The 68,915-nt window shown below is 35.1% G+C and overlaps 7 protein-coding genes, 3 long non-coding RNA genes and 1 pseudogene across 14 annotated transcripts in view; 6 read left to right on the top strand and 5 right to left on the bottom strand.

Annotated features, from left to right (window-relative positions):
- LOC109150460 overlaps window positions 1-2,215 on the bottom strand; it is a 12,443-nt gene extending 10,228 nt beyond the window's left edge. The window contains exons 1-2 of the long non-coding RNA XR_002049142.1: window positions 2,202-2,215; window positions 231-240 (exon numbers count right to left, since the gene is read on the bottom strand). This is a non-coding gene — a long non-coding RNA (uncharacterized LOC109150460). The remainder of the gene's footprint in view (window positions 1-230; window positions 241-2,201) is intronic.
- On the top strand, window positions 99-789 carry LOC109150459 (annotated as a pseudogene).
- Window positions 2,216-16,340: 14,125 nt separating the features above from the next.
- Window positions 16,341-35,801, top strand: LOC109150479. Its single transcript, XR_002049146.1, has 3 exons — window positions 16,341-16,355; window positions 24,209-24,214; window positions 35,736-35,801. It is a non-coding gene; the product is annotated as an uncharacterized LOC109150479 (long non-coding RNA).
- Window positions 26,842-30,228, top strand: LOC109150471 (trifunctional UDP-glucose 4,6-dehydratase/UDP-4-keto-6-deoxy-D-glucose 3,5-epimerase/UDP-4-keto-L-rhamnose-reductase RHM1). Of its 2 annotated transcripts, XM_019298379.1 has the most exons (3): window positions 26,842-27,119; window positions 27,801-29,386; window positions 29,468-29,917. In XM_019298379.1, the coding sequence occupies exons 2-3, from the start codon at window positions 27,815-27,817 to the stop codon at window positions 29,915-29,917; spliced, it is 2,022 nt and encodes a 673-aa protein (XP_019153924.1). In that variant the 5' UTR covers window positions 26,842-27,119; window positions 27,801-27,814. The 2 variants fall into 2 exon arrangements, with proteins under 2 accessions (XP_019153924.1, XP_019153925.1); XM_019298380.1 differs by lacking the exon at window positions 26,842-27,119 and having other exon boundaries at window positions 27,815-29,386; window positions 29,468-30,228.
- On the top strand, window positions 32,765-34,367 carry LOC109150478. The gene is made up of 2 exons (XR_002049145.1): window positions 32,765-32,936; window positions 34,035-34,367. It is a non-coding gene; the product is annotated as an uncharacterized LOC109150478 (long non-coding RNA).
- On the bottom strand, window positions 35,566-38,061 carry LOC109150474 (protein VTE6, chloroplastic). Of its 2 annotated transcripts, none has more exons than XM_019298386.1 (6): window positions 37,676-38,061; window positions 36,876-37,129; window positions 36,630-36,753; window positions 36,272-36,376; window positions 35,745-36,116; window positions 35,566-35,681 (listed from the first exon to the last, which is right to left on the bottom strand). In XM_019298386.1, exons 1-5 carry the CDS (start codon window positions 37,916-37,918, stop codon window positions 36,021-36,023), a joined length of 822 nt encoding a protein of 273 aa, XP_019153931.1. In that variant the 5' UTR covers window positions 37,919-38,061; the 3' UTR covers window positions 35,566-35,681; window positions 35,745-36,020. The 2 variants fall into 2 exon arrangements, with proteins under 2 accessions (XP_019153931.1, XP_019153932.1); XM_019298387.1 differs by having other exon boundaries at window positions 35,566-35,698; window positions 35,765-36,116.
- A 5,277-nt stretch (window positions 38,062-43,338) lies between these two features.
- On the top strand, window positions 43,339-46,959 carry LOC109150475 (50S ribosomal protein L13, chloroplastic). The gene is made up of 4 exons (XM_019298388.1): window positions 43,339-43,658; window positions 44,842-45,027; window positions 45,971-46,141; window positions 46,484-46,959. The coding sequence occupies exons 1-4, from the start codon at window positions 43,443-43,445 to the stop codon at window positions 46,595-46,597; spliced, it is 687 nt and encodes a 228-aa protein (XP_019153933.1). The 5' UTR covers window positions 43,339-43,442; the 3' UTR covers window positions 46,598-46,959.
- Window positions 46,960-48,047: 1,088 nt separating this feature from the next.
- Window positions 48,048-52,363, bottom strand: LOC109150473. Its single transcript, XM_019298385.1, has 7 exons — window positions 51,311-52,363; window positions 49,957-50,196; window positions 49,585-49,674; window positions 49,317-49,466; window positions 49,074-49,198; window positions 48,692-48,821; window positions 48,048-48,307 (listed from the first exon to the last, which is right to left on the bottom strand). The coding sequence occupies exons 1-7, from the start codon at window positions 51,866-51,868 to the stop codon at window positions 48,182-48,184; spliced, it is 1,419 nt and encodes a 472-aa protein (XP_019153930.1). The 5' UTR covers window positions 51,869-52,363; the 3' UTR covers window positions 48,048-48,181.
- Window positions 52,364-53,300: 937 nt separating this feature from the next.
- Window positions 53,301-55,509, top strand: LOC109150432 (RNA demethylase ALKBH5-like). The gene is made up of 6 exons (XM_019298342.1): window positions 53,301-53,316; window positions 54,139-54,466; window positions 54,605-54,686; window positions 54,781-55,097; window positions 55,201-55,272; window positions 55,380-55,509. The coding sequence occupies exons 1-6, from the start codon at window positions 53,301-53,303 to the stop codon at window positions 55,507-55,509; spliced, it is 945 nt and encodes a 314-aa protein (XP_019153887.1).
- Window positions 55,510-57,495: 1,986 nt separating this feature from the next.
- Window positions 57,496-59,065, bottom strand: LOC109150476 (ubiquitin domain-containing protein 1-like). Its single transcript, XM_019298389.1, has 4 exons — window positions 58,725-59,065; window positions 58,420-58,542; window positions 57,886-58,005; window positions 57,496-57,770 (listed from the first exon to the last, which is right to left on the bottom strand). The coding sequence occupies exons 1-4, from the start codon at window positions 58,759-58,761 to the stop codon at window positions 57,706-57,708; spliced, it is 345 nt and encodes a 114-aa protein (XP_019153934.1). The 5' UTR covers window positions 58,762-59,065; the 3' UTR covers window positions 57,496-57,705.
- Window positions 59,066-63,827: 4,762 nt separating this feature from the next.
- LOC109150472 lies at window positions 63,828-67,530 on the bottom strand. 3 transcript variants are annotated; one of them, XM_019298383.1, is made up of 8 exons: window positions 67,305-67,530; window positions 67,125-67,219; window positions 66,876-66,947; window positions 66,481-66,648; window positions 65,939-66,109; window positions 65,624-65,833; window positions 65,122-65,210; window positions 63,828-64,889 (listed from the first exon to the last, which is right to left on the bottom strand). In XM_019298383.1, the coding sequence occupies exons 2-8, from the start codon at window positions 67,207-67,209 to the stop codon at window positions 64,233-64,235; spliced, it is 1,452 nt and encodes a 483-aa protein (XP_019153928.1). In that variant the 5' UTR covers window positions 67,210-67,219; window positions 67,305-67,530; the 3' UTR covers window positions 63,828-64,232. The 3 variants fall into 3 exon arrangements, with proteins under 3 accessions (XP_019153928.1, XP_019153929.1, XP_019153927.1); XM_019298384.1 differs by having other exon boundaries at window positions 67,372-67,530; XM_019298382.1 differs by having other exon boundaries at window positions 67,125-67,530.
- Window positions 67,531-68,915: the final 1,385 nt, after the last annotated feature.

Below are 68,915 nucleotides of genomic sequence, written 5' to 3'. Positions count from 1 at the left end.
CGTTAACTTTGGTGTTAAGTGGGTGTTAAAAAGAAAGACAAAACGGACAATTTATATTGTTTTCCCAAAACCTCACTCCAAAAGCAACCTCCAGCGTCATGTCGACCAAGGATTGTACCCACCACCACTATGACCGGCGGAAGTTCTACAACCGCCTCTTCCTTACCCTCTTGTGCTCCATAATTCTCATCCACTTCATCGTCTTCCTCATCTGGCTCATCCTGCCCCACCAAGCCCCGGCTCATCCTCCAAGACGCCACCGTCTACAACTTCAACGTCACCGGCGGCGGTGTTGCCACTGGGCTCAACCTCATGACCACCAACATCCAGGCCACCCTTACTTCCAGCAGCCCCAACGAACGCATCGGCATCTACTATGACCGCCTCGACGTCTACGCCACCTACCGCGGCAAGCAGATCACCCTCCCCACTCTCCTCCCAGCCTCCTACCAAGGCCACAAAGACATCGCCGTTCCTCAACGGCAACACCATACCGTTCTGGTGGCGCCCTACCTGGGGCTGGAGCTCAGCCAAGACCAGAACGCCGACAGGGTGTTGATCAACATCAGAGTCGATGGACGGATCAGATGGAAAGTTGGGAGATAACTATAGTCCCAACAGTATTTTAGACGGAAAGTTGGGTGTTCATCTCCGGGAGGTATCGTTTAGATGCAAACTTCCTGCTTATTTGAGCTTCGGAGATAACTATAGTCCCAACAGTATTTTAGACTTTTAGTAGGTTCAACTGCAAAGTATCAATTGGTGCAAAATTGTCACGTTGATGTTTGACCAAGGATTTGGGGTTTTTGTTTAATCGGCTGGACAATTTTTTATTTTATTTTAATTTTAAAAATGGGGTGGTCAAAGGTCTAAACAATAAACCATATAAATTATCTGTTTTGTCTTTTTTTAACACCCACTTAACACCAAAAGTAACGGATGACCATTTTAGCTTAAAATTCAATAGTCGGAGAATCACTTTGGGTGCAATTAAAAGTCAAGGAACCAATTTGAGAAAAGGTCATAGTCGGAGGACCATTTTGAGAATTAACTCGTTTGAAAATCATTTTAGGATGCGTAGTATATTTGCAAACAAATAATTCTCGGAGTACGAGTTATCGATCCACAGGGAAGTGGTTGTATCAAGCACTAGTTACTAACTTATTCGTTAGAGCTAATCCTAACAATTACTTAGATGATTGATTGGCATAAAATAAATAAAATAAAACAGAGGTTCAGGATTTTGAAAACAATTAGAGAGAAGTTGAGATTCATGGGATTCAAGTATTTAATCACCTAGTGCCAATTATCGTTTGCAATATTTAGTTTGGAATTAAGATTTGTGTGGGAATGCAAAGTGGAATCGAATTACTCCCGTAATCTCTATTCCTAGTGAATTTCCACTCCCATGGCTTAAACACCCAATAAGATCAAAGATCAGCATTCAATTATTCCTAATTACTACCATCTCCCGATTGGCAACAATCTAGAATAAACTTCCCCTAATAAGTTCCCCTTTCCCAAGGACCAACCATTAGGTGCAATCGTGTGTGCCCTAATTTATGCCCCAACTCCCATTGATGACACAAACATGGCTATGAAGCTAGTAACTATGGCCATTAATTACAAGCATCAAACAATATTATCACGATAGCAACACAAGTATTAAACCCAAATAATAATATATTAAAGAAACTGAGAGCTCAGGCACATAGGTTCATAAATACTTTTACCCAAGAATCTCTAAAGAATTTAGCCAAGCATGACTAAATTATACATAGCAAATATAAATAAAGAATTACAAATCATCAAAAGAGTACAAGAATTAACCAGACGATTTTCCCAAATCTCCCTAGTCTTCTTCTTGCTTTCCAAGACAACTTGTGGCTCTTGATTTCTCTCCTTCTTGTCTCCAAGAATCTCTGAATTCTCTCGGTCCCCGTCCTCTTTTAGGGTTGAGGAAGGAGGGATTTTATAGTGGGTACAAAGTTGAGATGAAATAGGAATCTTGTACCAAATTGGACTCAAATTCTAATTCCTATATTTAAATAAAGAAATTGTCGTCTTTAATGATATTTAGAATTTGGAAGATTCCTTGAATTGCTAACTTTTAATATGGAGATATGAGCCTTGAAATCCGCGCAATTGATATTAGGAAAAGAGATCTCGCGCTTGTATTGAATTTTGCCCAGCTGCGCCACTTTAAGCGTCTGTTTTTATCCCAGAAATAGACGCCTATTCTCTCGACGCGTCGAGAATTTTCTCCACGCGTCGAGACTTCCTGTGCGCGAATTAGTTAGCTACTGGAAAATTTCGACGCGTCGAGTCCACTGGGCCCCGAACTCGTCCAAAATTGCTCAAAACTCATCCTTGAACTTCCCTTGCTCATATCTTTGACCTAGAATGGTTCAAAAACACTAACAAACACCGTAAAACATTCAAAACAAGTGTGAACCATGATTAAATGATAATAGCAAGGAAAATATGTATTAAATAGACAAAATTAAAGAACTTAATCACTGTGATGATTCAAAATAACTATAATAACAAGCAAATATGTGATAACATCACCCCCTCACACTTAAGCTTTTGCTTGTCCTCAAGCAAAACTAAGGAATAAAATCACAAGTCAAAACATACAAATTACTCATGCTCTCTCTTGCACAACCTTTCAAACCACCAACCTACTTGCTACGAAACAACAAGCTTCAAGAATCAAATTAGTTTGGCACATAAGAGACTCATTTCCAGGCCAATAACCGAGCACCAAGAATTTAAGAATGCATGCTAAGATCAAATAGGACTTTATTAAGCTTGTAATGGGGCTACGGGTGATGGCTAACAAAGAAGTGGTATGGAAAAATTAATCAAAAAGAGAGAATGTCACAATTTATCTAAACTTTTCAAATTTTGGAAGAGGTGAGATAATCATAATTCCAAGGAGCAAATTTCTTTTAAGAACTTAGCAACTCTTTGGTAAAGTGGGGATCCAAACTCAAAAACTTTCAATCTTTTTTTTTTTTTTTTCATTCTTTTCTTTGTCTTTGGACTTCTTTTGGATATAGCAAGATAATTTTAATCCAAATTTTCATGACCTCCACACTTGAACATTTGTAACACTAGCTGCTTCTTTTTTCGTAGCACAACTCCATAAAAACTCTTCTTTCAGAAAAGATAAAGATAAAAGTTTCATTCTCTCAAGGGTGGATGGGAAATATTTGGCCAAGGGTTAAGGGTTATAATAATGGGGTAAATCAAAGAAAAACAATCACAAAGAGGGGATAAGTGCATAGCACTTATTTAAACAAACAAAAGGCACAACGGGGATACGAAGGATAAAAATATATATAGGGACAGGTTTAAAGGCTATGGCTAAACAAAAATGGCCTAAATCACTTCAAAACATGCAAAACTTAGACATCACTTAGGGAGTAATGAGGCAAGTTCTAGCAAAACACCCATGACCGGAATCTCACATAAGCCTTTACTAGCAATGCAAAACACAAGATCAAGAATTAATCCAATTATTAAGTGGTTAACAAAGCTATTGGCAAGGGAATAGATCAAATATGTGTTACATCTCGAATCATCCATCACAAATTGAGATGCAGCAAGCACCACTAAAACAAACCACAAACCAACAAGAGAGGATAATTGTAACTGCATGCTAAGACAAGTAGCTTATTCACCAAAAATAGCATATGAGTCATCCAAGCAAAAGCAAAAATTTTAAAAATTTAGAAATATCCCAAAATTAATGATTCCTCCCCCTCTTAAAACTTTGCATCATCCCTGATGCAAAATAAAAGAAAAGTAGAACAAGAAAAAAGAGAAAACTAAGAAGCAATAAAATAATCACGAACTAGAAAATAATAAAACTAAATAAGACGAAACTAGAAAGCAATAAATAAATAGGGAAAGTAATAAAAGATAACATGGGGTGCCTCCCATGAAGCGCTAAATTTAACGTCGTTAGCTCGACGTTACCTCTCTAGCCATCAAGTGATTGGAGAAGAAAAATCCCCTTCTTTCCATCAACTTTCTCTTCCAAGTATTTCTTCAAGTGGTGTCCATTTATAAATTCTCTTAAGCTCGAACCCTTCACGTCATCATGTAAGGAACCACATTTGCCCGAATCAAGAATTATGCCTCCATTCTCTTTTCCTTCTTTTTCAACACTCTTTTGTTCAACAAGTAATGAGAGTCTCGGATCATTCACATGAACCAGCAAGTATTGGGAATCATTGGATATATAGATAGACAAATGTGTGCCATTATCCTTAAGAACTCCAATGCCTCCCAAATTCAAAATTTCTCTGAAGTTCTCTCCAAGGGAAGTGTTCTCCATTGGTGAGACATCCTCATTCAAATCATGTGCTCTATTGAGAACTTCCTCATCTAATGGGCAACTCTCTATATGTTCCTTGCCATCATTACCTTGCAACTCTACATTTTCCTCCCAGCTTGGTGTCTCCATCTCAATGCATTTATCAAATATTTCTTCATCTCCCTCTCTAAGATCCTCATCATCCTTTTTATTTCTCTCAACTTCATGACCTTCATTTGGCAAGAGCAACTCTTCTAGAACCTCTCCATTAAATGAATCTTGAAGTGGCTCTTGAATTGTCAAATCTTGCTGTCGAGCTATCATGTGATCGAGTCGAGCATTCATGCGATCAAGTTGAGCCTTCATGTGATCTTGTAACTCCAGATATTTCGAGCACAATTGCATTATCTTGGTCTCTTTGGACTTCATCTCAATTATTTGGTCAAGTGATTGACAATCTTGTTGAAACTCTTGGTACGGCAACTCTTGGGCTCGCCCTTGATACTTGTAATTGGGATCCATGATAAAGCAATTTTCCGCCTCATGAGATCCACCACATATCATGCACCGTGAGGGTTGTGGAGTAGGTGGTGTGCATCTTTGATAAGTAGCTTGACTCATGTTGGCACAAAATCCTTGAGTAGATTGTTGAGGGATATGGTTGGTGGGGTTGAGCATGTAACAATTTTCCACAAAGTGATTCCCACCACAAAATGAGCACCATTGGGGTTGTGATGTTTGATATGAACTTTCTTGATAATATCCTTGACTAGAGTTGGCAAAATTTGAGAAAGGGAATTGTTGTTCCATTCCTCCATATTCTCGATTCATATTCCAACTCATCTCATAACCTTGAGAAGGAGGGTAAAACGGTGGCATGGTTCCTTGGAATGCATATCTATCCATAAACTAAATCACACTCAAAACAATGAACTTGTTATGGGTTAGCAAAATAAAATAAAAAAAATAATAATAAAAATGGACTAGTCTCCTAGTATAAAGATTTCACTAATGTTAATACTAGAAACGCCACTTCCCCGGCAACGGCGCCAATTTGATGCGTAGTATATTTGCAAACAAATAATTCTCGGAGTACGAGTTATCGATCCACAGGGAAGTGGTTGTATCAAGCACTAGTTACTAACTTATTCGTTAGAGCTAATCCTAACAATTACTTAGATGATTGATTGGCATAAAATAAATAAAATAAAACAGAGGTTCAGGATTTTGAAAACAATTAGAGAGAAGTTGAGATTCATGGGATTCAAGTATTTAATCACCTAGTGCCAATTATCGTTTGCAATATTTAGTTTGGAATTAAGATTTGTGTGGGAATGCAAAGTGGAATCGAATTACTCCCGTAATCTCTATTCCTAGTGAATTTCCACTCCCATGGCTTAAACACCCAATAAGATCAAAGATCAGCATTCAATTATTCCTAATTACTACCATCTCCCGATTGGCAACAATCTAGAATAAACTTCCCCTAATAAGTTCCCCTTTCCCAAGGACCAACCATTAGGTGCAATCGTGTGTGCCCTAATTTATGCCCCAACTCCCATTGATGACACAAACATGGCTATGAAGCTAGTAACTATGGCCATTAATTACAAGCATCAAACAATATTATCACGATAGCAACACAAGTATTAAACCCAAATAATAATATATTAAAGAAACTGAGAGCTCAGGCACATAGGTTCATAAATACTTTTACCCAAGAATCTCTAAAGAATTTAGCCAAGCATGACTAAATTATACATAGCAAATATAAATAAAGAATTACAAATCATCAAAAGAGTACAAGAATTAACCAGACGATTTTCCCAAATCTCCCTAGTCTTCTTCTTGCTTTCCAAGACAACTTGTGGCTCTTGATTTCTCTCCTTCTTGTCTCCAAGAATCTCTGAATTCTCTCGGTCCCCGTCCTCTTTTAGGGTTGAGGAAGGAGGGATTTTATAGTGGGTACAAAGTTGAGATGAAATAGGAATCTTGTACCAAATTGGACTCAAATTCTAATTCCTATATTTAAATAAAGAAATTGTCGTCTTTAATGATATTTAGAATTTGGAAGATTCCTTGAATTGCTAACTTTTAATATGGAGATATGAGCCTTGAAATCCGCGCAATTGATATTAGGAAAAGAGATCTCGCGCTTGTATTGAATTTTGCCCAGCTGCGCCACTTTAAGCGTCTGTTTTTATCCCAGAAATAGACGCCTATTCTCTCGACGCGTCGAGAATTTTCTCCACGCGTCGAGACTTCCTGTGCGCGAATTAGTTAGCTACTGGAAAATTTCGACGCGTCGAGTCCACTGGGCCCCGAACTCGTCCAAAATTGCTCAAAACTCATCCTTGAACTTCCCTTGCTCATATCTTTGACCTAGAATGGTTCAAAAACACTAACAAACACCGTAAAACATTCAAAACAAGTGTGAACCATGATTAAATGATAATAGCAAGGAAAATATGTATTAAATAGACAAAATTAAAGAACTTAATCACTGTGATGATTCAAAATAACTATAATAACAAGCAAATATGTGATAACATCAGCAGCTAAAGAGAATACTTTGAAATTTTTGAAAACCATTTTGAAAGTTAAGTAGAGTACTTTGAAAATTTTGAAAATTATTTTAGGAAGAAAAGATATAATTTCAAAAATCATTTTAAGAGCAAAAGAGAGTACTTCGATAATTTTGAAAATCATTTTAGGAGCTAAAGAGAGTACTTTGAAATTTTTGAAAATAATTTTGGAAGCTAAGGAAAGCACTTTGATAATTTTAAAAATCATTTTAAGAGTAAAAGAGAGTACTTTGAAAATGGGGTAAATTGGGTGGGTGAGAGTGACATGTGGTAATTACAGAACTCTATGTTCATAATTTTTTAACTTCATGTTTACAATCATTGAACTCTATATTCACAATTAAAAGAACTCTATGTTCATAATTATAAAACTCTATGTTTATAATTTTTGAACTTCAAATCATATTCACAATTACAGAACTCTATATTTATAATTTTTAACTATATAATTATGAACTTTTTCTCTCTCGCTCTCTTCGCGAGTTTTGACGCTACTAGGGTTTTTGACGAACAACGACGCCGGTGACAACGATGGGGTCTGTAGATATCACGACGCTATGTGGTAACCTGACCCTGGCGGACGTAGATGACGATGACAACGTGGTACAGATGCCAATTGCACGGACTAATACGATGGAGGAGGAGGAGGTTTTCTATGCGGTTGGGCGCCTGGTGACAGACAAACTAGTGCGATTGGCCTTTTTCCATGATACGATGGCTGCAGTATGGCGGCCGGTGATGGGGGTTAACGTGAAGGAGTTAGCACAGAGGAAGTATCCGTTCCGTTTCTATCTAGAACGGGACATCGAGCGTGTCATTGCGGAAGGGCCATACTCCTATGAGCAATCCTTGCTGATCCTACGGAGGGTTGATCCAGGCCAGGATCCTGAGAAGGTTCCGTTGACGCACGCAGAGTTCTGGGTGCAAGTACACGCATTGCCACGGGGATTTCAGTCAGAGGCGGTGGTGCAGGCTATTGGTTCTTTTATGGGAACTTATGTTAAGGGGGATGAGCGTAATTTTGATGGGGCAATGAGGACCTTCTATCGGGTTCGAGTGGCGATAGACGTGGCCAAGCCGTTGAAGAAACAAATGAAGCTGCGTATGGATAATGGGAGTTGGGCAGTGATTGAGTTCAGATATGAGCGGTTGCCGACCTTCTGCTTCCTGTGTGGTTTAATTGGCCACGGGGAGAGGTTTTGCCACAAGTATGAGAAGCCGGGAGAGGTGAGCGTACCAAGGCCGTATGGTGCGTGGTTGCGGGCTGGTAGCAGGAGGGGAGTGCCTTCTAATGGGCAGAGGTGGATACCACCTGAGAGCACGGTCGAACGGCAGAAATGGAAGGCCGCTGTGGTCGAGTCCCTTTCTGTGAAAGAAGCTGTGGCATCGGAGGGGTTGAGGGTGCCAGAGGTAGAGGTGTCTGACCCGAAGCGGAGGAGGACGGACGAGGTTGATACGGAGGGGATGGACTGTGATGCACCAGGTTCAAAAAACTTGACTCAGGCGGGACTTGCGGAGCAGGCTCGCCCAGAATTATGAATATCATGTCATGGAACTGCCGGGGGCTTGGCAACCAAACGGCAGTTCAGGTGCTCGCGGATTTAGTCCGTGATAAGAGGCCGAAAATTGTGTTTTTAATTGAAACTATGCTGAAGCAACAGAGGATGGAAGAGATAAGGGTACGGCTGGGATTTCATAGTATGCTGGTGGTGGATGCGGATGGGCGTAGTGGGGGTTTGGCATTATTATGGGATGATGCGGTGCAGGTTCAGGTAACTGGATATTCGGAAAACCATATCGATACTATAACGGTGTTGGATGTGGGAGGACCGGAGTTCAGGTTAACGGGGTATTATGGGTTTTCGGACAGGCAAAGGAGGAGGGAGTCGTGGAACTTGTTACACACATTGGCCGGGGTTAGTGATCTGCCGTGGGCGGTAATTGGCGACTTTAATGATTTGATGCACCACAGTGAGAAACGGGGTAGGTATCCTCCTCCACAATGGTTAATAACGGGGTTCCGGGAGGCTATGCATGATTGTGGCCTATCAGATTTGAATTTTGCGGGATACCAATATACTTGGCATCGTTCCAGAGGGACACCAAATATGGTCGAGGAGAAGTTGGATAGAATAATGGTAACGGAGGCGTGGTTGGAGATGTTCGAGGGTGCTAGGGCGATGTCTTTGTCGTGCCCGTATAGCGACCATATGCCTCTTTTATTAACCCCGATAATAGTAAATCATCCACCGCGGCGTAAGAGATTTTGTTTCGATAACATGTGGCTGCGGGAAGAGGTTTTTAGGGAGGTGGTAGAACACAGTTAGAGTAGGTCCATTGGCCACGATGTGATTAATAGGATACAGTTGTGTGCTCGGGATATTAGTCGATGGGGCCGTGCTTATAATAGGGATTTCCAATGGTGGATTGACAGGTGTAGAAGGCGGTTGGAGGTTCTGAGGCCGCGTGGTGATGCCGTGAGCTGTATGGAGTATGATCGTGTAGAGCGTGAATGGTTAGCTCTGTTGGAGCAGCAACATGTGTATTGGCGGCAAAGGGCTAAAGAGCATTGGTGGGTAGACGGGGACTTGAATTCCAAGTATTTTCATAATTCAGTTAAGACATGGAGAAGGCGGAATCGGGTGGTTCAGCTCATTAGAGATGATGGTACCGTGGCTGTGGGGGTGGACGAGGTTGGGGGGTGATGGTGGACTATTATAAAGGCTTGTTTACTTCGCAGCCGGGGTGATGTGGATGAGGTGGTTGCGTGTCTGGGAACTGGAATAACAGCGCGGGACAATGCAGTTTTAGAAAGGGCTGTGAGTGTTGAGGAGGTACGCGATGCGGTTTTTGCAATGCACCCTGACAAGTCCCCGGGACCAGATGGTTTTGGACCGGGGTTTTTTCAGCATTTTTGGCCAACAGTGGGAGGGGAGGTAACTCGGTTTTGCCAGCACTTTCTGGAAACGACAAGGTTACCCGCTAGAGCAAATGAGACTTTAATAGTTCTGATTCCCAAGAAACTGGAGCCTAGTTCTATGAAGGATTTACGCCTCATCGCGTTGTGCAACGTTCTATACAAAATTGCTGCAAAGGTATGCGCAAACAGGCTAAGGCCATTGTTGGATAAGGTTATATCTAAAGCACAAAGTGCGTTTGTGCCCGGGCGTTTAATTACGGACAACATATTGCTGGCATTTGAAGCCCATCATTATTTAAAACGAAAGACACAGGGGGGGATGGTGGGGGTGGCGGCACTGAAGGTAGATATGAGCAAGGCCTATGACAGGGTTGAGTGGCGGTTTTTACGGGCTGTTATGTTGAAATTGGGGTTCAGTGCGAGATGGGTTGATATAATAATGGAAACGGTATGTGGGGTGCAGTATCACATTTTATATGAGCAGAGGTAGTTGGGGCCCATTGTGCCAGGGCGGGGTTTACCGCAAGGAGATCCGCTATCGCCATACTTGTTTTTTATGGTGGTGGAGGGGTTGAGTGCTTTAATAGAGAATCGGATGAGGCGGGGGATGTTGCATGGGGTAAGGGTTGCGAGAGGAGCTCTGCCAATTTCTCATCTGCTATTTGCAGATGACTGTTTTCTTTTTTTTTTTTTTTTTTTTTTTTTTTTTTTGCGTGCAAATTCGGAGGAGAGTACACATATGAAACAGGTTTTGGATTTGTATGCTGGGGCCTCTGGCCAGCTAGTTAATTATGAAAAGTCCCAGGTGTGTTTCAGTGCCAATACAGTTCAGGGGAGCAGGAATGCGGTTGAGAGTGTTCTTGGGGTGCAGCAGGGGGATACTTCGGGGAGGTATCTAGGATTACCTTCGATGGTAGGGCGGAGTAAAAGAGCAATTCTGGGCTTTTTAAAGGAGCGTATTCTAGCGAGGGTGCGGGGGTGGAACACACGGTTTTTATCTAGGGCCGGGCGTGAGGTGTTGTTGAAGAACGTTTTGCAGGCCTTGCCAAGTTATGCTATGATGGTTTTCGCTTTGCCTGTGTCTTTGTGCAGGGAGATAGAAGTTATTCTCAATAGATATTGGTGGACCGGCAAAGTCGTGGGAACATCGGGGATTCGTTGGAGATCGTGGAAAGCAATGTGTGTACCTAAGGCTAAGGGTGGTTTGGGGTTTCGGACCTTGCGGGAGATGAATCTTGCACTTCTGGGTAAGCAAGCCTGGAGGTTATTAACGAGGCCGGACTCGTTAGTTGCTCGGGTCTATAAGAGTAGATACTATCCGAATTGTCATCTGATGAATGCGGAAGTGGGCCATAATCCCTCGTATGTTTGGCGGAGTATTGTGGAGGCGAACGAGGCGGTTAAAAGGTGGTATCGGCGGAGTATTGGAGATGGACGCTCCACTAAAATTGGGAGGGATCCGTGGCTAGTGCAGGCGGAAAGTCCATACGTGACCACCCAGTTGCATGATACTGTGAGTGACGCACCAGTGAGTTCGTTGATGAATATGGCTGGGACTGCATGGGATCGTGATTGTGTGATGGATGTATTTAATGCAAGGGATGCAGCTTACATACTAAATACCCCGGTAAGTATTCGCCGACCTATGGATGCCTGGGTATGGAAGGGAGATTCTAAAGGAGCCTATACTGTGAAATCGTGTTATAGATTACTCACGAGGGAGGTATAAACTGATTATGATTGGAACCGCATTTGGCACTTGCAGGTACCTCCGAAAGTACGTGTGTTTGCCTGGCAGCTAGCGAAGGATGTCCTTCCAACGAGAGAAGCTTTAGCTCGAAAACGTGTTGCATGCATGGTTCTCTGCCATATGTGTGGTACCGTTGATGAAACGAATGCCAATATGTTTCGTGATTGCTACCATGTACGTGCGTTATGGGGTGCGGCTGGGTTGCCGATGTTGCCTCTTGATCACGGCTCTTTTGTACAATGGTTCTTTGAACAGATGGCACACCTAAAAGATGATTTGCTGCCTAAATTTGTTATGATATGTTGGGCTGTGTGGAAAAGTCGAAATGCAGCAGTGTGGAGTGGGGTGCAATTTAATGGTGCTATGGTGCTGCGTGAGGCGGTCACTTACTGGGAAAATTGGAGGGCTGTACAAGTGGATAGTGGTTGTATGCGAAGTGGGTCTGCTGGCCGGGAGACATGAGCACGACCAGGTTTGGGCAGAATAAAGCTAAACTGTGATGCGGCATTGGATGCTAGTCGAAATGTTATGGGATTGGGGTGGGTTTTGCGTGATGACGGAGGGGGTTTTCTCGCGGCGAAGAGTATGCAAGTAAGTGGACAATATACGGTGGTTGAGGCAGAGGTCATGTGCATGCGGGAGGCTTTGTCTTGGCTTCGTAGTACGGGATTGGGTGGAGTTGATGTGGAGACTGATTCCCAGTTATGTTTTAATGCGCTCAATGCTGTTTCATTTTTTTCTGCTTTTGGTTTTTTGATTGATGATGTACGACAGGTTGCCTCACTGATAAACGGGGTCAACTTTGCTTTTGTAAAACGATCTGCGAATCGTGTAGCTCATGCTTTAGCTACAATCGTTATATCCTACACCACGACGCACATAGCACTGTGCGCCGCGCGCCTCCCAAAACGACGTCGTTTTGGGGTAGTGTTGGGAAGCGCGGTAGGAAGTTGCTGAGATTATGTGTATTTGTTCACAACGTTATGTGTATTTGTTCACAGCGTTATGTGTATTGGTTCATACAGTTATGTGTATTTTTTATACAATTATGTACATTCTTTTTATACAATTACATACATCCGAATCAGAAAATTTGTGTGTATTATGTTAAGAGTTGATGTGTATTATGTTAAAAGTTTATGTTTATTATGTATTATGTTAGATTATGTGTATTATCTTTTAAAAAGAGTATGTATATTTTGTAATATAATTATGTACATTCATGTATAACTTTATGTGTATTCTAGTATAACATTATGTACATTCTTGAACAGCGGGTTTTTTTTTAAAAGAAAAAACTACTGCCATTCACTGGGGCGGGAAATTTCAAAAAAAAAAAAAAAATTAAAACGACGTCGTTTTGCATCTGGGCGCATAGTGCAACGCGCGCCGTGGTGTAGGATATAAATTGCCCTTTAGCTAGGGGTGCCGTTTCTGTGACAGGTCCGGGAGAATGGTTAGATGGCCCGCCCGTCTTTCTTGTTCCGTTTCTTGATGCTGATTTAATGAATTGAGTTCCGTTTTCCAAAAAAACTATATAATTATGAACAATTAGAACCGGGCGTACCTTAACATAATTTGCCATGACTTTAATTTCAATTCCTATAGCTAAATCAATGAATCAAACACACCCGAAATTATTATATATAATCAAAATTCGGCCCAAAAATGAAAAACAAAACTCAACCCAATTATCTAGCCCTAAACCCAACCCATTATATATATATATATATATATATATATATATATATATATATATATATATATATATATATATATAATCGTTATGCTATGGACCCGTGTCCAGCATGCATGCTGGACATGGTAACGGTGCCGTTAGTGGCACCGTTCTCTTCCACTTTTTTTTTTTTTTTAAATTTCAGACCACTTTGTTATAGGAGTATATGTTCATAATTTTATCACTATATGTTCATAATGTCAGAGCTCTGTGTTCATAATTGCATAACTGTACATTCATAATTGCATAATTGTACATTCATAATGCCATAAACGAATAACGCCGTTAACGGCGAGACAAAATCAAATTTTTTTTTTTTAACTAGAAGGCCGCGTTTTCTATTAAAACGTCGTCGTTTTGGACTCGTGTCCACAATAAGTCCACAACATAATTTGCCATATATATATATATATATATATATATATATATATATATATATATATATATATATATATATATATATATATATATATATACCTGCAAATCCCTAACCCTACCAACTGAACCTATTTTTGCGCCAGCAATTATACTATAAACCGCGGTCCAAAAACAACGTCGTTTCAGTTAACAGAGCGTGTATTTTTTGTTGTGTTAATTACCAACTGAAACTACAATGTATCTAAACTGACACTGCCTCACGTATTATTTTTATATTATCAAATGAAACTGCAATTGATTTGAAATGAAACTGTAGTTGTGTTGAAATGAAACTGCAATGTATACAAAATGAAACTGAATAACAATTTTACATATTTGAGTGTATATTGCCCAACAAAATTGTAGTTATATTAGAATGATATTGTAGTTGTGTTAAAATAAAACTGAATAACATTTCACATATTTGAGTGTATATTTTGTTTATCTTACACTTTCTTCATGTCATTCATCTAGAGAATAAAAAAAAAAATACCTCTAAATAGTTTCATGTCAAGCTTTTATTCGTATCAAATCTAATATATACCACGAAGCCAGCCGGAGACGATTCGTCTACGAAAATTCTTGTTTTTTTTTTTTTTTAGTTTTAATTAATTATATTATTTAAAATTATTTTCTAAAACAATATGTTTAAATTTGGTGACCACCACATTTTGAGTTGAATTGCATAAATTTGTGTTATTTAGCGATCCACAATTTGGTGTGCATTTGAGTGACCCATGTAACCCTTATTCTTTAAAGTAATTGTGATTTGTGGTGTTTGTTATTTGCATTTTTGCATTAGCTGAAGAAAAACTATTAGATTTGCATTACATAGTGGTATTACATTGTGATTTGTGGCTTTTTGCATTATAGTACTAATATAAGTAAAGTTTGCATTACATAGTGGCTTATTGAATTGTATGACGTCGCCATCAACATTTACTTTCAAGTTACTTAGTTACATATAAATAATACTCCACTATATATATTCAACAATTTAAAATTAACCAGGAAGTTGTTGAGTGATTCAGTTATATATAATTATTATATTAAACCATGCATTAGCTTCTCAAACTGGACTTCATTCAAATTTGGCTTATCTAGAAGTCAATTTCAAATATACTAACATACTAAGCTATTAAATTAAACTTACTACTCTATACATGGTTCACTATTATTTATTCCATAAACATTTAAAAGTTAATGCTATAACCTAGTAGTTTAGGATAATTATAAGCATATTACTAATGCAATTGCAACGTTGGGTTCAAATATTGTAAATGATACGTCATATTACAGAGTTTTGGACCAACCTAGGTCAAATCCAAATTACTATCTTAGAAATAATGATACCGGATGTTGTACATAATTTTTTCCCCTGACCTTCTCATTTCTTTTAAAAACAAAAATTTTATTACTCCGTATTAATTAAGCCCTTAATCGCCCTTCATCATCTCCTCTTTCTCCAACAACAACAATATAGTAATGTTACTAGTACGGTTTATCTCTTCTGTATAATTTACAGACTATTACACGTGAAATGAATTTATCCAATACGCTCTCAAAAAAATAGTAATTCTCAATTTCTCTCGATGTCCACACACACACTGACGCACATAGTGATGTTCTAAGAGCTTTACTAACTACATGGACTCTCTAAATTTTTTTCCTTGAGGACACTAATAAGTTACTTATTTTATGTGGGTCCAAATACAAATGTCTACATCAAGACTTTTTGTGTAAGAATAAGAGTTGAAAGTAAAAATTGAGAGTATATATAATATTTTCCATGTTCTAAAATCTATATTCTAAACTCTGTGAAAACGAAAGGGGCTAAGTGCTAAAATTTTACAATTTCAAAGGGTCAAAATATGTTTAGCTCTTTTTGAAGGGCCACTGATTGCGTTTGTTCTCAACTCTAATTTACAAAATACATAGTTTTGATTTTTCTTTTTTGCTAATATTTTCGTCGAATATTATATTAACCAAACTCAAGAAATAGATCAATACTATTTATTTTGTGAAAATATAAATTTTTGATTTGCCAACTATTATGTAGTTGATGACACGTTTGTTACCATTTCAAATGAGTGGTCATAGGATTGAACCCCAGTGGTAGGGCATTGATTCTTTGGGCTGAAATAATTTGAGAAAGTATAAAATAGATACTATAATGGTAAAGAATTGAGTGTTTCAAAAAAAAAAAAAAAAAAAAAAAAGATAGTTTTAATTCTTTTGCTAATATTTTTGTCTAAAATTGACTAAAGTCCCTAACAAATAGACCATATTATTCGTTTTGTGAAAATTGATAGTTTTGATTCCTTTACTAATACGTTTGTCCTTTTTTTTTTTTTTTTTGAATGCTACTGATTCTGTTAAAATTTAGTATCTGTTTATAGTTAATAACGTCTCCACTGAGACTTGAATTCACAACCTCCCATATAGGAGTCCAACCTGAGTGTCATTAGACCATAAGGTCTTGGCTACTAATACGTTTTGTCTAAATTTAAATAAAGTTCTAAAAAATAGGCTAACACTGTTTATTTTATGAAAATTGAGAACGTAACGATATCTTTATAGTTGATAATAAAATAAAAATAAATATGTTAATAAAACAAGTTATTCTTAATTATGACAAACACCTTTAAACTGATAATATATGGGATGAGGATGGTGTATCACTTTTATTGAGGCTATAATAGTTGGGTATACGCAATGACTCAAATATTAACAACTAATTTACTTTAAAATGGAAGTGTATTAGTTCATATAACTTGGCTCAGGAATATAATTAGACAAAATAATGCATATGTGTCATCCATCAAACAATTACAACACATTTGGTTGAGATAAGTGAAAAAGAATAACGTGAGAATAAAATAGGAATTCAAATTACATTATTTGATAGAGAATAATATAATTATTAGGAATGAAAATGGAAGAAATGATATAAAGACTAAAATGTCCCAGTGTAATAATAATTAAGGGCAAATGTGTCAATTTCTTCTTCTTCTTTTTTTTTCATTGTTTCCAAAAGGTTGAAACACCGACCCCAAGACTAACAATACATTTTTAAATTTAACATACATGTAATTTAAAATTTGTAATCTTATTTCATACTTGTAATTTTATTTATTTTTAAGTGTTTGCTCAGTATTTGAGTACAACAAAAAGCCTTTAGGCAGCAATAATTGTTCTAACCATTTTACTTATACAATATTATCAAGTCACTTAGCCTAATCACAAGTACAAAATCCTAGTACCCCAGTGTCTGAAATTCAATATAGCTTTTAATCACATATTAAAATGCATTATATTGTTGATTTTGAGACAGAAAACCAACCATCTTAAACAATTATACTGTGTTAATTAATTAAAGGTTGTTAGGTGAAGTTGTTATATCACAAATGAATCAAAAAAGACGAGCAAATTAAATTAAAGAGAAGTTTAATTTGTTGGAAAATGCTAAAATGGAACAACATTGGACGAATGGACGATTTAATAATATACCACTTTATCTGGTAATAAAATTGGCGTTTTGAACAAGAATGATATATTTCAAAATATTGTGTTGCGTGCCTAGTGCTGGGGTCGTTATATCGTGTTGCATAATTGATTATGCATCGCGCGTCAAACATTACAGTGTGTCTAAATCGGCATTGACTCACGTTTTATTTTTATATTATCAAATAAAACTACAGTTATATCAAAATGATACTGTAGTTGTGGTAAAATGAAACTATAGTATATATAAAATGAAACTGAATAACATTTCACATATTTGAGTGTATATTGTACAATGAAGCTATAATTATATTCAAATGATCATGTAGTTGTGTTTTAATGAAATTATAATGTATATAAAATTAAATTAAATAACATTTTCACATATTTGAGTGTATAAATATTGAATGAAACTGTAGTTATATCGAAATGAAACTGTAGTTGTGTTGAACTGAAACTGCAGTGTATACAAAATGAAACTAAAGAATAGAGTTATTTTTTGCGAAGATTTTGTTTCTTTTCATTAAATAAAACGACTTCGTTTTGACCGTGTTGGTTTAGACACACTGTAGTGTCTGACGCACGGTGCATAATTGATTATGCACCGCGGTGCATGATATAATTTGCCCTAGTGCAATTTACCTTTTATTTCTTAGATGTCAATCTTAGTTTGAAACCGATGAACTGACATGATAAGTTTAAAAAAATTTAGGATCAAGTTAAAAAAAAAAAATAAAATAACCCCATAAAAAATTAGATTCGATAAGCCTAATGGCCCAGGCTAGCCCGATAGCTAAAAGCTTGAAACCACTTAACACTATTCTTTGTTTCACAAGTGAAAAGTAACAAAAATATATATGAAATTTATATGTAAGCTCATTTTTATTAATTTTGTAAATAAATTTATTACAAAATAAAATATTATTGTGAAAATAAAAATTTTTATTATAATGTAAATATATTAATTATTTTTAGTTGAAATTTAAAAATGGAGGTTTAGATATATTAATTGAATATGTATAAGTTTATACTTCGTATTTTTTAGTGTAATTGTGCTAATTTATTAAAATTAAAAATTTAGAATGTTAATTTGAAAATGTTAGGAAAAAAATTGAATTCGAGCCCATTTATTTGTATCATGTATCCTTAGTGGGAGGAAGAGTACAGGAAACATGATATTTTTGGCTTTTTATTTATGTATAAAATGTAGTAGACTTAGACACTTAGTCCATCCCCAGGCTAATTCAAACGAAACGAGCTACATTTTATTTGTTTATTTTCTTTTTCTTTTTTTTTTCTAATAAAATCATACTCCGTAATATATTACTAAATTTTACATTTTTTGAGTACACTTATTATTATCATATTATTTATTGATCAAGTGACAAGAAGCCAAAAGTGTCCATTCCATCAAGATAATGCGGAAACAAAAAAAAAAAAGAAAGGAAGAGGTCACACAGAATTCGTCTAGTGAATGAGAACATAAGCAAAATAATTTAGTGTTGAATCTCAAAGGATCTAAAATATAGGGGTGTTTGGTAAATATCAATTAGTTGATTGAGTTAGTGGGTTTGACTAGTTGATAGTATTAGTTGATTGTAGAAAAATATTTGGTAAATTATCTGTTAGTTAATTACATGCAAAATAACTTTATCAAAAGGCAGCTTTTTGAATTTTAACATTTTGAAGCAATAATAAGTTGTTACAAAAACTAATTAATTATACACTTATATTGATTGTTTAACCAAGTCAAACAGTTAATAATGATCAAATAAATTAAAATTTACTGATAAACTAATTATGTTACCAAACAGGGCCATAATAATTCAATAGAGCTAAAAGAAAAATAAAATAAAATTGATAAGTAGTGTTAGAGGTGTCAACTCACATGCATGAACACACCACCCACCACACGTTGCCTACCTGCCAATTCAACGCAATCCATTTCATGGTATGCCACTATGGCCGCAGTAGCGCTAGCTAGTGTTTTTATTTTTATTTTTATTATTTATTTATTTATTTATTTATAGTATCGTGTTAAGTTGTTAACTACGATAATTTTTGAGTTAATACCCAAAATGGTCCCTCGACTATGCCATAATTATCAATTTGGTCCTCAACTATCATTCTTACCCAATTAAGTCATCAACTATGTAACTTTTACTCAATTAAGTCCTCAACTATACAATTCTTACCCAATTTAGTCCTCAACTATACAATTCTTACCCAATTTAGTCCTCTGTATTAATTTGAATGTTTGTTGACTGTCAAAAGTCGAGATAAAATTATAATTTTACAAGATTTCTTCTTCCTCTCCATTTAGCAGCGCCAAACCATGCAGCAATACACTCCGATCAGATTTCGATCGTCAAAAAATCGTTGGAAATCAAATTCATGGGCTATCCGATGCATAACCACTACTTCGATACTGACAGGTTTAGAACCCAACCGGAGCTTATTGCTACATGGTTTGGCGCTGCTAAATGAGGAGGAAGGAGAAAACTTGTAAAATTACAATTTTATTTCCACTTTTGACAGTCAACAAACAGTCAAATTGACAAAGGACTAAATTGAATAAAAATTGTATAGTTGAGGACTTAATTGGGTAAGAATGATAGTCGAGGACCAAATTGGTAATTACGACATAGTCGAGGGACTATTTTGGGTATTAACTCATAATTTTTTATAGTATCAAACATTTATGTTTCGTGATAATCATATACAAATATTTAGGTATTGAAAATTTAACATCAAAATTTTATATTTTATAACAATTAAATTATGTATAATAATTTTTAAACTTTTGTAGATTTTTTTTTTTTTTTTTGAATGCTAAGCATTTGTATCTTTTGGCAATTATATTCAGTTTTAATATCTACTTTAAGAAAAATATATACGGACCGGAGTATAATATAAATCGATTTTGTTGAGTTAGTTATAAGTTGACACAACAATTATTTTTAAAAATAACACATTAACATAATTTTTTTTTTTTGAAATACTTGATTCTTTATCATGTAATATCTGTTCTATACTTTCTCAAACATTTTCAAGAATCTAAACCCCCACCACCGGGGTTCAAACCTTTGACCATCTACTTAGATGAATAATCCGGATGCCATCACGCTACAGGGTAATTGGCCATTAACATAATTTTTAAATATAATATACATCAAAATGTATACTTTATACAACTACAAATTACAAGCATTATGATCGTAAGGTAGTAGTTAAAGTCTAAGGGTTGAATTAGTTTAGTGTCAAATAGTAATATTTGATATCATCACAAAATACAAATATTTAATATTAAATTTATAAAGAGAAATTATATTTTAAGTTTTACAACTATTGTAACATTGTCACATTTAATCATCAATTTTTAATTTGATCATATTTAATCTCATGACATTGTTCACATTGTCACATTTGATCATCTGTTATAATTTTTATCGAACTGGTTTAATTTATGAGATAATTTGACAGTTTAAATTTTATATTCTTACCCAAAAAAAAAAAAAATTCTCATAAATGACATAATAAAGGATATAATAAAGAAAAAAGTTATTTTCTATCAAATTATTGTTTATTATATTACTTATCAACATTTGTTTCAACAAGAAGATAAAACAAAAATTATAAAATACCAAAATTTCTTAGAAATTAACATTGATTTAATTAAAAAAAATGTAATTAAGGACCAAATGTGGTAACATTAGTAAAGTATGAGATTGAATATGACTAAATTAAAAGTTAGTGACTAAATGTGGCAATGTCATAATAGTCATGAAGCTAGGGGTCCGTTTGAAAATCTGAAAAATGATTTTTAAAAAAATAACTTATTTTTAGAAAATATTTTAATTTTTAGTGTTTGGATGAATGTAGGAAATTATATTTTTATAATTGACTAAAAGTTAAGAAAGTGTTTTTTTTTTTTTTTCTATTTTGTTCATCTTCATGAAAATAAACATATTATTTTTTAATATAAGAAGAAGAAGAAAAACCCATACTCCCTACAAAAACCTAATTTTGTGGCCGATCCTTGCTTTCTCTCCTGTTACTCTACACGGCCGCCGCCTCCGCGAAGCAAGCGGATCGGAGGCGGCGTCCGATCGTCTTCTCCTGCTGCCATCTCCACCGCAGACAGCGTCCACCTTCACCGTTTTCTCCTCCATCCCAATTGCTATCGGTCGTTACTTCTTTACTTTCGCACTGTTGTTTCCCTTTGCTTTGTTTTACTATTTTAATTTTGCTTGCAGCTTCTGTATTCCTCTCGTTTTGACAAGTTTCTTCCTTTCGTTTACTTAATGAGTTCTTTTTCATAAATCGTGAAACGATAAAACTGGTCATGGCGTATGTGAATCTCATCTTGGGTGACAAACATGATAATGAAAAAGAAACTCCTCTGAACTATGATATGCAGTTCAGTTCGATGGAGATATTGTCAATGGATAAAAGAATGAAAATAAATACTCAGAGGGTGTGCAAGACTATTCAACTAGTGTCAGTATTGGGTACGTTTGGTCAAATCATTAAAGAAGCTTTAAGTTCATCTAAAAAATTCAGCTTCAAATTTGGGAATCAGTCTACAAATCAAGTTTTCTGTAGCTTTGCTACGGAAGTTGTTTCTATGTCTGACTGCAATGAATGTTTGACCATTCCATCGATCTTTATTGTAAACGTTTCAGCATATGATTAATGAATTAACTTCTTTATTTTCAGAAAGAAAAGAAGAAGAAGAGGTGTGGTGGGGTGGTGGTAATAATAATAGTAATATGAAAACTCACTTGAAGAGAAATGAAAGAGAAGTGAGAGCCGGGAAAATAAAGAATCTGGAAAATATCTTACGACTAAAAATATATGAAGACATTTTTCATCAATTTGATTTTCTTTTTCCTTACCAAAATGAATATTTTTATTTGAATACCAAACACAGGAAAATTCATAAAATAATTTTCAACAGTCATTTTTTGAGTTCTCAACGAGACCCTAAAAGTAAAATTACCTCATTTTTAAATATTAAAGATTTAAATATAATTATCAGTTGAGTTAATTACCGAAATGGTCCATTGACTATAGCGAAATGATCAATTTGGTCCTTGACTATTTTTTTTTTGACCAATTAAGTCCCTCAACTTTAAAAATCTTAACCAATTTGGTCCTCCGTTTGTTTGACTGTTAGTCAACCGTTAACTTGGGACCAAATTGGTAATTCGCTATAGTCAAGGGACCATTTTGGTAATTAATTTTAAGGGTGGGCAATTCGGTTCAGTTTTCTCGAACCGAACGGCACCAAACTAGTTAGATTCAGTAATATACTGCGCGAACAATCGAACGGTAATAGATTCTTGTATACCGAGCGGTTTGATAAAAACTCGAATCGAACTGAATTGTTCGGTAAAAACCAAACCGAACCGAATACCATTTGAACTTTGGATTGCTATTTTGTTATATATTAGACTTTGGATATGGACTATGTAAACACCATAACACATGATATAGAACTTTTGATAACAAACCATAAAGAAATCAAATAAAACATTTACAAGAGATACTCGTGAGAATATGAGCTAAACGGCATAACAAGTAGCAAGGGACTTGGATTTACTTTTTATTTATTTATTTATTTATTATTATTATTCTTATTATTATATTTTAAAAAAATCAAACGGTATTTGGTTCAGTTCAATTTTTTACCGAACAATTTGGATATGTTCGAATCGGTTTTTTATCTAACCGTTCGGTATACAAGAATCCAATACCGTTCGATTGTTCGGTATATTACCGAATCAAACTAGTTCGGTTCAGTTTGGTACGATTCGATTCGAGAAAACTAAATCGAATTGCCCACCTCTAAAGTTAATTACCAAAATGGTCCCTTGACTATAGCGAAATTACCAATTTGGTCCAAGTTAACTGTTGACTAACGATCAAACAAACGAAGGACCAAATTGGTTAAGATTTTTAAAATTGAAAGACTTAATTGGTTAAAAAAATAGTCAATGACCAAATTGATAATTTTGTTATAGTTAATGAATCATTTCGGTAATTATTATTTTTTTTTTTTGAATGCTACTAGCTCTATTACAATGTAGTATCTGTTCATATACTTTCTCAACCTACTGAAACACAAAGAGCCAATAACGCCTCCACTGAGGCTCGAAATCACAATCTTCCAAATGAAAGTCCAACCCGAATACCATTAGACCACATAGTCCTGGTCATTTCGGTAATTAAAACTTATCAGTTTATCACAAAGGACACTGATTCTGAATATATATTTAATATTTTTCACGGATAGGCTGTTTTAATTTACAAAAAGTATGGGGTTACTTCCACGAAACCAAAAATTTATTAAGTAGGCTATTTGTAAAATACAACTGATGTACTATCCAATAACATGCGAACACGTGTAACAGTGTAAAGAAACCCGCGTGATGATGACCTTCTTTTAAGCCGCGCGATCTTCTACGAAGCGCACTATATTGCCATTTCGACACGGAAAACTTTTGAGCTGTAATTAGTTTTCCATTTAGGTTGACAGCCTTTTTGTTTGACTTGGAATTTGGAAAGGGAAATAAGTTTCTTTTTTCCTTCAAATAATATCATTTTGAGAATATATGTATATATATTTGGAAACCAAAATGTCACAAGATGTTAATTTTCCATATAAGGTTAATTACATATTTTGTCTTTAAAATATACTCCATATAAGATAAGATTGGTAAAATTAATTTTTTAGTGATAGAGACAAGTCAATATTGATTATAATAATATATCGACGTAACTATTTGAAGATCTTAAGCAACATATTTCATTAAATAGTCTTGTGTGTTTTGTTTAGCGCATTCTATGTTCTTATATCATTTCTACTTTTATTTTTTTAATATACATATTAGTGATTAGAACATTTGCAAGCCAAAAATGAGGCCATCAAGTTTATAGATAATTTTAGATTAAGTTAAATAAGCATATTGTGCTCGTTTGATACTTTTGTGGGTTTTTTTATGTAAGGTCACATGATCGAACCTTAATGGTGGGGTACTAGGACTACAAGAGAAAGTATACTAAAAGAGAAATTAATTATAGTATTGTACGAGATATGAGAAGAAATGTGAGCATCCTAAAGATATAAGATAATAATAGATTGGGAAAAATTGAAAGTAAGCCAGATGGAAAAGTGAAAAGGGAAAAATTGAAAGTTGAAAAAAGTCCATTGAAATTAAACGCTATTGGAAATAATGATTTAATTTTTGACAATTTTAATAGCAATTTCGCTGAATAAAAAACTTATTAACCGAACATTTTCTTTAACAATTAAATTGGATCAATCCGCTAATAAAATGATCAAATTCACCAAAAATTGACGCATGCGCTTTATCAATCAAATCAATTAGACCCAATTCCAAGCACATTAGGCTGCCCGCATCCCAAAAGGAGAAACCTTGCAAGCTGAAATGTTAAAACAAATATTTTTAATTTTTAAATTGTCGCTATGTATTTGTTTTTCTTTTAAAAAAATTATGATTGTATTATTATTTTGTGTTAAAAGTGAGTTAAAATTATGAGAATGGAAAAGTGAAACTCACTTTTAAAAGTTTGGAACTGCAAATGTGTAAAGAAAATGGTGAGAAAATTACAAATGTAATGATGTGAAACTCGCGGAGCTCACTTTTAAAAATGATAGAATATTTCATGGACAAGGATAATTTTATAGATAAAAAAAGAAATAGGCCGAGATCAAAAAGTAATTATTATATCGTAGAGCACTGATATACATGTTAAATTTTAATATATTAAAAGTTAAATTTTAGTATATTACATATTTATTTTTTGAATGTTCATTTTTAATATAGTACTTAAAAAGTATATAAGAATGAACATTTATTAATATCAAAAACTTGTGCGGGAGTATCCGTTAGAAGGGTCGGGTCAAAATAAAAATGTAATAATACTTATAAGAGTAAATATCTAAACTGGTCACTTAACTATGTCATAATTCACAAATTAGTCATCAACTATCAATTTTACCAATTAAGTCTTCAAATATTCAATTCTTACTCAATAATTCACAAATCAAGCATTTGTTGAGGATCTTATTGAATAAGAATTGAATATTTGAGGACTTTATTGAGTAAGAATTGAATAGTTGAGGACCTTATTGAATAAAGATTTAATTTGCTAAACTTGATAGTCGATAACTAATTTGTGAATTTTGCTATAGTCGAGAGAATATTTTAAATATTAATTATACTTATAAGTAATAAATACTTTATTACTCATTAGTATTACATTTTCTAATATAAATAATTAAATATTACATTTTCATATTGACCCGACCGATTGTACGGATAAAAATATATAAGACTGTCTCATCCGAGGGTCCCTATTTATTAATAATGCACATGGTGTGAATTATTGTCCATGGTTTAATTTGTCAATCGAATGATAACAGATTAATAATAACAAAAAAATTAAGCACAACTATTTCGTTATTAATTGTTTAATTGATATTGTTACCTAGGAAACTGCTAGCCCTCATTTTACTTCAACTTTTTATTAGTATCGCGATTCACGTTCATCTTAGGATATTAGTTACTTGTTCTTCGTCATTCCTATCCCCTTTTTATATTATCATAAATATTTTTAAATGGTTTATTGCTTAATGGAACCGAGTGTAGATCTGAATGGTATCATCATTCGAATCTAGAAAATCCATACCATATTTGTATGGTACTCCATATAGCTTACCTTTTTAATTACTCAAAGGGAAAGAAACATCATATTTAATGACATGAATCAAAATAAAATAAAATCAATATAAAAATTAAAATATTAAATGCGTTGCTATTAAGTCACTTTTTTCATAACGAGAAAAATCAGCAGTTATTATAAGATAATGTGTAATAGGTAATCTCACAATCATTATATCATGAATCATGGATAAGGTGGATCACTGATATAAGATTATAAGATTTTTTAATATATTGAATGTTTATTTTTTGAAGGTACATTATTTGTGTGCTGAAGGTTCATTATTTGGTATACTACCAAATAATGAACTTTCAGTATACAAATATTGTACTTTCAATATATTAAAAAGAGAAAATCACCATTTTGGTCTCTCAATTGTTTTTCAACTGTCAATGTAGTCTATAGTTTTCAATTTCAACTAATTTGATCATCGAATTATTTAAAATTTCATCAATTAAACACTTATGAGGGACCAAAATGGTAATTTATAGAATTTCTTCAATTTGATCCTCGAAGGGTTTAATTGGCGAAATTTTAAACAATTCGATGATCAAATTAGTTGAAATTGAAAATTAGGAATTACATTGACAGTTAGAAAATAATTGAAAAACCAAAATAGTAATTTCTCTTATTAAAAATGAATATTTATTTATAGTCTACAATATAATTTACTATTATCTCGCATTGTGATCCTAATTGATAAAAAATCACAATCAAAAAATCAACATAAATTGCCCATAAAAAATCGACTCACACAAAAAGGCCGATAAGTCACTCTCAATAGGAATCAAAGTTAAAACTTCATTGAAATGGTACATTATATGCTTTCATGCGTTTTGGCTTTTTGGAGTGTAATGACTAATGACAACCAAACAATTGAAATTATTCGATTTGCATGAATTTTGGATGCGAAGAGCGTTAGGCACTTGGGCGTGTATGTATAAATACCCATAGAAGTTTGCTTGACTGTCCTCGCATCACGCCCCCGTCGTCTCTCCCTAGTCTTCCTCTATAACACCTTTGTCTGAATTTTTCTCCTACTCGGAATTTAATTTTTCACTTTTTTTTCCCCCTCTTATCTTATCTATCTACTACGGAGTGATTCTGATCCGGATTGCACAATAGGAAGTAAGTGATCCTATCTCTTTCAATTTCGATGTTTTCCCAATTCATTTCCTGATTTGGGCATTTCTTAATCGATCTGGTGCAAACTGTGCATATTTACTAGCATTGCTTCGTGCCGTTTAGATCTAGCATGATGGCTGTTTATTCGTAAACGTTTTTAGTGTGACTGCGTCTGTGGTTCATGTATATTTGAAATTCTGAATTGCTGATGAGTTATAGGTATGAGTTAGTTTCGTTTTTCTGGTAATCATGGCGGATCTGGTGGTATTTGGTTGAGATTTGTTGGGTTTGAAGTTGGTGCTGCATGTTTTGTTGTGATTTATGCCCTGATCCAGAAAAGATCACCTGCAAAAGTGTTTGATAAGTTACTGTTAGAGATTTTGCTTTTCCAAGTGTTATATAATCGGAACTTCTGTTGCTTAATTAATTGCCTGATGTGGTAATAGCTTTTATTGTATTTCAATTGTTTGGTTTGATCTTGCTTATTTTGTGTGAAATGGCTCTCTATACTGTCTAGTTGATGCGGTGCTACCTGTAAATCGAGCTGGGAAATTGATTTTTTTGTGCTACTCTGTTGTATTGGGGACTTGCTGCTAATTCTGAAGTTGTGCTATTATTTGTGTTTAGTTTTACTGTGCTACTTTAGAATCTGATTCTATATTTGAAATTTGTTTTTTTCTTCTAGATCTCTGTTAAGATGGCAACGTACACCCCGAAGAATATCCTGATTACCGGTGCTGCCGGATTTATTGCATCTCATGTTGCAAATCGACTTGTCCGGAGCTATCCGGATTACAAGATTGTTGTCCTCGATAAGCTTGACTACTGTTCGAATCTCAAGAACCTCACTCCATCTCGCTCTTCCCCCAACTTCAAGTTTGTTAAGGGGGACATTGGCAGTGCTGATCTGGTTAACTACCTCCTGATCACTGAGAATATAGACACAATAATGCACTTTGCTGCTCAGACTCATGTGGACAACTCCTTTGGTAACAGCTTTGAGTTCACCAAGAACAACATCTACGGTACTCATGTACTATTGGAGGCTTGCAAGGTTACAGGCCAGATCAGAAGGTTCATCCATGTCAGCACAGATGAGGTCTATGGGGAGACTGATGAGGATGCTGTTGTGGGAAATCATGAGGCCTCACAACTCCTTCCCACAAACCCCTATTCAGCCACAAAAGCTGGGGCTGAAATGCTTGTTATGGCTTATGGTAGGTCATATGGGTTGCCTGTGATAACCACTCGAGGAAATAATGTGTATGGTCCCAACCAGTTCCCTGAAAAGCTAATCCCAAAGTTCATCCTTTTAGCAATGAGGGGGAAAACTCTTCCCATCCATGGAGATGGTTCTAATGTCCGAAGTTATCTTTACTGTGAAGATGTTGCTGAGGCCTTTGAGGTTGTTCTTCACAGGGGAGAGGTTGGTCATGTTTACAACATTGGAACAAAGAAGGAAAGGAGAGTGATTGATGTTGCTAAGGATATATGCCAACTTTTTAATATGGATCCAAAAACAAGCATTGAGTTTGTGGAAAACAGGCCGTTCAATGACCAGAGATACTTCCTTGATGATCAGAAGTTGAAGAACATAGGATGGTCAGAGCGGACCGCATGGACTGAGGGTTTGAAAAAGACAATAGAATGGTATACCAATAACCCTGATTGGTGGGGGGATGTCTCTGGTGCTTTGCTTCCTCATCCTAGAATGCTAATGATGCCTGGCGGGGTAGAAAGACATTTTGATGGTCCCGAGAACTGTGATTCTGAATCTTCTCAATTCACTGCAAAGTCAAATCAGAGCCAGATGGTGGTTCCGATTCCCAAAAAGAACCCAGCTCAAAAACCACCTTACAAGTTTTTGATTTATGGTAGAACCGGGTGGATTGGTGGTCTCCTCGGCAAGTTATGCGAGAAACAAGGGATTCCTTATGAGTATGGAAAGGGGCGTCTAGAGGATCGTTCACTGCTTTTGGCTGACATTCAGTCTATTAAGCCCACTCATGTCCTTAATGCTGCAGGTGTCACTGGTAGACCCAATGTTGATTGGTGTGAAAGCCATAAGACTGAAACAATCCGCGCCAATGTTGCTGGTACTCTTACTTTGGCAGATGTGTGTAGAGAGAACGGTATCCTGATGGTGAATTTTGCCACTGGCTGTATATTTGAATATGATGCTGCACATCCAGAAGGTTCTGGAATTGGATACAAAGAGGAAGACAAACCTAACTTCACAGGTTCTTTCTATTCAAAGACCAAGGCCATGGTAAGCTCTCTTTCTCCGTATTTTCTTCAGCCACTATAACCCGGTATATGTATTCATTAAATTGTTATTTCCTTCAACCAGGTTGAAGAGCTCCTGAAAGAATATGACAATGTTTGCACACTCAGAGTTCGCATGCCGATATCATCAGACCTTAGCAACCCTCGCAATTTCATCACCAAAATCACTCGCTACAACAAGGTGGTCAATATCCCCAACAGTATGACCATATTGGACGAGCTTCTTCCCATTTCCATAGAGATGGCAAAGCGTAACCTCAAGGGCATATGGAATTTCACAAACCCTGGGGTTGTCAGTCACAATGAAATTCTGGAAATGTACAAGAAGTACATAGATCCAGAATTCAAATACGCCAACTTCACTCTGGAAGAGCAGGCGAAGGTGATAGTTGCACCTCGAAGTAACAATGAGATGGACGCATCAAAGCTGAAGAAAGAGTTCCCTGAGTTGCTATCAATCAAGGAATCACTGATCAAGTACGTCTTTGAACCGAACAGGAAAACATCTGCATAATTAAGCTTTAGAGATTGTTAAACACGGGTGGGTGGGTTTGTGCGTTAGCTACTTAGCTCTAGTTACTTACTATCTATGCTTAGCTACACTTGAATTCATTTCTGTTGCTTTAGCATTTTAAGAGTGACTAGAGTGCCTCTACTCGGCTATTTATTCGTTGGTATTTCTTGTGAATTTATAATGGTCAGCAGTGCCCCCTTGTCACATGAGAAACTTATACCGCATTCTTGTATGATGTTATCTTATACCAGTATGTGAGACTGTAATTCAATCTATTATGAAGTACGGGAATAATATTTATTTTGCAATTCTGTGTTGGATTCTTGGATAGTTTTTGGCTGTGTGGAGAGACCCGCACTACTTTAACTCCGAAAAAGTGATATTATAACTCATACCTGTATTACATTGCATGAGAAATAAAAATTAAATTTACTTTTATCCCTTTTGAGTATATTGTTATAATTGACAAAATGTTCGAGAATAAAAAATTCAAAATGTTATATACAAATTTATTTATGTAATCATATCATTCATAATTCATAATAAAATTATTTAATTATGATAAAGTAATTATAAATTACTCGAGAACTACACTAATTTTATTCTATTCCATTCTTTTACATGTGATGTGATGATATCATTTACTTATTCCGTCATTCTAGACTAAATATAAAACAATTTTGAAATAGCTATGTTCACTTTTGGTACTTTAACTATTATTAACTTCTCACATTTGGTCCTTAACTTAGTACAAAATATGATTCTCTTGCCACATTTGATCCTACTAGGTAAATCTCTGGCAATCACTTATAGTAAAATGTAAATTCTCTCTCATCTAGCGTTGCTACAAAGATAATAATTCACTTACTGTAAAATGTAAATTTTTGAAGTAAATTATATTGTGCTTAAATTTGAATGGATATTTTTTTCTTGAAGTAATCCCGCTTCTGATGAGAGAATATTTACATTTTTTTGGCAATAGTTGTTGGAGATTTGGTCTGTAAAATCAAATGTGACAATAAAAGTATACTTGTGCACCAAATGTAACAAAATTAATAGTTGAAGACCGAATATTAATAATAAATAATAGTCAATAGACCAAAAGTGACAAGTCTTCAAAAATGAAAGAGGAAAATTATAATTTTACAGTTCGACTTGGAAAAGTTAGATACATGTCCTTAAGCTAAGATTTGAAGCTAAAAATGACCTTTGTATTATGTTGGTCCCGATTTAAAGGAGGAAAAAAGTATATAGAGAGATATGTAAATATTTTTTTCAAATTTTTCTAAGTTTTAAAAGAAAGTTAGAGATTTTTCAACCAAGTAAATTTAAGTTTTTAACACTTACATTAAAATGATGTTAACCACTTAAACTATATAGTCAAGTATTTAAACAAAAGTTTGTGCAACTGACAATGATTTTTCAAGAAATTAATGCAAGTGAAAGAGAGATTAGATATGGTGAAAATAAAGTAAACGAGACAAGTAATTTTATAGTCATTTGAAGATGATGTAATCCTTCAACTCCACTCTTCTCTTATTGTCCATTAGAGAATTCACTATAACGATTTTCAATACAATTACAGTGAATCACATATCAAGTGCGTTGGTCATTGAGCCAACACTAATCTAATCAGGTTTTCACAAGCAATCACTTGTTTTAGTATGGTGGCAAGTAGGGGTGACATTTCGGTTCAAGTTATCTAAGTCGAGCTGAGCCAAACCAAAACCGAATCGAACGGTTCGATTTTGGTTTATTATTAAAAATCGACCAGTTCTATATTCTATAAACTGAATAATTTTGGTTCAAATATATATTAAATTCTCAATTTCCTAACCCAAAATTTCACAATTGTTCTTTGTTCTCAATTTTTCTCTATGAGTCGTAGAGTCTACGACGTTGCAGTCTAATGCCAAATACTAGGCACAGGTGAAGAGATCGGTTCGATTTATAGTTACTTTAGATTGATCAATTTGAAATATGCATTGTTGACTTGTTATTTAGATTTTAAAATTTTAATTATTAATGAAAATGAATAAATAATTATGTGCATAAGAACTAAAACGAAACTAACCTGAACTAAATTTTGAAACCAATTTTTTTTTTCAAAATCGAAAAAAATGAATCCAAAATCCAAAATGTCACCTCTAGTAACAAGTTCATTTTTCCTATTTCTTCTTTTAGTATGGTTGCTAGTTCGAGCACTTCAATCAAGGTGGTCGATGCGGCCTGCAGGCTTACTATGTGTGAGCCGTGAGGAGAAGGAAGGTGCGTTGGTGGAACGAGATACATTAATTGTCACTTGAAAATTTAAGAGGGGGCGTGTATATTAAGGAATTATAGTATAACTATTAATTTTTTTTTTCACAAAGTAGATATCTCTTGGGTAATGGACGATGGACATTGGTCGTTTGAGAAAAAATTAGTAGTTATAAACCGAATCTTGAAAAATGATACTTCAGAGTAGACTAATTTTACGACATCGGAGTTTTGGCTCAAAGGAAATAATTTGCATATTGGGTTTGTGTCAGAGAGGATGGTTGTTCTGATAGGTAACTGTGTGGAAAAATTTATTTGCTTAGACTCAAAGAACTTTAATGGGGGATGTTCGTTCGTTGGTTGTCGGTCACCGATTTTTTCTTTGAATGTAGTTGGAGTATCGTTAAAATGACAAGTTGATGTGCTTAATTATAATTTTTAAAAATTTAGAGGCCTAATTAATTTCTGATGTTAAAATTCGGGTATATATTTGATTTTTTTTTTCAGAAAAGTAATAAAAAAATCAATGGGCATTTCGAGATTTCAACCTTTAAATAAAATTCGTCTTTTAATGTTATAAACTTATAATGCTATTTTCCCCGCCCCTTCTCCACTTGTACTCTCTCCCCGCCACCAAAATAGAGGAGCCGCCTCCATTTCTTACTCCTTTCTCTTCAAATCTGATTTCTTCGTCGGTACATTTCTCAATTTCCAGATCCAATAGTCAAACATCAGTCTCTCATTCCGCTTATTTTAATCGGTGAGTTTCTTTGCTAATTAGTTCGGATGTTTGTTTTGCCGTGTTTATTCCATTCCGCTTTGGCTTAGCTCAGTTCACTTCGTATTTGTTCGTTCAATTGTTTTTTTCTATTTTGGATTTTTTTTTTCGAGTTGATAGGCTCTTAAACTGATGATTTTGGTATAAATTTCACTGCTATGATTGTGAATATGATTGTGTTTGAAATGAGTGTAGATCTTTTGGTTTATTACTGCTATTTGGAATTTTAAGTCATGATTTGGTTATTAGATCTGTTTGTTATTAAAGCTTTGGATTTGAAGCCATTGCTTTTTCTAACTCTTGTATAGCCTAATAAGTTTGAATCTGAATCTGATGTCTTAGCCTGAAAAGTTTTATTTCCTGTTGGACAAGTCTATAAGTCAAAGTACTTCAGAGTCTGTATATTGTGAGGTTTTGTTTACATTGAACTTAAAGAGATTTTGTTTACATTGAACTTCATTTAAGTTTATCCCTGTACTTGAATTTGTAATATTAAAGCTACTAACCATTTGATACGACATTACATGAATCTCTTGGGTACTTTGAGCGATCTAAAATGGGATTTGCTTGGGGAATAATTATAGTCCCAAATATGTTTTCATTAGAGAAATAGGAGTGCAACAATAGCAATATTCTCCCTGTATGTTGAAGGGTTTTAGGCTTTTTGTCTATTTGGAAACTGATAAATCATCTCCAAAATGGCTATCCACAAGAACAGTTGGGCTTGTTCACTACTGCATTTGGTCAAAGTTCACTTTAATCACTTCCTTTTCGACTTTTATTTGCAGATTTGAAAACATCTTTACATTTCAACACATTTTAAGAATGACCATATCTGATTCTCTCAATATGACATATTGTTTGAAGAGATGCTTTTGATTGGTTTAAAAGAAGAAAAAAATGACTTTTCTAATGTAAAGTAGTATTATAGATAAACAAATAAATCTTCTACTGCAATTATATTAAAAGGGTAATTATTCTTGAACTGTTTAGAAAAGCAACATTCTCATAATTGAAATCCAGTTTTAAAGCCATTAATACAATGAGGTTTATGGACACTAAACTTAATACAAAATGCAGGAAATGGGTTTATGGACACTGCTAGAGGGCTGTCTGCTTATTGCAAATGCATTTGCAATATTAAACGAAGATCGTTTCCTTGCTCCTAGAGGTTGGAGCTTCCAGGAATATTCAGGGGTTAAGCGAAATTCATTCAAAGGCCAGATTCTTGGTCTTATTTATGCAACCCAGTACTTGAGAGTTCCTCTTATGCTCCTTAACATTCTATGTATTGTTGTAAAGCTTGTATCTGGATGATGATGTTTGCAGTGAGGTCTAATTGAAACATGTTTTTCTAGCTTACTATATTAATATGGGAGTCAAGGCAGATTTGGGGAAATCCCTATTCCTTTATTTGTTGGTTTCTTGGTGGCTTTTGATTATAAATCACACATTCACACAAAAAAAGGGGGATTAAACATCAAGCTCTCCTGTAGAAAAAATGGGGCATTGATTTTTGTCATGAAAAGGCAGATTGTAAAAATGCTTTATATGTTTTTTCTTTTTTTTTTTTTTTTTTTTTTTTTTTTTTTTTTTTTTTTTTTATGTAATTTGATTTGGGTTGTTTCTGGGTTTTGCTGTAATTGTAATGAATTGAGCTGTGATTTGATTTTTGAAATGTAGTATAAAAATTAATATTATGAGCATTATTATGCCTCTTTGGTTAAATTGAAACATTTTTTTTTTTTTTTGTTTGGAAGAAATAAGAATTTTCCAAAATGTTTTAGGAGTTCCTTTAAAAGAGGTATTATTTGTATCTTTTTTTAACTTTAGATAGCACATACACAATTTCTGTTCCGAGTGCAAAATAGTGTTGCTCTTTGTTCGAGTACAAAATAATGTGATATGTGACAAATATTATAATTTTTTAATTAATTACTTTTACATTAAAAATTTTAATTATGAATTAATTAATGAAATCTTATTGATTGAGCTAATTCTAGACTTACTTTATTTACTTCATATCTTTTAAGTCACGAGAATAACATTGTCTACCAAATTAAACCTCAAAATATATTTGAATTATCTTGTTGCTTAACTTTTTCTTTACAAGTTTGGTTTATAAGATAAGTTACTTGAAAAGAATTGACACATTCTCTTTGTAAACCACATATAGGGCACAATTATTGAGGTCCCCCAATCTAGTTAAGTAGGACATTCCACAATCCACATGACAGTACAATAAGATGTTTCCTAGTTCCAAGTGTTAAGTCAATCTTCCCGACAAAACATTTAAGAAAATGTAAATTACGATGACTCAATGACTCAACAAACAGGGTCAAATGCCAGTGTACACAAGGAATTTGTCCACTTTGGACATAATCCCCTCACTGCCACCGCCCAGGTTCAAATGTTGGTCTCTTCTTTTAAATACTACCTACTGAATCATTGAGTTAAACTCGTGCGGGCAAACAATGCATAAGGCTACATCAGAGCAGTACCATGTTAAAACATCAGATTGTTCAAATCAAGGTGGTTCCTCAGGTCACCTCAATCTCCTTTTTCATTATACATCCAGATGGCTGGACTGAATAATAAATTCTCTGTACCATAAGATACATGCAGAAAAATGCATTCTTGATGCGTTGGGCTTAAAATAAAATACATTCAACAAAGCTTTTATGAATTTTACAAGTATAAATGAGAAAGAATGTTCAAGAAAACCTGTGTATCAAAAACTGTAACTTCTCTTATCAAATGGTTAAGTATTTAACGAGAAAGAATGTTCCCTGTGTATCAAAAAGTGTAACTTCTCTTATCAAATCGACAAAACCGGCCTCCTCTTTCAAAAAAAAAAAGGAGATAGCCATGTGTTAAAATTTGCTACATCCGAGATTTCACAAACGCCATGCAGTATAGTATAGTAGAACAGATCATAATCTTTCAATTCTGAAGGTATAGTAGATACCTATTCCGTCTTAGCAGAGTTGTTGTGTTTCCATCAGTCTAAAATTCGTACTCGTTTTCCAGGAAATTGCTCCAAAATCAGAATGACTAATCTAATGATTAAGCCAGCCAGCTTTGAAGCACTACTTGTTGCAATAGGACTGCAAGAATGCTGCCCATGGATATGTTAATTATATTCACAGCATCATTGTTGAGCTGAAAACCAAAGGATAGAATGCAGTCAAGCTTAATTGACGATGTGAGACTAGCATGCATTTATTTGTATGTATAGAGATGCACAAATGCCATTATATATGTACTTCCACATATTTAATTTGCATGAAAAAGGTGGCAACAAATTGATGACTTACCCATCGAAATCCTTCTTTCTCCTGAACCGTGGCACCAATTAGGCTTTCACCGAAGTTGGCTATCTGGGAGGCCACCACACATATAGCTGCTTCAGGTCTATTTATCTGCGAAACAAACTTTCCAGTCAGAGTTTGAAATATATCTGGCCCTCGTTAGGAAAAAAGGCTATACATCGTTGCCCTAACTTGCATCCCAACGAATCTACTAAATCAAGCGTTTCCCTTTTTCCCCATTCTATAACCTAAATACGTTCCCCAAAATGTTCACTTACTGTGACCAAAATCATTGAACAAAATCTTTAGGGTTTCCATTAGGAATCAAGAAAATATGGAAGTGAAGTCCGATCATAAGCCATACCTGACCCATTATACATCCAACAAAAGCAAGGAGAATTGAAGCTAAAAGTCCAGCAAAAGTTCCTTCAACACTCACAGCCCCTTCTGTTCCCCTAGGAACTACCTTGAATGTTGTGATGAGGTACCTGCAATGATTTAGTAATGTGAGAGTGATTCTCCCATCTCAAATACAGAGTATATACATACATAATTTAATACGAAACAACTGGTATATAAATGTTCCGAAGGGTATACAGGCAGTACTGACGTTGTTTTACCATATGCCTTCCCTATCTCACTTGCAACAGTATCACTCAACTTAGTGCAGAAACTCGCTACAAATCCAAGGTCCCATAACTGGGAAAACGCATCTCCACCAACCCCATTAATTCTCAAGAAAGCAAAAACACAACCAGCTGCACTGGAACCAATCACACTTCCCGGGCCTCTCCTTCCTTTCCTCTTCTCTGCAACGCCCTGAGCTTCCTTCTGCGCCATTTTCACTTTGGTCGCTGCTGTGCCCTGATAAACTTAGATTAGTCAAGCCACATTCCTAGATACAAGTAAACACAAACACAATCCTCCAAATAGCTTACACATTCTTCCTCATACCGTTCCATAAACATCTAAATTTCCCTCAAATTCAAAGATCGGTATCATAATGGATAATGACAACACACATTTAGCAATAAATAAAGGTTACCTCCAACAATAATAAAATCCTTTCCATATGCTATTGCTTAAGGCAAAGCAATAGAACTATAAACAAGGAGAAAACAAAAAGAATAACACTAAAATATTATTTTAACTATATTACAAATTCATTTCACAATATACATATTTATATGATATCTACAATTGAATTTCATTTTATACATAAAATAAGTTCATTGAAGCAACACTAAAAAATCATTTTAATTCTAATACATGCTCATTTGACAATAAAGTATTATTCATTTTAATTCTATACAAGTTGATTTGACAATAGTGATTTTACAATATTGAAACCACTCCTTAAAACCCATCCACAGAGAAGAAGGGCGGAAAAAGATTTGATTTTGAGCTTACAATTACGAAATACGTTGCGACGAGAAGAAAGCCAGAGGGTCCAAAAGCGCGCCAAGTGAGAACTCCGAGCAAGAAAGCAGCTCCAATGCCTGAAAGCGACAAACCTGGGACTATAATTGGCATGCCCAGAACGAAGATGATGATGTTGCTGAGAATGGCGGAGTGCCACGTCGGAGGTGAGGCTTTGACTAGCAGCATCGCCCCCTGTAAGAGACCCAGATCAGTGGGCGTTGGTGTGTCCATGATTTCGGAGAATTGGGATTCTTGGGAAGTCAAAAAAGGTTTACTGGGAAGGATTGGAGGAGAAGAGAGAGATCTGAGGGATGCGAATTGCCAAGGGAGGAGTGATCGATCGGTATCGGTTGCGTGAAAAATGAAAATGGAAGTCACTCAATTTTAAGGGACCGTTTGGTAGTTTTGTTTTTGTTTCGTCAGCTTTTCATATTGCTCCGTGTTTCACAATTACTATAATATACCCAAATTCAAAGTATCTATGAGGTCCATATATTATACCAGTAGTATTTTGTTCAATTTAATCTTTCTATCATAATTTTATTCAATTTAGTGCATGTACGTTTAAAAGTGAAACAATTAAGAACAATAGTTGATGTGACGCTAACATTATATCTGTCACGTCATCATACTTATATGTCAACTCATATATTATTTTATAATTAAAATTAATTATTTTTTACCACCTGTGAGCATATATCCATTAATGTGTATCCAACTATCAGCTTAGGCTTTTAGTTGAGATGGAGCACATGCTTCAGTTTGGTATCTGGGTTCGAATCTCAACGCCACTCGTAAGCAACTATGGTTTATCGGAATCCACCGTACACGTGAGGGAGCGTGTGAGCATATATCCGCGACTATGGTTTATCGGTCCATATCCAACTATCAGCTTAGGCTTTTAGTTGAGATGGAGCACATGCTTCAATCAATATATTACATATTAATATGTCCAAAATAAATACATATATATAAGCTATTGTCTTTAATTGTTTCACTTTTAAAAGTACAGGAACTAAATTGAATAAATTTAAGGTAAAATGACTAAATTGAACAAAACACTATATTATAGGGACCTCATAGATTCTTTGACCTATACAGGACTAATCATTTACAATCACAGAAGACTATTTTAAGTCCAACAGGATGTGACTGTGTTTGAAATGAGTGTGTAGATAAGTTGGTTTATTATTGCTATTCGGAATTTTAAAGTTATAATTTTGTTATTAGATCTGTTTGTTATTAAAGCTTTGGATTTGAAGTCATTGTTTTTTAAACTCTGTAGTCTAATAAGATTGAATCTGAATATGATGTCTTAGCCTGATTTTATGGTGGACAAGTTTATAGGTCAAGTACTTCGGAGTCTGTATATTGTGGGATTTTGTTCACATTGAACTTCAGTTAAGTTTACCCCTGTACTTTTGGAATTTGTTATGATAAAACAATTACTAATCCATTGGATATGACATTGCATGAATCACTTGAATGTAAAATTCCATGAATGATTATAGGATAAACATGGAATTTGTTAAAAATTTTGGTAAAAAATGATCCATGCAAACTAAACAGATTAGACTAGGGTCCCTGCATATCCGTTATGGGCTGAGAGCACTCTCTGAGTACTTAAATGTTGGTTTCCAAGGGATTTTGAACCAACACATAGTGACGTTAGGTCTTGTCTTGCCTTGTGAGTGAGCTTTAAGTCTTTAACTCTTGAACTCTTTAGACTTCAGCGGATGAGAACTGAATGAATTGTATTGAATAATATGATTACAATTATACATATTACAGGTATATATATAATTAAGGAGGAAGTCTTAGGGAGACTAGGATAGATAATCATAATCTAACTCAAATACATAGGGTCATAATACTCCCCCTCAAGCACAAGGTACACTGGTGACTTGTAGCTTGTCTCTAAGAAAAGAAAACCGAGGACTAGGTAGAGCCTTTGTAAAGATATCAGCCAATTGATACTTGGTTGAAATAAAGTTAACCTGTATATCTCCATTTGCAAATCTGTCTCTAACAAAATGATAATCAATTTCTATATGCTTGGTTCGAGCATGAAAAATAAGATTTTGCACACACATATGTAGCTCCAAGATTATCACACCATAGCTTGGGAGTGGGCACGTTAGTTATACCAATTTCTCGTAGGAGTGAGAGAGTCCAAATTACCTCAGCATAGACATCTGCTAAAGCTTTATATTCGGCTTCGGTAGATGATCTAGTAACAATTCGTTGTTTCTTACAGACCCATGATATAAGATTAGAACCAAGAAAAACAGCATACCCACTAGTTGAATTACGACGCTCAGGACAGTCGGCCCAATCAGAATCTGAGAAAACATGTAATTCTCTAGATAGTGATTGCCTAATTCGCTGACCAGATGTGATAGTTCCCTTTACATACCTTAGAACGCGTTTCAAGTGCTCCCAATGATAGATTGTAGGTGCATGCATGTGCTGACACAGTTGGTTTACTGCAAAGAACATATCTGGGCGAGTAACGGTAAGATATTGTAAAGCACCAGCCAAACTCCTATACTATGTGGCATCATCATATAAATCATTATTGAAGACGGTGGGTTTTGAAACAGATATGGGGGTGGCTAAAGGCTTACAGTCTGTCATGCCAGCCCGTTTTAAGATATCTGTCATGTATCTTTGTTGAGAGAGCAAAATTACATCCTTACACTTAATGATTTCAATCCCAGGAAAGAAACCAGGTTCACCAAGATCCCTAATCTTGAATGTAGATGATAGTGCAGTTAGAAGAGTACTGATGAGACTATGATCATTGCCCATTACAAGAATGTCATCAACATAGACAGGAACATAAATTAAACCTGAACCTTGTGAGTAGTAAAACAAGGATACATATGTTTTTGAAGCTTTAAAACCTGCTGCCATCAAAAAGGTATGTAAGCGATTAAACCAAGCTCTGGGAGCTTGTTTGAATCCGTATAGAGAACGTTTTAAGAGACAAACATGATTAGGAAACTGTTTATCAATATATCCTGGTGGTTGCTTCATATAAACAGTCTCAGATAGCTTCTCATTAAAAAAAGCATTGTGCACATCAAACTGCTTAATAATCCAACCAGAAGATATAACCAAAGATAGAAGTAACCTGATAGTAGTGAGTTTGACCACTGGACTGAAGGTGTCAAAAAAATCATGACCAAGTACTTGATTAAATCCTTTAGCTACTAACCTTGCTTTGTACCGTTCGATTGACCCATCGATTTTTTTTTTTTGTGCGAAAAACTCATTTGCACCCAATAATATTCATATCAGACTGTGATGGAACAAGATACCAAGTTTCATTCTGAAGAAGCGCATTAAACTCTTCATCCATTGCCTTGCGCCACTCATCATGTTTGACAACATGTGTATAACAAGTAGGTTCAGTGGGGCAAACCTGAGCAGATAGAGCCAAAATGGGACCTTCACCGTGACTCCAAGTAGCCATGGAGTGGGTTCGAATCGTGGGCCGTGATGATCGCCCTCTCAGTCGGCCACGACGACGCTGGGTAAGGGCTGCTTCGTTGTGCGCCGAGGACTCGTCCTGGACCGGTTCTGGCTGGCTGGGATCGTTGTTGGCTGGAACTGCTTCAGGTCGAGTGGGTTGAACTAGAATGGAGGATGAAGCCGGAATGAGAACGGATTCAGCCCATGGTTGAGTTGCCTGAACGGGTGGTGCCTGCAAAACTGGCTTACTGAAAGGAAATATACTTTCATCAAACCAAACGTGTCTGCATATATATATATATATATATATATATATATATATATATATATATATATATATATATATATATATATATATATATATATATATATATATATATATCTTATTAGTCTGAAGGTTCATGCACATATACTCCCTAAATGACTCAGAATAGCCAAGAAAGACACAATGAGAATATCTGTAATACATTTTGTGACGATTATATGGATGTAGGTAAGGATAACATAGACAACCAAAGACACAAAGAAAATAATAGGACGGAGTGGATTTATGCAACATGAGATGAGGACTTGAATTATTTAACACAGTAGATAACATCTTGTTAATTAAATAAATCGCCGTCTCAAATGCATAATTCCAAAACTTAGAGGGAACAGAAGCACGACTCAAAAGAGCTAAACCTGTTTCAACAACAATGTGTCTATGCTATTAGACTCAACACGTGCTAAAGGGAAACATGCAGAATTTCCCAATTGACACGATGAACATAAACTGGAGTTACAATGAATAGTACGACTAGAGCCACTAACCGGACAAGACTGAAGAATTTGACTAAGGACACACGGATGATGATGACCCAAACGATCATGCCAAACCGAAGCGAAAGCACGAGCGGAGAGAAACGCAGAAGGAGAGGAACTTGGAATAGGCACAGTGTATAGGCCACCCAAACTACTACCCCGTAAGAGGATTTTCTTGATGGTGATATCTTTCACAAGAAAAAAAAGAAGAACCAAATGTTGACCGATGACAAAAATGATCATGCAACAATAATATTATGACCAAATGTTGATTTTCTAATAAAAAAGGACCAAAAAATAAACTATCACCAATAAATTTAGGACAAAAAATGAAATTAACTCTAAATCTCTAATAATTAATGTTTGGTATTCATCAATTTGGATATTTTTTTCAAAATATAGGACTTTCACAAATCACAAGTATAATTTCGTTGGATTAATATAATATTTTAAATTTTTTTATTGATAAATTTTGTATTTTGTATTTTAATAATTTTACATGATTATGATTTTAATATTTGGGTATAAAACTGATTAATATGTATATACATTGCAAAGTAGTTTGTACTTCAATGACGTATTTGTGATTCTCTCAATTAGAAGGTCCCAAAAATGGCGTATAGACAGATACCATATTGTAATAGAATTAGTAGTACTCAACAAATGTATATATATTAACTTTATTATTATTATTATTATTATTATTATTATTATTATTTGTTTAAGGATATCAATACTCTGTAAAATAATTAATTATTAAAAATAGAGTAAATTGCATATTAAGTTCCTGAGTTATAGTCAAATTTCGACTCAGTTCTTAAGTTATGACCGTTTCTGAGTTTAGTCCCTCAGTTATGAGCAAAGTGACGAGTTTGGTCCCTAGCGTTAATATTCTGTCTACAGCTAACGAAAAATTTAAAAACAATTTAATAATAGAGGGATAAAATATGAATTTCAAATTATAATCCTCTTTTTATGTTGAAACTCGTTGCGCAACAGTCATTCTTTTCTTCTTATACATATAATTGAAAGTTTTTTTTCTTCCCCAAGCTCTGAAATCTCCCACTTCCGTTAGTTATAAGAAGAAAATAATGAAGGTTGCGCAATGGGTTTCAACATAAGAAGGGAATTATAATTTGAAATTTCTATTTTAACCCTCTATTATTAAATTATTTTTAAGTTTTCCGTTAGCTGCAGACAGAATATTAACGCTAGGGATCAAACTCGCCACTTTGCTCATAATTGAGGGACTAAACTCGAATACTATCATAACTTAAGGACTGAGTCGGAACTGGGTTATAACTCTCCCTTCAAAATATTTCAAAATTGAGGGAAGGGGAAATGGGGCAAAAGAGTAAAATGAAACAAGTTGGGTAGTGGAGTGCAAGAACACTATCTTATCTACTTCAAAGTTCAAACCACCATAGCTGGGTGGGTATATACAGTGGAGACATAAGAGACAGAGAGGAAGATAGCAATGGCTGCTTTACAGTGTTTCACCGCCTCCTCGGCAAAACCATTCTCGTCTACTCCCAAAAAACCTCCATTTCTAGGGTTCTCCCTCCCCTCATCCAAGCCCTCCGTTCAGCTCCTTCGGACCCATTGGACCACCCACATCCGTTGCCAAGCTAAGGCTGCCGCTATCCCCGCCGAGCAGCAATGGATGTTCGATGAGACCGATTTCAAAGGCCCGGTAAATTCCCTGAATTCATTTCTTATTCTGGCTCACTGTACTCAATTGCGGATTGGAATGCTATGAAACTGGGCATATAAAGTTAAATTTTTATTTTTACATTGATTAGTGAGTTTAAAGAATTGAAATGGGTATTTGGGGGAGTGATATTTTGAGGAGTAAATGCTAATACTGGAAATGCATTTGTCTAAGATAAATGCTTAAAGGTGAAAGGTAGCATTTTTACATGTAAGAAACTAAGTTTACTTTTGTTGTTTCAATTAGTAGCTGCAGTTTCACTTCCCTTCAACAGGGGATTTGAAACTCGAAAATTAAATGATTATCCACATTTTCATTCTTTTGCTTCAGTACCTAATGGAAAGGTAATAAGGTTTTTTAAACATTTTAATATAGGCTTTGATTCTACTAGTGCTTAATTAGGGAAGAGGTACTGAGATTTTCCTCAACATAAACAACTCTCGTACTGGATGGGGCATGGTGGAAACTAGAAAGCTAAAGATATCCATATGTAAATTAAACAAAACGACTTAATGCCATCAGTTTGCTTTTCCTATTATGATATGTCACTGCAGTCTCCGGTGGTCACAAAGGGGAGAAAATATCTTTTCCATCATCATAAGGATTAGCATTTGAAAGTTAATGACTTGAACACTATGAGAAATAGGAAATGCATCCATGAAAGCCAAAATCAAGACCTTTTTTATTGGAGAATAAGTAAATTAGTTTTCTTGTATAGAAGAACTGAATTTAGATCATTCCGTGTCCTATACTAATCCAAACATCATGAAACCTAGACTCGTTGTCTTTTGAGCTTGAGCTCAATCTTTAAAACATATGCAATTTACATTTTGATTTCTTGATGTTGCATGGTTTATTCCATAACATTAAGTTTTTGGTTGGCTAAAAAATTTCTGCACTTCTTTAAGTTTAACTTGCTCTCTATAATTTTTTTTTTTTTTTTAAATTATAATTTTATCACAAGAATATGCATTTTTCTGAAGATATTTACCTATTGACTGAATTGAAATTTTGCAACTTAATATTTACCTTGAACCCAACTGGCCAGCTTGTTGACAGTATAATTGTCACTCATTCATCTGAACCTCCCTAATATTTATAGAGACAGTCAAGCTTTCGCATTTAAATCACTGTACAGATCATTTATTATTCTTTCCACTTCCAGGATATTTGGAATACAACATGGTATCCAAAAGCTGTTGATCATGTGAACACAGAAAAGCCATGGTATATTGTTGATGCCACTGATAAGAAACTTGGAAGATTGGCATCAACTATAGCTATTCATATTCGAGGAAAGAACCTGGTGACATATACTCCTAGTGTGGATATGGGTGCTTTTGTTATTGTGGTATGCTATTTGTGTTAAAAGCATTTCTTTTACTCTACATTGAAGTTATATACAAATTCACGCTAGTTTGTGCTGTTTGACATTATTTTACCTTTTCATTTTCAATTTTATCTAAGTGTTAGTTGTGGACCTATTTAAATTTGCCTTTTCCCCCATTCATATATGGTTAAAAAATTTGTTGGCATTTATCTAAAGTTGTTCCTGAGAAGACTGTAAAACAGATGCCTTACATGGTAGTTGCTCTTTTTAGACTGTAAAGGAGATAATCTTATAGATAGTTTGTTCTGGGTGGTACCCTCTTTGTACTTTTGTGAATGAGTTCCCTTATTAAAATCACTCTTTTAACATTCACTCCTTGACGTGTCATTATTGTATTAGTTTCTTTTTTGTATATGATTATTATGTGAACTCTTTTTAACTTGTGGTAAGGTCAACCAATTCATGGGTAGTTAATGAAAATAAAGAGGTTTTTTGAAAGCCTTACAGATTGGCCCTGTTTTGTAAAATAGTTAGCCTATCAGCCAATTATTTTGGCTTATTTAACCACTATTAGCTGTTTGACTTGGTTAAACAACCAATATGAGTGTTTGATTAATTAGCTTTTTGTAATAGCTTATTGCTCCAAAACACTAAAATTCAAAGCAGCTTTTTCGATCAGCTTTTTGAGAAAGTCATTTTGTATGTAATTAGCCATCAACTAAAGCTAATTTACCAAACATCTTTCTACGATCAGCTAATGCTATCAACTAGTCAAACCCACTAACCCAATCAGCTAACAGCTATTTACCAAACACCCCCAATGCTATGTCAAGGAATGATTTTTGTTTGGGGAAAATAGCAATTTTCTTTTTGAGTAGTCTGCTCTCTTTAGATTATGAAAATATGCGCTACGCTACTATTGCATTGAGTTTTTAACAATTCTTTTGTTGCTTGACCCTCCAAGATCAATGCTGAGAAAGTAGCTGTATCTGGAAAAAAGAGGGTACAAAAGATCTACAGAAGACACTCGGGAAGACCCGGTGGGATGAAAGAGGAGAACTTTGAACAGCTTCAGAAAAGGATTCCTGAGAGGATCATTGAGCATGCTGTCCGAGGGATGCTTCCCAAGGGAAGGGTAAGGGAATTATAATTATAATATGGTTTTATAACTTAAAGAATGAATTCAAGAAGTCAGAATGACTCACCCCTCATCCTATGCAATTTTATGTAATTATGGGGGGGGGGTAGGGGTGTAAATTACTTGTAGTTCAAGATTGTATGAAAGTTATGCACGGATACAACCTCTTTTAAGGCAATGACATATGCTTTCATGGAGTGTGAAGTATCGAGTTGTTTCTAATTGCAGCAGAGTTTTGAGTTTTCACATTAAACCGTAATATTCGTCTAGTCAAGAAGAGTAGAATTGACACAAATAACTGTTTTTCCCCATTCTAATGTGGCCTTTATGTTTATGCAGCTTGGCAGACATTTATTTAACCATCTTAAGGTGTATAAAGGCCCAGAACATCCTCACCAGGCACAGAAACCCAGTGATTTGCCCATAAGGGACAAGAGGATCGAGAAAATTTAATGTTATCAAAACACTGCTCAGATGTCATTGAAGAGGTCTTGCTTCTCCAGCTGTTCATATTGTAGTTGTTCGACTCCTCTCCTCTCGTACTTTTGATTTTGGGCCCTTTCTGCCAGCTTTTGTTTACTGTACAACATTCTACATTTGTAAACCTCCACTCCACCCAAGCTCTTTTCTTGAAATTATATGAATGTTGTGGGCTTGTTCAGTAGAGTACCCTTTTCAGTTCTAACAGGAAGCGGGCATTCTTGTATTTGACTTCATGAAAGTGAGGTTTAATGTAAAAGACTGCTCTTTACTGTCCTTCCATCCAAACTTTATTGTGTTTGGTCTTTTGAACAGTGAATCATTACAGTTTTGTAGAGCCTTTGTGAATATTGATTTCTTTGAATCTGCACCAGAATAGTTTGATGCTGCAAACAAGGTATTAAGAGCATCCTCAAAGTTGGTTTTTTGCATAAATTTTAAGATGCCAAGTAGGAGAGAATGAGGGAGGGAATATATATATATATATATATATATATATATATATATATATAAAGAAAAATTAGTTTCAGGAAAAAAAAACTATGGTAATGCGCCCGCTGGGCGCTGGTGTTGTGCCTCATGCGAGAAATGACATGCCTTTTTCATATTTGGTGGGGCCTACTACAGAGACCAAAAATCAGTGTTTATAGGGAGCTCTCACCTCTTCTATCTCTTTCACTCTAGCCAAAATCTTCTCAAAAACTAAACAAAAATCACTATTGTGGTTGCTCTAATGACATGTTGTGACTATCAGTAGAGACACCAAATTCTTTCCATTGGCTAATAAACCATCCAATCTGAATAGCATCCCAAGAAAATATGACAGTATCATTTCTTTCCTAAATAATACTTAGATCTCTCTCCAAAAATTTACATTGATTACCTACCTCATTTTCACTTCTTGCAACTCTACTCAAAATCCATTTTGTTGAATCTTTAGCAAAAGCTTTGCAACTGCCACCAATGAGTGACTCAACAACATTCCAAGAGAAGATTCATGGCAGCAATTTAACTGCACAGAATACCAAAGTTGGGTTTGCTTCTTGCAGATGAGAAAGCAAGCTCTAATGAACCGAAACTCGACAGGATTCTTGGTCTGCAGCAGTGAAAAATGTGCAGAAAGAAAACCCAACAGCCTTCTTAACAATAATAATCCTGAAATTTGTTGGCTTTCAACTCAATCTTCTTAGCATTTCCATTTCAAACACTAGTCTTAGTTAAAGACAAACTAAGACTAGTGTATGGTAAATGTATTGTCATATATTCCAGCTTTAGCGAAGAGGTATTTTGAATATGTTCTGTAAAATTTTTACACTATTTGGACGCACAGGTCTGTCTTGTTTGTGAGAGAGTTATTTTGGTCTTTGTTGGTGAAGAATAATTTCTTTTTTCCCACACAAACAACCAGGAGAAAGGCAAGAAATTGAAGTATGAAACAAAACCGGCTGCTAGCAAAATATTGTTGTTATTCACAAAATATATGTTTTAATGATGCTATGACATCAAGCTATTAACATTTTGACAGCACCAGCACCAAAGAAAACAAAACACCACAATTCAAAGCTCAAATCCACTATTGAACTGTACTGAGAAGGAAGGGTTGCCAGCTCGCCCAATCGGAGTTTCAACCTTGAAAACCATCCCTGAGCTCCCAACATTTCCATTCCACTTGGACCTCCCAAGCTGCAACAACAACGCAAAACACATGTCAAGAATGACGATACGCAACTTCAACCCATACAAGAAATGAATTTACAAAGTTCAACTGTCAGCATTAACACAAAGCTGCTGTTACGTCCATGTTCAGGGAAAGGACTATTATACTTGGATGTTGTATTTGTTAAAAGTAAAAGCAGGCGAGATAATCAATAGCAAGTTCTAGCCAACAATTTAGCAAATGTCCTGCATATCAAACTGAGACTAAAAACACCCAGAACACACTTTTCATTATTTTGCACTCATACGGAGTAGTTCATTACCAATTAGGAGCAAAAACATAGAGAAAGCTGATATTGTTGCAAGTAACGTATCAAATTTAAGATTGCCACAGTATCTAAACCAACTTACAGATAATGATGCAAATGCAGAAGAATGCCTTGCAAGCGCACATCCGCAGATGAGATTTAGCTCTTTCTTAAGAGAATGTGTAATTTCAGCCTGCACCCCGGGGTTACTTCCGCCATATGTGGGATATAAACTGATAAGATTGGAAAAAAGGGTTAAGTAAAAAACAGAGTATACTTCATTTTTCTTCTTTGCCATGTATATGACAGATAGTATACTTGCTACATGTGTAAGAGAAAGAACACAAAAAAGCTCCCACATTTTTAAGAAACAACTCTGCTGGTGAATGTAAATTCTCGATCCAGAACTGTCTAACCCCCAATACCGTGAAAGAAATCACAAAATAAATAGGGTAATATATATGTCATCGAGAAAATCAACCAACCTCAACTGAACAGTAGGTCTATACATGAGACCAGATCTCTTCCACGCCAATGGCTGTGCAAGGCCCAGGGTAAATGACTTGTCAGGCCACTGTAGTGTGGGTGTGATGCTTGTCCCCCAGTTAGTCTGTAAAAAGAACAAAACACAGCTTTTAGCTTCATCAGCATGATGCTTAATTTATGATTGGAGGATTTGGATAAAAGGAGTCTACATGGACTCACACCTTCAAATTTCAGAAACTTACCTTGCAAGAGAAACTGAGCTTGATGTCTCCTGGATATTGGCCCTGGGCTTGAAGTAAACCTCCACACAGAGGTACAAAAGCACTGGTGGATAGGCCCTCTCCAGATATATAGGTTATTTGACCATTTGGAAACTGCAAGTCCATAAATGACTGTAAAAGAGGCACAGATATGTTAGTTTACACAGAATACGAAACACCACCAACACAGATTTAGTGCTTTTCCTTCAAATAAAAAGAAAATAACAGACAAAATCTTAAGCCCACTTACACAAGACAAAGGACTGAGACAGATCATTGACATACACAGCCACTTTCGCTGTTTTGACCACACAGCCGGACAAAGAGAATGCATTCCATGCTGTTATTTTTAAGTTGGAAAAGTGAAGAAATAAGAATACCGTGATAATGTTTCCAAAAAAAAAAAAAAAAGAAGAAGAAGAAGAAGAAGAAGAAGAAAAGAATACCATGATAAAGTAGAGGTAAAAAGAAGTATATAATTTACGTTGGGGAAACTTAAAATACAATTACTATTGGAGAACATTCCCTAAATTCCTGATAAAGACGACAAAAGTGTAATCATACTGTCTACTGTGATCTGTGGAAGTAACATGTAGATTGCTAAATATCAACATGATCATACCTTTCTGTCATAGCCATACCAAAGCAAATGTTGTTTTGACAAGTGAACAGGCAAAAGGAGTGTTGAATCACGAACAAATAGAACTGGTCCAAGCTGAAGTAAGAATAAAGAAGAGTTCTCATTTCCAGATGTCGAACGGCCTTGTGATGCTTCAACTCTCCATAAATCTCCCCTTGCAACAAGAGAGCTCTCAATATTCCGTGTCCTGCTGTTGTAAGTTGATGTAAAATTAAAGGTACCCTGCATTCAGGAAGGAGAAGACCAGATGGGGGAGAAATAAGAACTCAACTTTGTAAAAGCATCAGTTAGGAATGTGAAAGGGGTAGAGTCGTAGAGATACATAGTGTTGTTGGGTAAGCACAGTAATTAGTCCTATTTGTATAAATATCTATGTATCTCCATAAGTGAAAAATATGAAATAAGCTTTCTTCTTCCTATCCTTCTCCATTTTCATAAGCCTCTTTCCTTTCCTTTCATAAAATACTTACGGCATCCAGTTTTACATAAATTATACTGATACACTTCATCAATTCAGAATACATCCCAAACTAGTGAAATAGTATATTTTTCCCTCTTTTAAAGAAAACCTGTAACTGATATTTTAAATAATAAAGTTAATTCCAAACAAACAAGGCAAGGGCATAGCCATGATTCCATGAATGGAGATTTTTTTTTTTTTTTTGGATAAGTAATAACCATAGAAGAAAATTCAAAAGATCCATTACAAATATAAGATGGGTAAATGTTGAAAGCATGCATACATAAAAGCAAAAGGACCTACCTGCAACAAATATCACAATAAAATTTGAACTCATGGCTATATAAACAAGTGTATGAGATATTTACTTGGGATGAGAGGTGCATTTAACAAAGTCAACAAAGATCATACTCACTAATGTCTATGGTTTAACACCAAATGCCAAGCATACCAACTGTCCAACCCTATACAAATGAATTTAATCCTATATTAACAGTATAGACATTTCAGTGATGGATATCTTACGATCTTAGAGATTAGACTATTAGAGCCAATAACATCAACTCCATACAAGGAAATGACAAATACGCATCTTCCATATTAAAAAGAATTCAATATTAACAATCCGAAAGCAAAACTAAAAAGCCTTCATTCCTATACCTATGCATTAGAATCCCATCAGAGTGTAGTTATTTTCCTAAAAATTGTTGGTTCAAAAAGTAGAAATCAGTTATGCCAGTTCAGCATACACTTTAAGTTGTTAAGGCATTTAAAGTAACATGTATATATGACTTCCAAACTCTTTGTTCCCTGAGGATCACTACAAACTACAAAGACATTGTGCATATGGGCATATGTGATATGGCACTTGAATACCTGTGATCTACCAAAATGTTTCAATTTCTTCAGATTAGCACCAAAACTTTCTTCTTCAGTGGAGCCATCTTGAGCTGAAGCATTTTCCACATACCCAAAATCTCTAAACCGTTCTGCCAGTGACCCCAAATCCTCCTGCCTAGTAATAACCAAATCAGTTCTTGGAATATTTGCCTCCGCCTGGAGAGACACCCCAGCAATCTCTTCATGCTTAAATGGCGCTGGAAACCATCTGATAAACTGCTGAACCATACCATCCAAACAACCCCCAAAGTCTGCTCCAGCCTGCCCTATCCTGTTCCCTATATCAAAAATTGCAGAAACCCCATGACTGCCTGCTTTATCTACCGCAAGCCCAAAGTCCTTGGGAACAAAATTTTGAGCTGGAAATTCCACATCAAATAGCTTGGGCGTCTGCGGGTTTGGCCATGAAAACGAGGGAGGGGGAATATGCGACTGAATCAATCCTGTAAATCCCTGTGCCAGTTTATCAGCAAAATCTTGGCCTTGCCTTTGCACCTCTTCCCATGCTTCAAACGATCTCTCCACAGACATCATTTCCACTGCTTAAATCTTCAAAACCTAAAACTTCTAAAGGCTAATAATTTCTACTTTTCACTACAAGACTACCAAAGCGACCTGATTCCAAACAACCCAAATCAGCATTTCAAATTCCACAAACTTACCAACCAAACCGGTAAAATACTAAAATCCGCGTGGTGGTAACGAAATCAGGTCAAAATTCGAGCTCTGCACCTGATGAATCAACGGATATCCCGTCCGGGTGCCGCAAACCCGTGAACTTTGCCGATTCAACTATCGTATGAATGTCGAAAATTACAGATTTTAACTAGAAGCTTCCAGAGAAGAAGGAGATGTAGAGTTTCCGATAGAGAGAGTATAGAGGGGTTTGAAATGCGTGGCGTAGATATGAAGATAAGAACGGGAGAGGTTTCCTCGTCGGGCGAGAGCGAAATTGATTTTTTTTTTTCTGTGTGAGGATGAAGACGAAGGTACTGGTAGTGGCTAAAATGCGCAGGGTGCGTAGTGCGCACACTGTGTTGTTGACGCCACGTTTTCTATTCATATCCATCCGGATCCCGTCGTGGTTTGTGAAGATAAAAACATAGTTTTCAAATTGGGCCCCGCTACTTTCCCCAAAATATATCTATCATATTGGGCCGTTTGTTGGATTCATATTCCTTTTTGGGGCGTGGACTAACTTCCTATCCTATCACATGAATATGCTAATTCCTACAATTTTGACTATATATTTTTAAATATGTTTAACAATTATGACAACTCTAATTGGAATGAGGTTCGAACCTAAGACCTATTTTATATAAATTAATGAGTATGTTAAGAATAATAAATAGTTAATGAAATATTCCGTTATTAAAGTTTATATTAACAGAATTTAGGGTTATTTAAAGAAATAAAATAATATAATAGAGGGTAAATAAGAAAAATCATTAAAAAAAAAACTAAAATCAAAATAATATGAACCATTCATTTTAAAAAACAACTACTATCTGTTCAGTTAAGGGCCTAACATTATTGGCTCTTATTAGATTTGTAGATATATTATTATTATTATTATTATTATTATTATTATTATTATTATTATTATTATTATTATTATTATTATTATTATTATTATATAGATAGATAGATAGATAGATAGATGTAGATAATAAAAATATTTAAGCTGATGTATACATACCTCACTAGATTGCCCTACTGTCGTGTTAGCTTTTACTCATGACGGCTATATTTCCTAAATTTGGCGCCAACTATCACTTTTTCCTATTCATATAAGGATTGTGTCCAGCTTTTTCCTAATTCAATAATTCTATTCCCAACAGGTTTAAGTTAATATCAATTTCTCTTTATATATAAATTCCCGTCCAACTAAGATTATTGCTTCTTCACACACTACTTTCCAACTTGGTATTCACTCCGATCCGTTAGGTTTCCTATCAGAGTTCCCATGGAGAAACTAAATAGTAAGTAAAAATATTTTAGTTTCCTTTCTTACAAATGATTTTTATGATTTGAATATCATAATAAGCCTATAAATACAGATTTTTATATTAATAAAATTTTCAAGTTTTATATTATTTTTTTTCCTATTTTATTATTCTATTTTTGCCTTTCAAGTGGTAGCATTAGCCACCATTTCCATATTTAAATTTTAATATCCTTATTTAGATTCATAGTTATGCATATTTTATGTTAATCTGCTTTTCGCATCTATATATATGCTCTATTTCATTTAGTTTGTTGAATTTTTCCTATATTCTTAAATTGAGTTTTTATCATAATAAGTCTATAAATATAGGCTTTTCATTATACATTATGATCAAATTAGTCATATAAATTTTCTTAATTTTATATTAATTTATTTTATTATTCTTTTCTTTGTCTTTTGAGATTGGTATCATTAGCCATCTGTCGGACCCTAACTATTTAAATTTTAAGGAACATGACCTAATTTGTCTTAATATAATCACCACCAGATTTTTCAATAGAGCTTGGATCTTTTATATCACATAAACCGCACACACCAGAAATATATGAATTATAATGATCATGCAATAAGCATATAAATACATATTTTTATGTTAATAAAATTTCCAAGTTTTATATATTAATAAATTTCTTCCTATTTTATTGTTCTGTTTCTGCATTTCAAGGGTAGCATTAGCCACTCTCTGACCCTATTTAAAATTTAATATCCTTATTCAGATTCATAGTTGCTTTAGTTTCATGGCTATTTTTCCTTTCGAGTGTGTGTTAACATTTTTTTTTTTTTTTAATTTTTGTAGTTCAATTCGGTGAGATATCGTTTTCTTGCCCCTATGAGAAAGCTAGTGTGTTGCATGCACCCATAGTTGCACCTACTTACCGGAATCCGTTGAAAAAGTTGGTTTCCGATGTGTCGTCGCCGGCACCAGTAAGTCGCAAACAGGCCCCGACGTTCTCGGATGAGGAGAAGATAGAACATATGAGATTCACGCAAGTGAAGAGTAAGAAGGATTTTGTTCACTACGAGAGAGTGGATGGGAAAGAGATAAACGTGGTTGAAGGTGTTGAATTACATACTGGAATTTTCGATGCAAAAGAGCAAATGAAGATTGTTGAATGTGTGTACAAGTATCAACAATTGGGTCGGAAACGGCAGCTTAAAGGTATATATATAAGCAATGTTAATAGTTAATTAGATATATTATGAAAATGGGTATTAATGATTATATCTTACTTAGTGTGTTTAACTCTTTAATTTGCTGCAAGAACATATTATGAACCAAAGAAATGGATGGGGCGCAAAGGGCGTACAATTATTCAATTTGGTGGCTGTTACAATTATGCAGTGGTAAAAATACTTGATATTATATTCATATTCCTTATTACCTTTTCTTTTTTTAGTAGCTTATCGTATACTCTATATTATTATGGTTTTGTGATAGGATAAAAATGGCAATCCTCCTGGTATAATAAGAGATGAAGAAGTGGATCCATTGCCTGTTTTATTCAAGCAAATGATTAAGCGGATGGTGAGGTGGCATGTTTTGCCACCAACATGTATCCCTAATAGCTGCATTGTGAACATTTACGATGAGGGTGACTGCATTCCTCCTCATATCGACCATCACGATTTTATTCGACCGTTTTGCTCCGTGTCGTTTTTGTCGGAATGCAACATTGTTTTTGGATCGAGTTTGAAGATTCTTAATCATGGCATTGGAGAATTTTTCGGTCCAGTCTCAGTACCTCTACCAGTCGGGTATGTTATTCAATATTTTTTCTATCTAATCATATATAATGAGATCGAAAATGTGAAAATCATGAAAATAGAAGTCTCTTAACTTTGAATTATTATAATGCAGATCGGTGCTTGTTTTACAAGGTAATGGAGCTGATGTTGCAAAGCATTGCGTACCTCGTGTTCCATCTAAAAGGTAAATCATTGAGTGCCATTAATAAAGATCATCACTTCATTATTCGATCTTCTTATATTTTTTTGCCTATGAGGTACTAATCTTTCTTCTTACTTCTCTCATTGCAGAATCTCCATTACTTTTAGAAGGATGGATGAAAGCAAATTGCCTTACAACTACAAACCTGACCCAGAGCTTATGAAAATTCAACCTATGGTTTTTAATCCCCCTCAATTTAAAGAACCATCAACTCCATAAAGAGTTAGACAAAATGAAAAGGTCAAACATGTTAAACTCCATTATTCTTCTCATGCACATTCAACATACCAGGAAAAGAACATTCTCACTACAAACGAAGAATTTCCTCCCCTCTTGAAAGCTTCAGTTCTTCCAGCAAGAACAAGAGTACTAATCATATAGTTATTATATTGGCAAACATATGACCCTTGACATTTGGATAACTTGTCATTTATTATATTTTTTGAATAGTGATCCAATGCAGCTATGCATGCAATGTATTTTTTTGTTATTTGTTATTTTTTTAGTAATGCTCCAATAGAGCTTCAACAAATACTGATGTTGATTAACACTGTAAATTTTATTAAAGTTATATTAGGTATTATTCTATTATTATATATTTAAATACTAGTCTTTTCTATGCGCGATGCGCAAAAATATATGCCCAATATTTATATATATTTTTAAATAATTAATAAATCTCTACTAATTAAAATCTATATGAAATCAAATTTATTTATTATAATAATCAAATATATAATATCTACAAATATTATTATTATTAAAGAATATAAAAAAATATATGATGGATGCATATGCATGGTAATAATAATGGAAAAGATAACGGAAGTTATAACGATAGGAGTATTTTTGTCAAAAAAATTATATAGTACAACTCTAAAAGCATAATGTACAAAATGATTAGCATAAAAAATATGAATATAAATGAGAAATATAACTTTGATCGAGACTTATTATGTTTTTAGATAATAGTATATATTCAAATAAAATGCATTCAAATACAAATGAGGAGGGCATAAATTACCAGAAGCTACTGACTTCCCAGAACTTATTTCTTCAAAAACAGTACCCATTCCTTGATTCAGACGTGACGATGAAGACTTAGGAGATTCAGTCTCGATGAGTGAAAACAGTACCCATTCCTTGATTCAGACGTGACGATGAAGACTTAGGAGATTCAGTCTCGATGAGTGAAGTGATCATTATCAAAATTACGTGAAAATTCACAACTATAACATATTAATTGCTCTGTTATTTAAGTTCAGAAGAAATCGAAACCTGAGTTTGCTTGGTTTTGATTAGAAGCTCCATCTGAGCAGAGAATGCATCCTTTACAATCATGGTAGCATCCAAAACTTGTCCTCCAATCTTCTCAGCAGCACTCAACAGCCTCCCGACGCTCACCGAAATCAGATCTTCGAATGCAACGATCGATGGATCCGACGCCGCCGCCGCACTAGCGTCAACCTCACGCGAAGTTCCATGGCCAAATCCGCCGGCGGACAGCGTCTCCAGTCGAACTACCGCCGGCTCAAACCGATTTAACCACTCATCCATCTCAACTAAGGATTCACTCCCTCTCTAGACTTGGAGTTGGAGTAGATCTGAAGAATGAAGATTACTGCTCCGAAAGGGGAAAACGGGGGTTTTGGAAAATGGAAATTGAATTGGGATTTGCCCGTTGGATATACATCATTCTGGCGGGAAAATGAACCGCCATCGACGGAGGGAAATTGAAAACCTTCCGCTACTCCCTTTTCATTAGATCCAAGTCATTTTCCGGCAACCGTCAAGCCTGAAAATGGCTGCAACTCACACATTCGGCATTCTCGACGAGATTCAAGCAATTGTTTCCGACAAACTTCAAGTGGTAATATTCTTTCCTCGATTACATACGCAACTTATATATCACACGGACTATAAAATTCGCCTTTGGCTTCTCTTGATTATCATAATTACCATTTCAATTTACCTGAATTGCTGGAAATTTTGCTTTTCTGTTTATTTCGTTTTGTTTTTGCTTGTTTTTATATTTGCAAGGCTTTCTTTGAATTGAAAATGGTTCAATTGAGCCTTATCCACAATGATATATCATTAAGACAGTAAGTTTAGATTTGAGTCTTATTTCTGCATCCTCAATCATATGTTCCAAAACACATGAATTAGTGATCAACAAAAATACAATGTTAGCTAGAACTTCACCAATCACATGAACTTTGAAATTCCCATTATGAATATGGTGTTAACAACATGAAAAGATGCCAAAGATGCAGACAATAGAGAAAAAAAAGCCTATTATTCACCGCTTACAAAAACAAAATTTCAGTTTCTTGTATTATTGTGCTTTTGGCATCTGAAAATGTGATGATTTACACGAGCTTCTAACCCATTTAAACAACTGTTGCAAGTAAAATTTCAACTGTCTCGAATCAAGTTTGTTGGCTCGCTCAAAACATACTTGGGTAGTTCATATTTTGCACCTGCAACAATGATCCTCATAAGGCATATTGCTAAAAAAAGGGTCTCTTCATCTTGCACATTCTAGATAGATTTGGGTCTTAGAAGGATCAAATCAATGTCTTTTTATTCAAGTACCTCTTTCATCATAGCATACAGTCAAATCTGCATTCTGGATAATCACCCCAGCACTGTCCACAACTGCTTGAGCTAGGCTTAGATCTGCTTCTGCAGCAGCGCGAAGGGCATCCCAGATTTCTAATACAAGTGAGATGTTAGCCAGAATCCTATGTCCTAAAACAGGTATGTAATGCAGTTCTGGACTACAATAGTTGAATCCTGCCCCCAATTATTGAGCATCACTACTTCTCAAGAAACAATTTCAGCATGAATTTTACTCTAAACAGTTTTCCCAGTTGACAAGTTGATTTTTTTTGGGGACGAGAAAAACCGGCAGACACTATCCAAGGGTGTGTACTGGGTAAATCCTGTATTGTCATCCTAGCCATAAGGAGATACACTAGCTTAGGTTGCCCATAACTGATCGGCTCAAACTAAGAATGGCAATAAGTCGCTCCACAGTGGGAGTTGGACTTGTAACCTTATGGTTACCAAGTCAATCTGACCAACTTGGTTGGGGTTGTTTAAATTAAATAATATGCTGAAAACTACCTTTCCTGCCACCATAGTGAGGGGCAGTGTCCCAAAACTCTTCTCTCAACTGCATCAGCTGACTCTTGGTTATTGGCTGTGGATGCTTCCATGGCTTTGGCTTTCTTATCTTTTTAACAGTTCCTATGATCACACAAGATTCAATATCACACAATCACACACTTCCAATCTACCAGAAATATAACCATTTTTTTCAATAGCATTTTTTTTTAATTCTTGAAAACACTATAAAAATGGACCCAAAAAACATGGTTTGCAGTTGACAACATTATCTAATCCGGAAAGAGCAGAGCAGAGGGGCTCACCGTCTGCCGTGGCTGGTGAGGAGGCAGTACAACCCATGATGCTGTTTCAGTGCGTTAATGTAAGGGAAACCCAAAAATCATAGTAAAGTGAAACCCTCTGCTTCATGTAAAAACCTGTGGTTTTTGGATAAATTTAGGGAGGATAGGAGTGACTATAATATAAGAGTATGGAAGACAAAAATAGGAAGCGTACGAGGTGTTAGAGCTTTATGAACAATTTTAAAGAGGGGAAAATGGTTTTATAAAAAAGGCGCCTTAATTAGGTGGTTGCCTGTCACGTTTCTTGCTCGTGACGATAGCGTTGCTGTGGGCTGTGGTCGCGTGAGATCAGTCTTGCGATGGTACGTGATTGCATGTGCACACCCATAAACCACTTACATTTCCAGATATATATATTACCTTTTGGGGGCGTTTGGTTCATGTCATCTTAGATTACCTAGGTAATCTGAGTCTGGTAATGTTATATTACCTTGTTTGGTTCAAGTTATAAGATTACCTGGTAATGTTATATTACCTGAAAGCTGATGTGGCGGTAATATTTCAAGGTAATGTGATTACCTCCAATTTTTTAGGTAATCTTAGATTACCTTGCATTATTCCAACTTTGCCCTTGTTAACTAATCCTTATATAATAATAATAATAATAATAATAAAATTAATATACGTTTATATAATCAAATATATATGTGTATATTTATATATTTAATTTTTTTAATATTTAAGCATCGATTACATTCATACATATAAATAAATACACACATTATACATATATATATATATATATATATATATATATATATATATATATATATATATATATATATATATATATATATATATTATTGAGGACATTATTGTAAATTGATCCATATAACCTAAAATATAACCTTGAACCAAACAAGGTAATATTATATTACACTATCCAAACCAAACACACTAGGTAATCTTACATTCCCAACATCTCACATTACCTTCGTGGAGGTAATCCTATTACCTGGGGTAATCTAAGATTCCGTGAACCAAACGCCCCCTTTATGTAATAAGGATTATAAAGTATTTATATTTAGAACATTGATAAGGACGGTTGGCAAGGGAGGAACCAGGATTTACCTTGAGTAGGGACGAAAAAGTAAAAGTAAAATAAATTAAAAAATATTCAAATATAAAATATTATAAAATTGTTAAAATATAAAATACACGATTTATGATAAATTAAATTTTGCAAATAGATAACATAAGCAACTAAACAGTACTTCATCCTCAGTTGAAAACTCATGACAAATAACAAGTGATATTTTAACTTACTAAAGAAAACTTGGTCAACATATAATTCATGTGATTCTAAGTATTATTCAGTTTCTAACTATAATACTAAATGGTATTTTATTTTGCAATTTTCTGAGCGCTGTATCACTCAAATTAGAATTTAGAAACTAACATTTCCAGCAAACAAATAATATAAGCAATTAACATAACTAATATTAAGGAGCAAACAAATAACTAATTATTTCAATTTCTAAATAAGCATAAATTAAACCAGTACATCACCCATAGTGATCAGTCCATCGCGGCATCAACAGCATCACATAATTACATAAATTAAACCGGCAACAAACAAAATTAGGGCAAAACCATAATTAGGGAAATTAAGAAAATTAGGACAAAAACAAAATTAGGAACATTAAGGAAATTAAGGCAAACAAGAAATGAGAGAAATTGCTTATTGAACAAATTATTGAAATTAAGCCAACAATCGAACAAGGTGTGAGAAGTTGAACCTGAGCAGCTGACGAGGCAGAGGCGGCGAGGCGAGGCTTGAGGCAGAAGACGGTGGGAGGTGGCGACTAGCAAGGAAGAGGCGCCGTTTGGTGGACTAGTGGTGGCGAGCGGTGGCGAGGCAGGCACAGAAGGCGAGAGCAGTCTCGCAGATCAAATGAAAGTGTGTGTATATATATATATATATATATATATATATATATATATATATAACAGCCCCAAAACGACGTTGTTTTGGTGTTTTGGGGCTGTCTAATTTTGGACGGTGGGGGACAACTGTCCCCACTGCCCTCATGGTAGCTTCGCCACTGATGGTTGGAGTTATAGGAAATGGTCTCAAATATACGACTCACCAGCAATACATACTCATTAGGAATACATTTTTATCAATTCAATCCAAAGATATAATGAAGAAAACAAAATAGATCTACCTTAGATAACCTATCCAAAGATATAATGAAGAAAACAAAATAGATCTACCTTAGATAACCTATGAACATCGTACAATCTTAATACTACAATAGAGGTGGAACAACATGTACCAATCCTATCAAGATGATTTATTATTTTATTAAACTTATTGGTTGTAGTTAAATGAAAAATGCACTTCCACTAGTATAAAATGAGTCATTTGCGTTTTTTGTAAATGACAATAGACATCTTTACTATTCAAGACGCGTACGGCATAAATAGAAGGTTTTAGCACCCTAAGAAGCATGTGAGATCTAGTTTTTTAAGTAATGTACTCCAATTTCATCACCTTTTATAAGGGTATAGACTTTTTTAAAAATTTAAATTAGCCCGAACTTTATACAAAATGTTATTATTTTTAGGCTAAATAAATAGGAAAACCCTTATTTATAGGTACATCCTTAATGTCTTCCAATTACATTGTGATACAATTCTTTAGACACTAATTACATCACACTAAGTATAAGACAACTTATATGATACAAGTGCAATTCCATCCAAAAATTTTAATTACACAATTAGACCTAGAAAACTCTAAGATCTTGTCAATCACGAGTTGGTCTTCAAAGATGCTTAGACGAAGAGCCTTCGTTACCCCATTGTTTTGTTGCCCATTATGTCTTCTTCACTTTTTCTCTTGATGCTCGGAGGTATTTATGTATACTTCCTTTGATCTTAGCGCTCCATTATCACAAGCCACACTCCTCCACGTATCCCGCTAAAGATGAGGTGTCCATTATAACTAAACCTAAAAATAGTCTAAAAAATTTGCTGGAGCAAGACATGATTGGGATAGACGACCCACTAATATTTCTCCCAACAATGCTTCAATGTTATATACCAATCTTTTTCCTCACAAATAATTTAATTTACCATTAAAAACTATACATTTCATAATATATGAAATTACTCAGTATAATATATTTGACATATACGTGAGATATTTATGTTGTATATCAATCATATTCACCACAAACAGTGTTATCATTGAAAGTAACTTTTGTCATATAATTTGCAAACAGAGTGCAAGTTGCAAAGTCATATGTCAACTGTGTATCTCTCCCACTTGCTTGGGCACTGTACTGATAACTTGATGATGGGTAATGCATAATAAAGAGTAATTCTATATAAACTCCCAATTTCTACTACTATTTTGTATTTTCTATAATTTAGCTTACTCAATTTTATAAGGGGTCAGAATGTTTATCTATTTGTTTTTTTCTTCCTCGAATCAAATTTGAACACAAGTGGGAGTAAAAATTGAGACTATATTTTTGGGAGTACATGAAGTATTTTTGAGATTTAAAACTAATATATTCCTTATTTCGCTAACTTTGATACTACATTAAAATACATATTGGGGTGTTTGGTAAATAGCTGTTAGCTGAATAGCTGATTGGGTTAGTGGGTTTGACTAGTTGATAGCATTAACTGATTGTAGAAAGATGTTTGGTAAATTAGTTGTTAGCTGATAGCCGATTATATACAAAATGACTTTCTCAAAAATTTGATCGTAAAAACTGCTTTGAATAACTTTTTGAATTTTAGTATTTTGGAGCGATAAGTTATTACAAAAAGTTGACTAATCAAACAATTATATTGATTGTTTAACCAAGTCAAATAATTAATAATAGTCAAATAAGCTAAAATTGACTGATAAGCTAACTATGTTACCAAACAGACCATTATGAATATAATAAAAATCAAAAGTATTAATAAAATACACATTTCTTATTTTATGTTTGACTCCTATTTAGCAACAAGAAGCATATAATCATTGGAGATGGTGGGGGCTCTTCTGCCCAATGGTTGAGGATTATGTGCAAGTTAGCTTTTCACATCACACATGAATCTGATGATATCAATAAATGAATCTTCTTCATTGTGGAAGTTGTATGGGTTTCTACTTTCTACCCACAAATATCAAGAGCAGAGTGAATGAAAATCTCCACTATTAATAATGAAAGGCTTCAAACAGAGAATTGAGATAAGCTGTCAATTACACTTTCTTGTGAGCATTGAAAGATTAGTGAGTTGGGCTATCATATAGCAGCTGTCATGGGGAATTTTTATTTCTACTACAGTACTTGTCAACCTCTAACAACCACATTAACCTCTTCACAAATCACAATTCATAATGTACCTAATTATTTGGTTTTTATATATTAACAAACAAATTAAGTAGAAAAGATTATCCAATCCATTTGAAAGCAAAATGCAAAAAAAAAAAAAAGGGTTAAAAAAAGTTTATTTATGACCCAAAACAGGTGGCTAAGTGGGTGGAACATAATTCTTGTACTTGAATTGAATGGTCACAAGTTCAATTATTGTCAACACCCTCTCGGTCAGACCTACTAGTAGCCCATAGTCTTCTTAGTACAGTCTACCTCTCCTGTGTGGCTTATTGGTTGTTACACAAGAGTCAGAAGTGACTGCAGGTTTGTCTCATCACCCAAAAAAAGTTCATCTATTTGTGGAAACTCAAGATTGAAGTGTGGTAAGATGGACTTGGTTATCCAATCTAGGTTATACCATGTGTGGGGGCTCGACCAATAAAGTGTTGGCAATAATCAAACTTCGGGTAGATGAGTGGGTTACATAATTCTAATACCCGGATGGTCTTGCCAAAACCTTTTGGTCAAGCCCACCACACATGTTCTTCTTAGTGCGGTTTACTCCCCTATGTGGTTTGCAAGTTATTACACAGTAGCAGGTAGAAGCGACAGGTTTCCTTCATCACCCAGAAAAAAGTTTATCTATTTGTGAAAACTCAAGATTGAAGTGTGGTAAGACAGGCTTAGTATTATTTTGTGAAGATGATTCATTCAAATGGGAAAATGATTTTTGAGTCTAAGGTTGGAAAACTTATAAGCAGCTCAGTAGGAATCCTGGTACTAAATCAAACTCACATTTTTACACTTGATTAGCTAAACAAACCATGAGGCCAAGTAAGATATGGCTCTCAACCAGTAATAACTAACCAAGCAACAATAAAGAAAATAGATTCATTCCAGTTCCATTACATCAACTCACAGCTTTAGTACCACACATACCTTAGTTTCATAAAAGATTCGAATCCTAGATTAAGTTTTGGTACATTTTGTCAAGGACCTCATCAACCGTTATCTAGCAAGCTTGTGATGTGAGGATGTCAAACCATTAATACCTACTGTTTCTGCTTTGTTATACAAAATGTTAGTAGGGAATGCAATTATGCAATAGGTACATGTAAACCATTTAGTGCATGATCGAATGTGTTGTCTACTGATAGTTATTAGGGTCCCCATACTTGTTCCTGATATTATAATGCTCATACCTTGTATCTGCAAAGTGGTGGCCCTTTGTTTCAATGTGTTTTTGTTCCACCCCAGTGGCTCCCAAATTTGGTGCTGAGCTTTTCTCTTGTCGGCGATGTTTTGTCCTTTCCTTCTGGCTTTTCGACCTCACCTGTGTATAGGGAGGAACCTCACCTGATGCATAGTACTCTTGGTATTCATGGCGCTTAGAAGACCGGTGCTTGGTCAACAATGATGGGTCTTTCATGCTAGAAGATCTATGTTTGAGGGGCTTGACCTCAGAAACATTATCACCAATATTTTGCGGGTGAATCTGCCTGGTCTCGGGGAGATGAGGCGTAGCTCTTTGTTTCTGAATGCGGTCAACCTCATCTTCTGGCATGACGAGAGAATCTTTGAGCGGAGTGAGACCACCTTTCGTGCTCTTCATCCTGAATTGCAGTGGATTGAGATGAGCAAAAATGGTACCCACAGCTTCAACTGCAAGCTTGGACAAATCCCATACAAGCTGCCCAAAAGACGGCCATCCAGCTGCCTGCTCATCCTCTTTATCAATTTCGACAATGGGAGATGGCTTCTCCTTGATCAGTTGTTGATCTTGCTCAGCTTCCGCATCCCCTTGCTGTAATCATATAGAGACGACTAAGACACAATAAACACAGAGCAAATATCTAGCCATTCAGTAAATTGTTTGATTTTTGGAGGATCAAATGAAAATGGTCTTGGAAGTAAAGAAGGTAAGCAGATACTTTGAACTTTTAGGCCAAAAGCACAAGCAACTCAAATAAATTTCAGAAAATATTCACTGCAATTTGTTTTAAGCAATCGATGAATTATAGATTAGAATAACATACAACATTTGAGAAAGGGTTAGAACCAAATCCCTGCTGAAGTATGCACACGGCATACCCTATCAATACAGCACCAACGACCATAAAAATATCTGCAAAGGATAAGATCGATTAGACCAGACCATAAATTAAAAGGCCAAAGCAGCAACATAGAGCCCGTTAACAAACAATTCATTCACCACCATTATGAATAGATATATTACATATAACAAAAATAGAATCCCAGCATAATAGTTCTTCAATTCAACACTGATATTTGGACTAAGTAGTTCACTGGACAGGTCAACTTCCATCCATCGGATCTACCACTCAAACGGTTATATATCCATGCTTTGAGTACAAAACTAAAAGGTAAGATAAATAGATAATGATTGTTGATGAAGAAGATGTCACAGAGACAACATAATTGAACTAAGCATTTAACATAACACTGTGGAAGATAAGATGCATTATACCAAACAGTTCAGACAGCAATATTAAGGGTTAATTATGGGAGGATTCACACCTATGGTTGAGACAGAACTGTACTGGTAATCACAGTCCTCTTGACTAAGGGAGATTTGCCTAATCGCTGCATTTCCTCTATCAACAATTAGCAATGAACATGTTGGTCGGACGTAGATCACATCAAAATCGTTTGAGAACTGTGCATCCTCACTTGGCCCATCTCTATATCCAGGTACGTTGGACTTTCCTCCAGCAATTGTTGTTACACCTGCAAGCCATATTGAATTTGAAAGACAACACTGCATCGTAAAAGAGCCCGTGACAATATCCAAACTCCACAGGGAATCTATGTGCTCTTATGAATCATGCAAACCTGCTTCTCCTATCTTTCTTATGGCAAGATTTGAGATATCAGCGACATATACATTCCCTTTATCATCCATGGTAACTCCTCTTGGATTATTAAAACGAGCATCACTGGGTTTTCCATCAACATGTCCTGTATGACCTTTAAATGAACCAGCAACCAACCTTGCCCTACAATCTGCATCAATCACGGCATTTTTAAAATGAGTAAACAAGTTAATATTAATAAATTATTTCTTTCATCAGATACACATACTGTAATTAAACTAGTATATTTTCTGAGTCTTGACTCTAAAGTTTAGATTGTGTGAATTTTCCAAATTCCAAATGGAGTGGACAATTAAAGTACAAGGCATAACATATTCTCTTTCAGTGTCCTTCAAGCAACTAACAGAAGACATTTTCATGGTCCAACTTCCAGACTCAGAAGAAAACAATATTGCTAATGGAATCTCCAATCAAGAGTATAAATTCCAGGCTTAAAAGAGATCACTATAGTGTGCAAAGTATTCAGGCACAAGGAGAGAAGGAAGGTAGCAAGAAACTTACACCGTGACAAGGGAGGAGTAATTTTAGCAATGTTGCTACTAACAGCATCCACAGCAAATAGTTCACCATCCTGTGAGACGCGGATCTTATAAGGCACAACGCCCAGTTCATTTCCTTCGACAACAGTTTCAACCAAGTACCCATCTTCAAATTGAAGAGAATTTCCATCTGTATACCCAAAAAGGGAAAGGGAAAGGGAAAAAAAGCATATTTAATGTTTCAGTGCATATCTAAACAAAAATGCCATAAACAGTTTACCCCAAATTTCAATTTCCTTCCTATAAAAATCGAACTCCAAGTTCCACAACTACACAATTCTTCATTGATAATGTAAACTGAAACACTACAAGTACTCCCAGATCACAAAATTTCAACAGCTCCCAAATGGGTTTTACCTGATTGGGGAATCTTGGATGAAGGCCTACTAGTCCATTTGAGCAGAGAACTCAAGTGCTTTATCAGAGGCCCTGAAATGCACATAATATTACATGCTAATAAGTGTGTTCAGAGTTTCATACACCTCAAACAAACATACCCATCAAACAAACCAATCAATTCTCACAATGGCTGATAAGCAAAGCAAGAAAATAACACTCATTTACACTCACAGATATAGTTAGAGAGAGAGAGAGAGGGGAGATTACCAGCTGGGGCAGCAGCATAGACTTGAAACTGAAGGCAAAGGGTGAAGAGGGCGAAGAAGGCAAGCAGGAAAAGTGAAACCCTCATGCTTCTATCTCTTTGAGAAGTAGAAACCAAGAAGAAAAGAGATCAGAAAAAAAAAGAGTGAAAATTGGATTCAATACACAAAATGCAGATGCTACATAGTGATTTGTGGTCCGGGTAAAGGCAAGTGTTTGTGAAGCTCAAGCGTCGGAACACTGGTGCTACAATGAAGCTTTTATGGCGAGTTTAGACGATCGAAACTTGCTTCAATCACTCATTCAGAGTACAGACAACACACAGCTACTTTCTCTCTCAACTTTTTATATTTTCACCAGAAATTCTTTTCTTTTCTTTTTAGAAATAATTATATTACAGATAAAAGTGCATTTTTCGAGGAATGACGGTAAAGGGAAACCCCGGTCTGGTGTCAGAAGAAAATGTACCTTTTTAATACCTGTGGCGGTGAGCGTGAACATGGGCCGGGCTCAGTTGGGTTTATACGGATCAGCATTGCATGCTATTTGGGCTAAACTACTAAAAACCATTCAGTTGCTAGTTGATGTTTGAATTACAAACAATGGTTATGTAGGCCCATTGATATTATCAACAATAGTTATGTTGTGGACACGTGTTCACCATGCGCATGGTGAACACGAGATAAATTTATAATTTTTATATTGTAGATTCATAATTTTTATACTGTAAATTCATAACATCTATATTGTAGATTCATAATTTCTATACCGTAAATTCATAATATAGTTATGTAATTTGTGAATACAAAGTTCAACAATTGGGATATATGAAGATCAATTCATAATTTCTATACTGTAGATTCATAATTTATGTACTGTAGATTCATAATATCTGTACTGCGAAGACGAAATAATGTGATTGCGAAGAGAGAAACGCTCCATTTTTATTCTTAAGTTTCTAGGCCTGTGACGCGATCCTAATATCCCGGTCCATAACATTTGGTATCAGAGCCAGCTGTCATGGGCGACCCAACACTCGCTGAAGTACTTGCGACTTTGTGTGAAGACATTCAGCAACTCCAGACTGAAGTGGGTGCCATTAAGGATGATCAGGTCTCTCTACAGCAAAACCAGACCTCTCTACAGCAAATGTTTCACCGTTTATTAAAATTTTTCTTATTTGGAATTGCAAACAGGGCGGGGATCTGTTTGTCTCTTTGTGTAGTTCTTCAATGGAGATCTATCTCAGCTGAAAAAGGAATTTACTGAGCAAGAGTGAAAACTTGATGTTTTGTTAAAGGAAGAAAATTTCACTCTTTCCAAACAAAGAGTGCTGGTTTTAAAGGCTACTCACATGAAAATGACCTTAGCCCTCAAGCAAAGTAGCATAGCAGATATGCAAGCTCGGATAGATGGAGCTACTCATAGATTGAGAGATATCAACCAACAGCCTCAGAGATGGCTGCAATAGAAGAAATGACAGCTACTATGATGAAACTACTCAACTATTTGAAGGATTCTTAGAAGAGCATGAGAGGTTTTTTTTCAGCGTATCTAGTAGGTTATTCATACTCTTGGTAACCTTGAGATTTGTTACATTTCTGCTTTTATATTGAGCTAATTCTCGACTTACTCTATTTACTTCATATTTTCAAGTCATGAGAATAACATTGTCTACCAAATTATCTTTTTGTTTAACTTTTTTTTTACAAGTTTGATTTATAATATAGGTTACTTTAAAAAAAAAAAATAACACATTGGACATGTTTGGTTAGCAGCGGATCTGCTATTTTT

This window comes from Ipomoea nil, unplaced genomic scaffold (genome assembly GCF_001879475.1).
Source record: "Ipomoea nil cultivar Tokyo-kokei standard unplaced genomic scaffold, Asagao_1.1 scaffold2279, whole genome shotgun sequence".
NCBI lineage: Eukaryota > Viridiplantae > Streptophyta > Magnoliopsida > Solanales > Convolvulaceae > Ipomoea > Ipomoea nil.
This window is presented reverse-complemented; position numbering and strand designations above follow the sequence as displayed.

Bases quoted from the DNA above. Each gene is read 5' to 3' on its own strand.
- LOC109150471 (XM_019298380.1), top strand. From the start codon at position 27,815: ATGGCAACGTACACCCCGAAGAATATCCTGATTACCGGTGCTGCCGGA. The intron at 29,387-29,467 runs GTAAGCTCTCTT...TCCTTCAACCAG, and splicing joins ATTCAAAGACCAAGGCCATG to GTTGAAGAGCTCCTGAAAGA.
- LOC109150474 (XM_019298386.1), bottom strand. From the start codon at position 37,918: ATGGACACACCAACGCCCACTGATCTGGGTCTCTTACAGGGGGCGATG. The intron at 37,130-37,675 runs GTAAGCTCAAAA...TAAGTTTATCAG, and splicing joins TCGCAACGTATTTCGTAATT to GGCACAGCAGCGACCAAAGT. The intron at 36,117-36,271 runs GTAAGTCATCAA...TTTGGTTTTCAG, and splicing joins AGAAAGAAGGATTTCGATGG to CTCAACAATGATGCTGTGAA.
- LOC109150475 (XM_019298388.1), top strand. From the start codon at position 43,443: ATGGCTGCTTTACAGTGTTTCACCGCCTCCTCGGCAAAACCATTCTCG. The intron at 43,659-44,841 runs GTAAATTCCCTG...TTCCACTTCCAG, and splicing joins AGACCGATTTCAAAGGCCCG to GATATTTGGAATACAACATG. The intron at 46,142-46,483 runs GTAAGGGAATTA...ATGTTTATGCAG, and splicing joins GGATGCTTCCCAAGGGAAGG to CTTGGCAGACATTTATTTAA.
- LOC109150473 (XM_019298385.1), bottom strand. From the start codon at position 51,868: ATGATGTCTGTGGAGAGATCGTTTGAAGCATGGGAAGAGGTGCAAAGG. The intron at 49,675-49,956 runs GTATGATCATGT...TAAAAATAACAG, and splicing joins GGTATGGCTATGACAGAAAG to CATGGAATGCATTCTCTTTG. The intron at 49,467-49,584 runs GTAAGTGGGCTT...CCTCTTTTACAG, and splicing joins GTCTCAGTCCTTTGTCTTGT to TCATTTATGGACTTGCAGTT.
- LOC109150432 (XM_019298342.1), top strand. The intron at 54,467-54,604 runs GTATCAACAATT...ATTTGCTGCAAG, and splicing joins ATTGTTGAATGTGTGTACAA to AACATATTATGAACCAAAGA. The intron at 55,098-55,200 runs GTATGTTATTCA...ATTATAATGCAG, and splicing joins TCAGTACCTCTACCAGTCGG to ATCGGTGCTTGTTTTACAAG.
- LOC109150476 (XM_019298389.1), bottom strand. From the start codon at position 58,761: ATGGGTTGTACTGCCTCCTCACCAGCCACGGCAGACG. The intron at 58,543-58,724 runs GTGAGCCCCTCT...GTGTGATCATAG, and splicing joins CTCACCAGCCACGGCAGACG to GAACTGTTAAAAAGATAAGA. The intron at 58,006-58,419 runs GTAGTTTTCAGC...CACTTGTATTAG, and splicing joins TCACTATGGTGGCAGGAAAG to AAATCTGGGATGCCCTTCGC.
- LOC109150472 (XM_019298382.1), bottom strand. From the start codon at position 67,209: ATGAGGGTTTCACTTTTCCTGCTTGCCTTCTTCGCCCTCTTCACCCTT. The intron at 66,948-67,124 runs GTAATCTCCCCT...TGTGCATTTCAG, and splicing joins CTATGCTGCTGCCCCAGCTG to GGCCTCTGATAAAGCACTTG. The intron at 66,649-66,875 runs GTAAAACCCATT...TTGGGTATACAG, and splicing joins ATCCAAGATTCCCCAATCAG to ATGGAAATTCTCTTCAATTT.